The sequence below is a fragment of the Asterias amurensis genome, chromosome 9 (genome assembly GCF_032118995.1).
Source record: "Asterias amurensis chromosome 9, ASM3211899v1".
Classification (NCBI taxonomy): Eukaryota; Metazoa; Echinodermata; class Asteroidea; order Forcipulatida; family Asteriidae; genus Asterias; species Asterias amurensis.
This window is the reverse complement of record NC_092656.1, coordinates 11,818,199-11,890,287: the sequence shown is the minus strand read 5'-3', so window position 1 is coordinate 11,890,287 and position 72,089 is coordinate 11,818,199. Positions and strand designations below refer to the sequence as shown.

The 72,089-nt window shown below is 38.3% G+C and overlaps 3 protein-coding genes and 1 long non-coding RNA gene across 4 annotated transcripts; 2 read left to right on the top strand and 2 right to left on the bottom strand.

The window, feature by feature from the left end:
• Nucleotides 1-4,589: 4,589 nt before the first annotated feature.
• Nucleotides 4,590-5,621, bottom strand: LOC139941822 (galanin receptor type 2-like). Its single transcript, XM_071938443.1, has one exon. It carries the CDS (start codon nucleotides 5,619-5,621, stop codon nucleotides 4,590-4,592), a length of 1,032 nt encoding a protein of 343 aa, XP_071794544.1.
• Nucleotides 5,622-11,108: 5,487 nt separating this feature from the next.
• On the top strand, nucleotides 11,109-13,518 carry LOC139942148 (uncharacterized). The gene is made up of 3 exons (XR_011786646.1): nucleotides 11,109-11,307; nucleotides 11,983-12,111; nucleotides 12,715-13,518. It is a non-coding gene; the product is annotated as an uncharacterized lncRNA (long non-coding RNA).
• Nucleotides 13,519-28,647: 15,129 nt separating this feature from the next.
• On the top strand, nucleotides 28,648-51,526 carry LOC139941821 (putative ammonium transporter 2). Its single transcript, XM_071938442.1, has 10 exons — nucleotides 28,648-29,055; nucleotides 31,165-31,320; nucleotides 39,108-39,218; nucleotides 41,050-41,193; nucleotides 42,972-43,182; nucleotides 44,469-44,605; nucleotides 47,908-48,120; nucleotides 49,263-49,389; nucleotides 50,004-50,418; nucleotides 51,386-51,526. The coding sequence occupies exons 1-10, from the start codon at nucleotides 28,881-28,883 to the stop codon at nucleotides 51,524-51,526; spliced, it is 1,830 nt and encodes a 609-aa protein (XP_071794543.1). The 5' UTR covers nucleotides 28,648-28,880.
• Nucleotides 51,527-53,261: 1,735 nt separating this feature from the next.
• Nucleotides 53,262-59,609, bottom strand: LOC139941805 (N-methyl-L-tryptophan oxidase-like). The gene is made up of 5 exons (XM_071938426.1): nucleotides 59,433-59,609; nucleotides 58,424-58,562; nucleotides 57,219-57,779; nucleotides 56,457-56,600; nucleotides 53,262-53,759 (listed from the first exon to the last, which is right to left on the bottom strand). The coding sequence occupies exons 1-5, from the start codon at nucleotides 59,547-59,549 to the stop codon at nucleotides 53,512-53,514; spliced, it is 1,209 nt and encodes a 402-aa protein (XP_071794527.1). The 5' UTR covers nucleotides 59,550-59,609; the 3' UTR covers nucleotides 53,262-53,511.
• Between the last annotated feature and the right edge of the window lie 12,480 nt (nucleotides 59,610-72,089).

Genomic DNA, 72,089 nt, shown 5'->3' with positions numbered 1-72,089 from the left:
TCATTTGGTGTATCTCACCATATGCATAAAAATACCAACCTGTGAAAATTTGAGCTCGATTTGTCGTCGGAGTTGCGAGTTATTAATGAAAGAAAAAACACCATTGTCACACGAAGTTGTGTGCTTTCAGACGCTTGATTTCGAGGCCTCAAATTCTATAACTTGAGGTATCGAAATCAAATTCGGTGTCCATTACGTCACTTTAGAATGCTGTGATTGAATATACGTGGATACCAACGTACCGACCTTAAAGGCACTGGTCTCTACTGGTTATTGTCAAAGACTAGTCTCTCATTTGGTGTATCTCACCATATGCATAAAAATACCAACCTGTGAAAATTTGAGCTCGATTTGTCGTCGGAGTTGCGAGTTATTAATGAAAGAAAAAACACCATTGTCACACGAAGTTGTGTGCTTTCAGACGCTTGATTTCGAGGCCTCAAATTCTATAACTTGAGGTATCGAAATCAAATTCATGGAAAATTACCTCTTTCTCGAAAACTACGTCACTTCAGAGGGAGCCGTTTCTCACAATGTTTTTTACTGTCAACCTCTCCCCATTACTCGTCACCAAGTAAGGTTTTATGCTGATAATTATTTTGAGTAATTATCAATAGTGGCCACTGCCTTTAAAGATAGAAGGAACACTAAGTTTTTTTATTTTTTTAAATTTTTTAACCGCAACACATGGATTGAATGATCTTTATTCAAACTGATAACTAGTCACAGAGCTACAAAACAGTATGGAAAGGTTGCTCAAACACGAAATATGGAACTATTGTTCGAAAGCAAATTGCGAAACACAAACCTTGCCGTATCACAAACATAGAAGTCAAACTTATAGAAAGTCTATGCACACCAAGGTCAGTTTTGCACTAGTTTCTACAGTGTTATCAGCCCTGCCCCGGCCATACACTTTCGTATTAAACTACAGTTCTGGATACCATCGAGAGCACCGAGGACGTGAGTCCTTTTGGACTGTATAGTAACGGTGACCAATCAGTTTGAAATTACCTATAATGAGTTATATAGGAAAAATTATTTAGGAGGATACCAATATAGGCCTGCCTTTAAGGTATTTTAGATCAGTTGTAAAATTGAAGGATACAGCAAAAGGAATGATTTTCCGTCTCTTTTAATTGTAACTCAATGTAGGCCGCGTTTTTTTTTTTTTTTTTTTTTTGCCTTTGAATCAAATTTTGGAAGCGAGTATTGGAAGTGGCTGCCGACGGTCGTTTTGATTCCTTCTATTTCGGTTCCATAAGTGATGCCAAATTGGAAAAGGGCGGGAATGGTTATAAGCGAATTATTGAAGCGAGTTTGAGTAATTGCGTTTGAAGAAACGGCACGTGATTTCCTTTGAATTCTGGAAACAAGTTAATTTTGTGAGTTAAAGACAAGTATATTCTCACTTGGTGTATCCCATTATTATTTATAAAATAACAAACCTGTAAACAATTTGACTCTGTTGACCATCGAAGTTGCAAGAGAATATTGAATAAAAAAAAAACTATTTTACAACTATTATTTTTTTTCCTGGCTTTCAGATGCAAAGAAAAAAGAAAATTTTAGGCCTGAAGTATTTTAATCTGTGGTGAGAAATTACCTCTTTCTCACAAATTACTACTTATAGAAGTAGCCGTTTCTCATAATGTGTTGTACATATCAACAGCTCTCCCAAGTAAGTTTTCATGCAAACAGTGGTATATTGAGCAATTACCAATAGTGTCAATGTCTTTTCGATTTAAAGAGTCTGCGAGCAGCAATTTGATTCACGTTTCGGGGGTATAATGGAAGATGTCGCACAAGTTGTGTGCTTTCAGATGCCTTGAATTCGAGACCTCAGCTGAGGTCTCGAAATCAGTTCAGATAGTTTACTGAGTAATTACTTCTTTCTCAAAAGAAACTACGTTACTAACTTCAGAGGGAGCCGTGTCTCACTTGTATACTTCCAAACAGCTCCCCTTTGCTAATTACCAAGCCAGTTTTTATGCTTACATTTATTTTTGGGTAATTAACAATGGTGTCCAGTGCCTTTAAGAGCAATTATGTTATTTCCCTATTTCCTTACGATCTTCTATAACCGAAAGGTCTATTTCAAGAGTGACATTAAAGGAACACGTTGCCTTGGATCGGACGAGTTGATCTATAAAAAGCGTTTATAACCGTTTGTTAAGATGTTTTAAAAGTAGAATACAATTATGATCTTTAAAAAATTTGCCTCGAAATTGCGTGGTGTTCAATTTACTTTGCGAACTAACTAGACGGTCGGCCATTTTTTTTTATTGGAGTCAAAAATTTGACTCCCATAAATGGCCGACCGTGTTAGTCAACGATGTAAAAGGAAAACCGTGCAATTTCGAGGCGTTTTTGTGTGGATCATTGTTTTTTTACTTTTACAACATCTTTCCAACCATATGCATTATGACAAACGGTTACTAAAGACCAAGGCAACGTGTTCCTTTAACTGAGTTGAGAACCGGATCAGAAAATAACTGATTAAAAATCAGTGTCTCGTTTCCCATTGTCACATTAAATAATACATGTCTAACATAAATATTAATTGAAAATAATCACAGCAATTCCATTACATTTCATAGCACAGCTTTTCATCCGACAAATTGCCACACCGCTCCCACGGGATTGCCGTACGTTTTAATGAAATCAAACGAAGCCATAATAATGTAAACACACGACCCGCTTCTGTAGAAATTCGCACGGTCGAACAAATAATAATTAATTATTCTATTTTACAAAAATGAATGTCAACATTGATTATTTACGAGATTATTTACGAGATTATTTCTTGTTATAGGAATTCTACTCTTGTTCTTTGTTGAAGTCTGGAAAAGCACAAAACCTTCAACGGCCTATAGCTATATGGCGATAACATAACAGGGCAAAATTTAATGGCTCTGCTTACCGTAAGCACATAATTGGCGCTTACGGAAGTAGGGAATTCTGTGCATACGGCACTCGAATTTAACGATTAAGCAGCGAATTTATGCTCTGCGCGTGCGTACTCCACGTTACCAGGCATTCTACGCCAAGGCCAGCGCAGAAATTCGTCGCTTGCACGTTTAAGCGGGGAATCGAGATTTAAAGCGCAGAATTCAGCGGTAAGCAGAGCCATGAAATAGGGCCCTGGTAAGGTGCAGGCTATACAGAATGGTACGTCACAATAACAGTTCGAAATGTCTACCAATAAATTGTCCAGTGCCTTTAACATCATAAACCTTGCTATAAGTGGAAGTGTTAAAGGTAGGCTAAGATAGTTTTTAGAGCTAACAAAATAGTCTTAGATAGTGTTGATGTTTTGTGTTGTCAACCCGTATACATCCAATGAAAAACCTGTGAATATGTGGGCCTAATCCGTTGTAGGCATATTAGTTAGGAAAAATTGAAAAAAGCACGCCCACGAAGTGTGGACCCGCGATCAAAAGTAGTCCACACAATTGGGACATCAAACATTATGTGACACACATCCACACACCCTTCTCTTTGTGTATCCCTGGGGAGAAATCTTGTGTTCTTTCACTTGTCCATGTACGCTGAACGTACCTCGAATAGACGTTGTACACACAATTCCTTGATTTTTGGAGCAACCTATTGAGAAATCCCGCCCCCATGGATACCAATATTGTTTCCCTTTCCTGTTTTGTTCTCGATCTCCGTAAGTATGAACCCAGTTGTTCATACAGTGATGAATGAACGGATGCACTAAGTGTACGTGACAAAGCAACGCACACAAAGTGACTGCAAAACAGCTGTGTAAGTCCAGGTGTACAAAGTATGTCACGAAGCAGTTCTATTGGTTGAGCATGATATCCCGAATCCGTTACTTGTTTAAACACACTCTATTTTCGATGTTCCATAACTTCAGTCGGTTTACTTTGTCCAGCAATTATTTACAGTATTGAAAACGAGTCATGCCCCCGCTATATGGTGATCAACCTTTGACCTCTCAGTGATCCCTGATATCCCGATGTAGACTATACATGGCCCTTTTCGAATCCACGTCTTAGAGTGGACTTGTGGAAGTGTCGTGGCTGAGCGGTCAAGAGCACTGAACTCAAACGCTGGTGTTTCTGATCAGCAGAGTGTGGGTCTTCGAATCCCTCAGTCGTGACACTTGTTTTTTTAAGCAAGACACTTAACCATTGCTTCGTCCTTCGGATGGGACGTTAAACCGTTGGTCCCGTGGGTTGTGTAACGCTTGTAAGAGAGCCCAGTGCACTTATCGAAAATATATTTGACCCTTTCTATCCTTTGTTGAAATTTGCGTTATAAACACAGTTATTATTATTCTTATTATTCTTATTATTATTATCATTATTAATATTATTCCTTTTAATTCGACTTTGGATACGGCTTCAAGCCAACTCTCGTCTAAATCCCTAAGCCCGTACGCACAAAGCACGCGCACTAAATGTCAAACTACTGGTCTCCCAAACACGGATGTTTTGTCAAGATAACCGAGCTGGTAGATCACCGACTGGTCAACGCGGGCGTCTCCTCGATTGAAGTGAGCCAGCGATTGATAATTTCTGTAGTCGGACCCTCTTGTTTCAGTTTTAAGTAAAACATACTTATGATACATGTGTGTTATTGGTATACCCCTTACTGGTGTCGTATATCTCACCATTTACAGGATTCACTCGGTTCCAAGATGCAGGGCAAAGAATGGACTTGAAAGCTTTGCGGAACTGCTTGTACTTGATAGAATAAACGATGACGTTTAAGACTGAGTTGATGTAACCGACGGTTCGGAGGTCGCTGTAGAGCCGATTGAACCACAACTCACTTCCCAATGCAGGATAAACACTGAGCACTGAGCAGCAAGTCTGGATCGGTATCCAAGTGATGACGAAGATCACCGTTACCACCAAGAGCGTCTTGACGACCTTTTTAGAGGCGTCGAGAAGCTCATAAGCCGGGGACTGAGTGCCTTCTTTAATCAGATCTTGTGCCCTCATCCTCAAACAGCGGATGATTCGCCAATAGGAGAACACCATGCACGCAAGTGGTGCAATGAAGGTTATCACGGCTGTGTTGAGCGCTGTGACACCCTTGATAACCGGTTCAAGATGAACGTAGTAGCATGCCTTGTCGTCTAAACTGTACTTGGGCACAAACAGGTACGGGAGCTCGATCAAGAAGGCAATTACCCAGCAGATAATGGCGTAGCATGCTGTTTTTACCCCGGTGAAGAAGCGAGGGTAATGGAAAGGGTAGACTATGGCAATGTACCGCTCGAGTGTAACCAGAGTCAGAGCGAGAACGGCCGAGTAGGTGAAGAACCAAGTGGCGTTCTTGTCAGCACAGAGGATGCAGTAGATGCTTCCAGCAACCTGGCCCTGAGGAGAGAAGGCCAGAAAGACCTTCTCAGAGAACACGACCAGACACAGGCATACACAGATATCAGCCACTGCTAAGTTGAGAATCAGGTAGTTGGTTAGGTTGTGCATGGAGCGTGCTCTAATCACGGTCAGACAGACTAGGCCGTTGCCTACGATGCCGAAGATGCCAAGCATCAGCTCGATTGTGACGAGAGTTGGAGGTGGATGGTTGTGGATAAAGATTTCGGTATCATTTACTTCTTGTTGATGCGGTGCTGCCATGGCGGGTTCTTTAAGATGATCCACCGTCGAGCGGAATCCGAGCAGACACCAAAATTAAGTTGGTCCGATCCTGCGTACAAACAACAACATAAGAAAGAACATGAACCAATGCATTAAGCCGAACATAACATGATTTTAAATCGCCTTTAACGGCAGGCGAATATCAAAGATGCTGGCAAACAAGCATTGTTACGCAACCATGAGCACGTTTAAACAAATTAAATTTTCCTGGAATGGGTGGATCTAAGATAAAGTTTCTGGATTAAAATTGACCCGGAGAAATTTTCCCGCCGAAATTGGTATTATGACTCAGTTTGGACCACGGCCCTCTTTTTACAATCAGCGGAACCTAATTTGATATTCAACAGTTTTTTTTCAGATAAATTGAAGCGCTTGGTTTGAACCCCTTCAGGAAATTTGCCAACAGCCACCAAACAATTTTGTGTAGGGATCCTGGCCATCACCACACACAGGAGCTATTTACAGCTTCCACGCCTGTGTTTTATTATGCCCTTCATAAAAAAAATACAACTTGGATTCCCATGGGATTCCCATGTTTTTCATGGGTAACCATAATCTGCAAAAAAAAAAAAAAAAAAGAAATCTCAATGTAGGAGACAAAACGGCATACTTGGAAATCCTTGCTACGTCGCGTCACATTGCTAGGAATAACTTAAAGGCAGTGGACACTATTGGTAATTAGTCAACATAATTATCAGCATAACACCTTACTTTGTAACGAGAATGGGGAGAGGTTAGTGGTATAAAACATTGTGAGAAACAGCTTCCTATGAAGTGACCTAGTTTTGGAGAAAGGAGTAATTTTCCACGAATTTGATTTCGATACCCCAAGTTTAGAACTTGAGGTCTCGAAATCAACCATCTAAACGCACACAACTTCGTGTGACGTACAAGGGTGTTTTTTCTTTCATCTTGCAACTCCGACGACCGATCGAGCTCAAATTTTCACAGGTTTGTTATTTTATGCATTTGTTGAAATACACCAAGTGAGAAGACTGATCTTTGACAATTACCAATAGCGTACACTGTCTTAAGTCTACTTAGCCACTACTTTTCGGACGAAACGCTCAACGGAAAGACTCTTCAGGGACTTATATTCAATGGGCCATACTGATTCAAATGTATGCGTTACTTACGCTACGAGGGGTACCACTTAAAAACTATAGAACAAACGGAACCTTTCTGCCTGCGAGAGCCAGGGTGGAAATGTTTCTACAATCAATTTTGAACATTCAATCTATAGTCTGACGTTGATATGTTATATTATATGCCTACTTATTATTGGGTTTGTTTAAGAACACTCAAACCTCTCAGCCAAAGGCTGAATAATGTTAAAAGCCATTGGACACTTTTGGTAAAAAAAAAAATCGTGCCAATTGGTAGACTATACTATGCTTAGTGGGTTCTCAATTTGTAAAGTGATTTCACAGGCCACATTGCCTTTGCTTTTGTCATCAACCCCCCCCCCCCCCCCACCCGCTGCACTCTTCACCACACGCACCATTCACACGACTGACAAATCCGTACTATTTGGCACGATGTGTTCAGAATAACTACGTGAATAAATATTGAGTCATTGCATTAAAAAGGAATCGTGTACCTACAGTGAGAACCAAATTAATTTAGGCTCAGATATAGTCATTGGATTTCATAATAATAGAATGTAGTACATGCCACGCTATCTATCCGCCACGAAGGGGATTGTTTGGTAAACCCATCAGAAGCCTCACTACTCAACACTGGTTCACCAATACGGGTTATTAATAAACGTTTTAAATGTCGTGACATTTTGTATGATAAAGTTAACTTTTGCATAATATCGACCGAATTTGCCGAGTCCTTTTATCTGTCTCCCAAACGCATGCACATCGCTAAAAGCATTGAGTTTCTAACGGTCCAGTAAGCTTACAACGGCAATTCACGGACACACGCACACACTTCCATTATTAATTCATGGTTAACCATTTTTGGCTTTTACGCATGGCACTTAAGGCTAGTGAATCTTATATTGAGGTATATACCTCAGAGACACTATTCGAATACTGTTTTGATTACATTGACCGAGTATCTTTCAATCAACATCAACACCAACGACAAAAAATGACATCAAAACAAGTAGCAGTGTCCATTTAAACGAAGTTGACAACGATGCCCTTGTGAGAGACAGCAAAGGGGAAATTTCAAAAAAATAGGTATGGCTGGCGTGCAACAAAATGAATGATGTATGGAAATCATGCTTAAACAAAAAGATCAAACTAACCATCTTCAAATTAAATAAAATATAACTCCTGTGCCGAATGAGAGTCATTGTTGACAACTGCACAAGTTTTTTTATTCAATTTAGATCTTATAGACGATGTGACCTATGTTTACATTCAAACCGCCCTCTGTTGACAAAACACTCTATACGTCATGTTTCGCCGGGCACTGAGTTGCGCAGTCACAGTAAGATTGCGTACACTTTCTAACTGGTTGCCAAAACACAAAGGTTTTGCCCGGTGGTATACGCGCGAATCATGTTATGGTTTTCGTGTAACGTCAGAGGTCACATCGTCTATGTACATTATGTTCCCTTATCTTGCTGGAGATCTTCAACCATAACAGCATTATGTTGCGTTATGCGATGCTCTTAGTTAAATACCCCTGCAGTACGGATTCTGTTCAGGGCATTTAAAGCAGCTGTTGCCTTACCCTGGATGGTCCCTGCCATCAGAAAGTTAAGTCTGTAGAGTTGAATAAATTAAAACTCAAATAAAGTTAACGTTTCCAACAAGATCGTCTGCAATGTCTCCACAGCCAAGCCTCGTGGGTTTTATACATTACATCTCCCTTTGATTCAATTCCATCCGAATGGAGTAAACCCATACACATCGATTTACAACTTATTACATTTATAATTATTGTTAAAGCTAACTAAACATTACCGGTAGATCGTCTTCACGTAATTAAATCATCTCCGTATAATCCATACATGGCAACAATGAGGCACTCAGAGCAAACGAGCCGTCTCTTTCTTCTGTATTACCAAACGTATTCATCTCTTTTAAGGCTAACGTAAATATAAATTGTAAATTTGGTAAACCTTTAAAGGGTTAGGCATAATAGGTCGGTACAATCATAAAAAGGCATCGGACACTAGTAATTACTCAAAATAATTATTAGCATAAACCTTATTTGGTTAAGAGTAATGGGGAGCCGTTGATATGGTATAAAACACATCGATAAACGGCTCCCTCTGCTGAAGTAACGTAGTTTACGAGAAATAAATAATGTTGTCCACGACCTTGATTTCGAGAGTTCCGATTTAGAATTTGAGGTCTCGAAATCAAGCATCTGAGAGCACACAACGTCGTGTGACAATGGTGTTTTTTCTTTCATTAATATCTCGCAACTTCGACGACCAACTGAGCTAAAATGTTCACAGGTGTGTTACTTTATGCATATGTTGAGATACACCAAGTCAGAAGACTAGTCTTTGACAATTATTACCAATAGTGTGAAGTGTTTGTTCAAAAGCGGAAATAATCATTTTGGGTTACCCTATACACCGATGTGTATTAGCACTGTTATGTTAATTTGGGTACACCATTTGTTTTAATTTTTTTTTTATCCCCGATTAAAACTTAACATCTATTAAAGAGGTAAAGAGATATCTCCTTTGCAAAATGAGAGACAAAACTATAGAGGCATGAATCATATAGCAGACCGTGCATGGCTCGACCATGTGCATGACTGTATAGCGTTACAACAGACCATTGCCGTGGTGATTTGTACTTTGACACCACACTTTGCTTGGAAATTAAGATTGATTCGCAGTTTTAGTCTATTAAGCTCTTATGAAAACGGCTCCTGGTCATTAACGATTGCAAATAATATTAGAGTCTAGTTTGGTGTCTCAAGACATCAGTAGTTTACATTGGTGTGCGTGAACGTGTGCCATTACACACGCCAAGTTTTGGGGCACTTAGATCAATCATTGGAACAATGCTACCCCACAAGCTGTTTTTTGTTACAATGGTACCCCACAGAGAATCTCTTCAGAGGAGGGAGTAATAGAACAACAATGATATGACCCCACATACTGGTCCGCAATTTTGTTTTGTACATAAAAATTTTCACTGTGATTTTTAATCAGGATTGTTTTCTGCTAAAAGTATTGATTCAAAAGGGAAAGCTAAAAAAAAAAATAAAAAAAATTCACGAACATTTTCGAGGATGGTATACTACTTTTACTGTGCGCTTGTCGAAATGCAAGTATTTCTATACAATACACTTAGAATGAATTACGTTTTTACATGATCACCACAAACTGCGGACAGTCTTAGACATGCCTCAAGATCAAGGAAGAATTAGAGGGGACAGTTTGCTCTTTGACTTGATGCCCTTTTGCGGACTAAGACATGATTGGATGATGGAGCGCTAAAGGAGGATCATCTCTCGGAATAGATATATAATGCCCGGGTGGTGTTTCATAAAGAACATAATACAATTAATCTTAACTATCAATCTTAAGTCTGAATCAATCTTAGTCTACAATTAATTGTAAAAATCTGTTTCATAAAATCAATCTTAGCGTAAGATCAATCGAGCGTACGAAAAGATTGATATCAATTGTATCTTAAGACTTCAATTGTATTGACAGAGCCTAAAGCGCGACCTTTGACCCAAACACACTTTTGGGCTCTCAAAACTTTTTTGAAGTCGGCCATCTTGTTTTCACTGTGAGTGATGGAACCGTGGTAAGTAGAAAATAAATTCGATTCTTTTATGATTTGTTGTTGGATTAGAACGTTGATAGTTTGCTATTTTATAGTTTATGTTCACAGGGCTTACTAAGTGTTCTTGAATGAAAATAAACCAAGCACATGTGTGGTTTTTACCGACTTAAAAACTGCTGTTTTTCAGCGTGAATCGCCAGTGACGGCGTGGGGGCTAGCGGTGCATAGTGACCCATCAAAACACTGCTAATTACGGTGCACACAATGGAGGGGGATGTGGCTATAGTTTTATTAGCTATGAAGTTTGTTAAGTTGGTTTGACTTCATTATATTGATTTTCAGGCAGTAATAGAACATTAATGAGGTTGATTGTTGTTGTATGTATAGTTGTTAAAATGAATTGGTATATTTTATTCTATTTGTTTTGGAGAAAAAAATTATTATTTATTGTGGATGTCTGACAAACGATACTTTTGATAATGTTGGGATAATGATCAATTGATGTGTCTCCTTTTTGATTTTTTTTTTATAAAAGGTGTTATTTTGAGGACTTGTGACAAGTGGGTAAATTAATTAATATTTTTATATTGTTTGTTTATCTAGTAGTAGTACTCTAGCTAGGCCCTATATATAAAATAATGAAAGCCAGTCAACTCATAATTAATTTTAAAATGCCAATATATTGGAATTTTCAGTGATCAGAATTGTCTGTAGGTGTGAATTAATTATACAGGGATATTTCAAAGATACTTGCAAGTAATTACTATTTTTTTAAAGTACTAAAACTAAAGCCTTAAATAATAACAAATATTTTGTTTCATTCAGCAGGGAAAGATATGTGAAAACCAGGAAATAACAATTGTACAGCTGAAAAACGCGTTCTTGCTGGGTTTGTAATGGGAAATAACAAGATACTCTTTGAAAAGACAGCACACTGTTCACACAAGGTAAATTTGTTTTTAATTAATTTGTTAATTATATTTTGGTCGTAAGCAAGTAAGTCTGCCACTAATTCTGTTGTACACTGTAGGCTGGGCGACTAGTTAATTGTACTACTGTACTCGACAAGTCGCAAGTTGCGACTACGACACTAGTTGAGACTAATTTTTAATTCTCAAGATGTGTTGATTGTGGCAATGTTTGCCGCAGGCGTAATATAGTAAAGTTCAAGTTGAAAGGATTGAAGGATTGTGCCACTTATGTCTGATTGTATTTCGTAAGTAAATTATGTTGTCGTGAGTAGTCGTCAACGACACAATTGGTTCAGGTAGTCACAGACTGTAATTATTTGAAGTAGTCACGACTATGTTTGAAGTAGTCACGACTATGTTTTTAGTAGTCGTAGCGGCACGATTAACCTGGTAGTTGAAAAACAGTAGTCCCTACAAGTGCATTGCTTACAATTTTTTTGCCTTATACTCAAATGTTACAGCCATACTGGCAAGCAAAAGATGTACGTATGCCTACTATGTGAGGCATATTATGTGCACAGTTCAGTGTATGCCTGTTATTATAGTAGGCAAACCATAATACTATGTTGTTACTTCCAAATTTAAATTCCCTCCATAAGTTTGTTTTACTATTTGAATTTATACACATATGAACGTTCTTTATATTTTTAGAAGGAGGTTCAAGCCCTGTTGATGACACTCTTCTTGAACATTTCCTAGATGCCCTGTCTCCTCAAACCAAATTTGGAATCTATTGACATGAGTCAAACACAGACCCGTTGCCATCTGAAAGTGCAGCAGGTAAGACCCAGTTACTTCAAGTCAAGTTTACACTGGTGATATAAGGTGAAAATGTTAAGTGTCAGTTTCACTGTCCAACTAAATCCAACTTGTGTTTACTCTCACAAAGGAGGAAGCATTTTATTTTGTTAACTTTTTATTATAATAACAATAATAATAATAATAACAGGTATTTAGAGACGTTCCCCATAGAAAACTATATCACAGCGCTTACAAAAACTGAAATGCACAATAAACAACAAAATCTTATCGGAAAAGCTACGTATACACAATGTTTGAAAAGAATGAGAAGAAGAGAAAAGCTCAAATAGGGAAAAATGTGTTTTCAGAAGTTTTTTAAATGGGTCTGTGGATTTAGCGGCTTTAATGAAAGAAGGGATGTTGTTCCATGCTGTGGATGTATCAATTTTTAGCACATTTTGAGTGTAGATATCAAGAACCAATTACTAAAAGATGGAGGAGTTTAAAAAGGGTTCAACTTCAGTTGAAATTCTGGATTTAAAAATTATATACATGTGTATAATTATCAATCACCATTGTATCATTTTATAAAAAGTTTCAGAACCATTATGATTTGTATTTTTTTTTTTTTTTTTTTTTTAGGATTCGAAATTTTAAATTTCTCAAGAGTTGCAAGCCAAGTGAACAGTTGAATAGCAGCAGCAGCAACATCAACAAACAGAGGCAGCTTGAGCTTATGTAAGAGACTTTGGATGTCCAGAGAGGCATGATAGTATGTCTGTAACTCTTTGCATTAGTAAACTTGTATTCTGTTTGGTCTAGAAATTGTTGTTTGAAAATACTTTGACAATATCTTAAACAGTACATTCAATGTATTTATCTGAATTACTATTTATTAAGAGTGTCTTCATTTTAAGTATGGACAAATAAGTTTATCTATTTAAGCATACATTATGAACTTCACAATAATATGCCTTTTGTGAGCCTTTCCATGTGTTCACCTAACTCAAGTAAACGAGAATAAATTTATACAAATGTGAACTGATCATCTAAAAAAAATTACTCAAACTGCATCTGCAAATTTTCTTAAACTTAACCTAAAGCTTTTACAAAGTGGAGCAACAATATTGTTTGTTTTGCAATGGTTACATTTTATTTTATGCACACCATGCAATGCCTTAAATACTAATGTGTACAACATAAATTATCTCTTCAAAAAGCATTTGTAACATTAAATTCTTTTTTTAAATAAACATCTGAAAAAGAGTTGCTTCTTCAGAGAAAATAAATCGCTAATAAAATGGTTTGTTTTTGTATTTCTTACAGTGTTTACATGAATTCAAGAATTAAACAAAGAATATGCCAATAATCATTATTTGCTCTAACCAAATCCCCAGCAGCAGCTGCTACAATGTTCTCCTATGTAATGATTTTCTGTATCAACTAGTTGGGGGAGGGGGGAATCCTGCATTGATGAACAACCTCTCTGTGTATCGTGCTCTGCTGCAGGATTTGATGAAAATTATATTATTCATTTCTCAGATGATAAAGTTATCCTTAATATTACCCTGATGCAGTGTATTCGCAATGCTGCAGCCATAAATCCCACTTGCAAATCACTAACTTCATCTACTAGGGTTCTTCTCGTCTCCAAAATCCCTCTCCTTGCACAAAGCATTTATTTTCCATTCAAGAGGTTGAAACGCCATCATTTTGTTGAGATGACATGTTTACCCCACTAAAGTACTACACACAGTTCCCCCAAAAGTTTAATTTTAGTGTTAATGAATTTTTCACATGTCACTTAAGATTAATTGTCTTACTCCTACAATTGATCTAGGACCATGTGTGAGGCCAAGATTGATTCAGAGTGAAATTAAGTTTGATATTGATCTTAACTTTCTTTATAAAACGGAGATAAGATTAATTGTAAATTTGAGTAGTTTAAGATTAATTGTTGGGAGATAAGATTGATTATTGGAAGATAAGATTAATTGTAAAGCTTTATGAAACACCCCCCCGATATAGTTTCTGAATATTTCAAATTCACACTTCTAGGGGCGAAGATCAATTGGCCTCAATGTAAACCACTGGGAATGAGGTTTCACTGAACTCTATATTGACAATTACTTAAAATAATTGTTGACATAAAAACGTCAGCCTATACTTGTATAAACGATCCATGGAGAGCTGTTGATAGTTTACAACTTTTTAAAACGGCTCCCTCTGAAAAACGTAATTATTTTTAGAAAGAGGGACATTACTAAAAAAAAAAAGCCTGAAGCATTTTAATAGGCATCTGAAAGCGTACACATTTATGCAACAAGGGTGTTTATTTCTTTCACTATTCTCTTGCAACAACATTCACCAATTGATACCTAATTGTTGTATTCATGTTGGGATACACCAAGTGAGGATACTGGTCTTTGACAATAATACAAAAGTAAAGTGCCTTTAGCAACAATTAAACAACTTCATTAAAAAGTGCCTTTAAAAAACAAATGGTTAGGCACGTAAATAGCATATAGATGTCACGACAACGCCCAATTAATCTTTAGTGTTTGCTTCTGTCTAAAATACTGTTCTTTTGACAGAATCAGAAGTATAATGTGTAATAAATGTCAAGATATCTGCTTGTTTACACACTTGATAAAGTAATAAGCTTAATCACTAGACTGTATATTGATGCCCCTATAATGTAAAGGCAAATTGCATCATTAGCTTGGGTAAGAGTGCATTCATTCATTCATTTCTCAACATAGCCTGTGCATCATTTTTAATAACCAAAACAGATTGATGCTTCCTCGTAGGATTGTTTGGCGGTTCACGTATTTTTGCTAATCAAAGCTGATGATGTATAACCAAAAGTGACTGTGATTTTTGTTCACCTAACTCGGAAAAGTATCCCTACTGAGTATTGGTAAATATAGTGCTTAAAAACATCGGTGTAAGGGAAAAACACAACAATATTCTTAATCCCCGATACAAATAATTCTTTTTTTAAAATCGATTAGGTATTTGCGATTTGGGGCGCAAACGGAAATATTGACGTGACTTTTCATTGAGAATAGAGACAAAACTCGTCGTAATTATATATTATTTGATGTCCCTTCAGGGCCACCATACTAAGAAAATATAGTTGGTATGACATTGCTTCTAAAATGAAAAGTTCGTGGGTTCGAATCCTACCCGAGTAATATGCCTTTGATTTTTTTCCATAGAACTATACTGAGTACTGAGTATACAGTGCTAACACACATCGGTGTATTTTATGGGCAAAAACCAAAATGAATATTCTTTATCCCCGATGCAAACATCTATTAAAGAAGTATAAATAATTACGTCATCTTTTTTTTTGCATTGACGGTCTTGCGTATGCCAGAGATAGTATCGCGTGTGTACTGCATTTACTTGTTGTTTGATGTACAATATTATATCTTTCTCTTTTTCTTCAATTGCTTATCAATAGGAATCCGAAGCACTCGTTATCAACATAAAATGAAACAGAATTAGCTTCTCGAAATGAGCATTGTGTTCAATTAGAGCAAGGACCACTGTTCTGATTTTTTTATTATTATTATAGTGAAACCTTGTTCATGTATAAAGATAAATTTAGATCTTTTTTTTTTATTGAGTTGGGGCTTATGATCACAGTTCCGTCCTCAATATTGTATAATCGACTGAACCTTCGTTAAACCTCCATTGAGACCAAAGAAAGGCTAATGGAATTATTGTCATGTGTTTGTGTTTACTTCTGTTGTCATTAAATTTTCGATTTTAGTGGAAAAAAGAAGAAGACACGTCTGGGAGAATTCTTTTCTTCTGCATGGTGGGTTGAGTCCCTGAAGTATAGCTTTGTGTTTGTGTATACTTCTTATATCTGTAAGTTTGCGATTTTGGTAGAACACGTTGCTAAGACCGGGAGAGTTTTTTTCTTCTGCATTTTGTGCATTGGGTCCATTAAAAAGCTCAGTCCAGATTTTGGACCTTTAGTTAGTTTCTATAGGGAATTCGAATTTTAACAAGAATGCCAAGAACAAAACTGAAACCATAAGGTATGTCTAATTGTTTTTTTAAGCAATGAATGATTATTTTTTTTCATTTTTTATTTTTTTCATGTGATTTTCTAAGACACTATATTTGCAAAAAATTATTAACAAATAAAAGAAGCTTTCAAAAGTGAAAAAATCCTGTACTCAAATTCCCATTTAGTTATAGTATAAACTTAAGCACTTTCTGTTCTCCCATTTTCAGCATGCATAATGGTTCCCAAATTACAGCTTTAATTAATATTGCAAAGAAATTATGAATGCACTTGACACTATTGGTAACTACCCAAAATATGTGTTACTTAGTAACTAGCAAGTGAGAGCTGTTAATACAATGTGAGAAATGTCTTCCTCTTTAAGTCACGTAGTTTTTGAGAAAGAGGTAATTTCTCACTCTCAGGCCTAAAGCTTTTTATTATGAATTTGAAAGGGCACAAACTTATGCAATGATGGCGTTTTTCTGTCATTATTTTTTTCTTGCAACTTTGATGAACAATCGAGTCAAAATCTCCACAGATTTTATATTTTCTAACTTGTTGGGTTAAGCCAAGTGAAAAAACTGGTCTTTGACAACTACCAAACATGTTCAGTGCAACTACCAAACATGTTCAGTGTATATTAAACCGCTGAACTATTAAACTAATGGACTTAATTTAACAGATATATCCGTAGAGTTTTTATAAATTTGAATGTCTGTGTTAGGTTGCCGGTGAACTGTAGGGATAAAATCACAGGCCATGTATTTTGGTTTTAATTGATTGAATTTGGATGTAATCTCAAAGGTTAATCTTTGGCGAAAGTGGGCTGAAATCAGGTAAAGTTCTTTAAAAGGTAAGTCTTGCAATGAAAATTTGCTAAAATCTTTTAAAATCCCGAGCATTACATTTTAGGTGAACATTTGCTAAAATCGTCTAAGCTTGTTTTTGAGAGAATGGGCTATTGAATCTTTAATTTTGGCGAAAAAAGGATGAACTACCTAAACACTTTTGTAGAAAAGAAAATTCCGATATTTTGATGAAATCCCAAGTGGTAAGCTTTGCAATTTGACAAAAATGTGTCAAAATCTGCTAAAATCACAAGGGATAAATTTGAAATGTTTGCGAGATAAGCTGAAACTTGATAAAACCCCAAAGGATAATGCCTTGCAATTTGGCAAAAAAAAAAATCTGAAATTTGAAAACATCGCTTATAAGTTTTGTCAAAAGAAAGGGCTAAATTCGGATAAAATCACAAGGGGTTAGCCTTTCAAATTAAGCGGCAATGGGCTGAATTTTGGTATTATCATTAGGGCTAGAAATTAAGCTGCAATTAAAAAAAAATCCGAATGGGTATATAATATAGTTGATTTTGTTTCTTCAAAAAAATCATAAATCTGACGAAATCAATGCATATGTTTTAAAGTTGGGTTAAAATTTGATAAAATCCAATGGGTAAGCCCTGCATTTTTGTCAAATTTTCGCTGAATTTTGATGATAAAGTTACATTTTTTTTTTATTCTTGCCAAACAATATTAAATGACAGAAAGCCATTGGTATGTAGAAGACAGTCGCCGTGTTACAGAAGCTTAGAACACGAGGGATGGTTGAAATTTTCTATTTTATCTTAATTTAAGGACATCTTTATACAAAGGAATACTCAAAATTATCCTAACAAGTTGACAATGTATATTAAGTTATCTCAGAAGACGATCGCACGTGGTGCTACCGCAAACCCCATCAAAGTAGATTACTCAATAAAGAATCTCTCGCCGCACACAATTAGCTTTCTTTCAAACATCAGCCGATTTACAACAAACAAACAAACCCAAAAACATTTTCAGCTGAATTTGAAAAAACATAAAATAATGTTAGGGGTATTTTCAGCATCGATATTTTTTTGCCGATTGGCCTTAAAATTTATTTACATAAAGCGTTTATGACATGGGGGTTGGTTGAAAATAACTGTCCCCTTCATTTTAAACGCATACGGATAATAGCTTATTATCTTAAAAAGTTGACAAGGTAGATGACTTAGAGAGAGATTTGTATGCGCCTCGCACATCATTATTTTAAGCTTCCCCCACACTACTAGGTGAGTTGAAACATAAATTAAAACAAGTCGGCGACATTTTGAAAAAAATTCTGTCCACTTGTTTTAGCCCTAAAATTGTTATGTCAGCTTTGCCTCAAAATTAGCGGAAAGAATATATAAGCCCCCAAAACAGTCGAAATTTTGAAAAGTGATGTGTGAAAGTTAAAACAAATTTGTGCAGAAAGTTAGTTAGAGTGAAGACCAGGCATTCAGGGGACTCAAAGTCTGATCGAAACCAGCGTGGTGATCACCCATTAGAACCCTTAAGGGATGGCTAGTCCCGGCCCCTCCTTTACTTTCCGACCCGGGATAATCATCCTACCCTAATTTGGGGAGAGACATGACGGACCCCAATCACTTACTGGTGCTAGCAGTAAAAGTCATGTCCCTATGGTACGGGGCGGGATTCGAACCGGGTCTCCCAGCTCTGGAACGCACGCAAGCGAACGATCCAGTGCACCGTGTCGCCACAGTGCCCGTTGGTGCTCGGAGGTGATTTTAAACACTACTTAAATAATGCATTGCGTGATGAATTTGTAAAAGAAAAAACTTACTATTAGCAGTGAGAATTGAACCCGGGACAGTAGCATTGTAAGCCTAACTCTTACCGCATATGCTACGGTTCACTCCACATCACTGATAGATAATAACACAATTTTAACCGTTGGATCGGCCCCGAATCGAAAACTGCATGCTGTACTTCTAAGCAAGCACGCTTGTATTGTTATTATAATCTTAGACACGCCGTTACACCCGGAACACCCGGCTGAAGGAGTAAGACTCCCGGAGCGTGTTATGACAAGAAGAATTGGGTGATGTAAAACGAACTGATATTGTAGGAAGTGGGCGTTGGACGTCAAAAGCATTCATGGACACAGTAGTCGTCAAGACATTGAAAGAACATTTTTTGAACTGATTTGCGACATCTTAATTTACTAATTTATTCTTAATTTATTTACCTTTGTTAAATAATTGGTCTAAGTGTAAATAATATTGCATTTTTTTCTTTAACGTGAAACGCATTAATTCAAAAGCCAGCGTTAATTTGTAATTTTGTGGTGTGCTTGGAGGAACAGTTTTCTTAAGTTTTCATTTTGGTATTTGGGAGAAGTCGGCTTTGTGACAGAGTGGTACCCAGAACCAAAAAGATTAAACACTCGAGTGTATCATTCATCGTTAAAGTGTTGTGTTTATTTTCAGAGAGTTTCCTTTGAGCTCTACTGCGCTGCACTATCAACGTTTACATAAAGCTGTATTGCCACAATTCAAATAGGTAAGCATGTGTTCTATAGACAGAACAATCTAAAACCCTAACATTTGACAACTGGCTATGCTTGTCTCAATACACGATTTTGAGAAGTATATAAACCAATAGCAAACCCACGCTTACTATAACGTAGAGTGTAGGCCATTATGGTCTACACTCTACGTTATAGGCGGAAAAAAGTATTACTTGCACGAGGGGGTCAGGGCCCAACTCCATGGCTCTGCTTATGACTGTAAGCACAGAATTGGCGCTTATGGCGGGGAATTATATTTGCTTACGCGATGTTACTCCAAGCGCATTTCACGGGTTAGCGGGGAGTTTTGGCTATACCCGTGCGTAATCCACGTCACTATATGCCTCTCTTTATTTATGTATGAGTAAGTCACATTTATAATCCAAAACGAGGCTATAGTGGTGGTGGAGGTGCGCCTATGGCATCATTTGGATAAGAATTATGACGTCATGCATGAATCTGTTGACACATCTAGCGCAGAATGTCAGCGCTTGCAAAAGAGCGGAGAAATGTTGATCGTAAACGCAGAGTTCGGCGGTAAGCAGAGCCGTAAAATTGGGCCCAGTTGTCCTTCAATAGTTTTACTGTACACGACAGACGGATGTTCGTTTGTGTACGAGCCAATGGGGAGCTTCCTTGAGTAAGCAGACTAGCCATATACTGCCAAACAGCTAAGCTCAACGACACTGCCCTTGCCACTTTCCTCAAGCGCATTCTGTTAGAACTCAGGAAAAATGAGATTTAACTAAATAATTCATTCAAAGAGTAATTCAAAACAAAATAGCCAGTTGCTAACTACAACGTACTAAAAAAATTCATTCAAAGGGTAATTCAAAACAAAATAGCCAGTTGCTAACTACAACGTACGAAGGGTTTTAGCTCTGGTTCATTATTGTTTTAAGTTGGTGAGACTTATTTTGAAGTACGTTTGATTAAGATTAAATAATGTTGAATTTGGGTGAATACAATACACACACATTCCCCTTTGTTTTACTTCCCTGTGAAGACATCTTTTGTTCTTTCCGGTGTCCCTGTACTGTAGATGTTTTCATAGACTTTGTACACAGATTTCCTCGTGGAGTAACCAGGTCTTTAAAATGTCCCTATGTAGTGCTTTTATTTTCCTTTTTTTGTTTTGTCCTCGGTCTCCATAATATAAAGGTAGTGAAAACGAAAATACAACTTCAAACACGAGACCCTCTAGAACTAAGGAAACACCTTCGTAAAAAAAGAAACTGGTGAGGAAAAAAACAACAACATTTTGCCAATTATTCCCGTAGTGTCACAGGATCCCGTTTGTTCACCTTTGTCTTTAAAGAAAGGCCCACCATGTAATAATTCTTATGATTTTCATTGCACAACCATTCCCTCAATGTATAGCCCTTGTACATCCAGCGTTACGTTGTGGTGGTACTGCCTTTGTTGTTGAATAGTGTGCAATAACACATCGAAAGCCCTTGTAACAGTCTACAAATTAATATAGCACAGTAGTTCATATTTGTTTGGCCCAATTCACAGCAACAGCAGCTGGGATCCATGCAGCTGGTTTGACAGGATGATTGGTTGCCTCACAAATACAAGTACCTGTTCTAGGGCCAAAGTCAATCACATTATCAGACGGAATTTATGGATTTTGAAAACTAATGAACTAACACATTTTCAGCCAGGAATCTATAGATGCTCTTTGGCTATGTGTCATTATAGAACTTATGGATTTTAACAACATTAATAAATACATTGTTAAGCCTATACATAGCACTGTCCTGATGCGGAGCTTATGGATTTTGGAAAAACATTGAAGAGTCACACCATCAGCCGGAATTTATAACAATCCCATTTTGGCTACGACGTTTCAATACGGAAATTGAAGAAAAACATTATCAGCTGGAATCTGTAATAGTAGGCCATGTGGCCTTGTTTTCAAGACGGAATTTATATCAAATAGCGTCATTTAGCTATACGTGCTACAATACGGAACTTATGGGTTTGGACAAATATAAACAAAACACACATATTATTAACCAGAATCAATAAAAGTGTAATTTGCCTATTATTTCAAATGGAAGTTATGGATCTTGAGTTCGAAGAAACATATAAACAGCCGGAATCTATAATAATTTCATTTTTGGTAATGTTTCAATACGGAACTTATAGATTTTGACAGAACCTAAAGGACTGGACACCTTTAGTAATTGTCAAAGACCAGTCTTCTCCTTTGGTATAACTCATCATTATGCATACAATAACAAACTCAACCACTCGTCGAAGTTGCGAGAGAAAACAATTGAAGAAAAACACCCTTGTCGCACAAGTTGTGTGCTTTCGGATAACCGATTCTACACCTCAGCTGAGGTCTCGAAATCAATTCAAATAATTATCACAAACTACGTTACTTCAGAGGGAGCTGTTTCTCGCGGTGTTTTATACAGTCAACAGCTCTCCTTTTCTCGTTACCAAGTAAGTTTCTATGCTAGTTTTGAGTAATTGTTTTGAATAATAGTGTCCAGTGTTTTTTTAAGACAAACAACTTTTGTTTACAATTGACTTTTAAAAAGAGTACCATGCCCCATGCCAGTGACAGAATTGATGTGTTGATTTAAACCACCCCAGATGTTGCAGTGAATGTTGATCAAAAGACGACATCGTTTTGATCAAAGTTCGATGATTTTGTTCAATATTGTCTAAAAATATGAATCAACATTCAAGAGTCAACTAAAAAAGTAATTAATCTTTATTTATTTTTTGTAAACGTTTGTAAATTACGAAGCCACTTTGTGGACCACTAAAAGCGAAACATCACAACTCGGATGTAAAGCATCCAGTTTCAAACTTTACAAACCGGCTTACCAGTAATCTTATTTGGATTGCTTACTGTAGTAGAAGTACATACGTAAGCAAATAAAAAGTGTATCATAATAATCAAGGGAATTAAAGCCAAACAATATGCATAATTTTTTGTGGCACCTTTCGAGTGTTTCAATCCTTATATATTAATGTAGATGTATACCGCGTATAAGTAAACTAAAATGTGAAAATATCACTTCAAAAGGTGGTTGCGTTGTTTCAAAAAGTTGTTCGAGATTGGCATATCGCCGAAAAACCGGAACGAATACGTCTACGCAGGTAATTATTACACTGTTTTTTTTTTTATCATGATAAAGAAATTACTAAATGACCAAGCACAGTAAGTTCCTTGAAAAGAACAAATCATCCGACTGAACTGTCGTAGTTAAAATATGTTAATTAACGAAATGAGTTAATGTGAAAAAAAAAATAATAATGTGGTTGCGTTTTTTTTTTTTTTTTTACATATATATAGGCCTATCGCCAAAAAAGCAGAGCGAATATATTCAGGCAGGAATAATAATCACTGAAATACACAACATGAGGACAGTTACTGCATGCAGTGATGTACCAGCCATGTTACTGTGTAACAATAGAGAAAGGACCACTTGTTCTATGGTGTAACAATAACTTGGATGCCTTGAAAAGTTTCAGCGCAAGGCTCTTCGTATTATCTTGTCCTACGATTACTGTGAAACTAAGTCTTTTGCTGAAATTTATTCCCAGCTTGGCCTCCCTGTCATGGATGTTAGACTTGAGCAGCTCTTCGTTAATTTTGGTAAATCCCTCCTCACCTCTGACAGATATAAACAATGGCTTCCCCCGCCTAGAAACAACAACCTGAGAAATTCCAATAAACTGTGTACAATTAAATGTAGGACTAACCGTTTCAAAAACAGTTGCATCCCTTCCCTAGTTGAGCTGCTCAATCACCAATAATTGTTCTGGCCTTTAGATAACTTGTTTTCATTGTGTAAATATTTGTATTGTATATACTTCAGTTTTTAAATTTATATTCACATCTACTCTATTTTTGTAATCTCGTATTGTATATTTTGCTGTTTTTTTATGTTTGAATGTATTTTTATATTGTAAACCTAAACACAATTCAGCCTTTTGGCTGCTACTTTTGATTTTTAATAAACCAATAATAATAATAAAAAAAATAACTAAAGTAACTGTTACGTTTACTCACCTGCAGCAGTAGGGATAGCTGAAAGGACCCCAAAGCGATGCCTCCTTAAACCCAAAGCGATGCCTCCTTAAACCCAAAGCGATGTCTCCTTCCTTATACCTCAATGATCTGTGTCTGTGGCGACTATAAATTATGCTCAGCAACTTCCAGCCTGATATATAGGCTACAGTTCGACTAACGTCGCAGTATATAGTCAGATAACTACGAATCTCAAACGTCCATCTCACGTAATATAGGCCTGCTTCATTGGATGACTCTCATTGTCACGTGAGCCAATCAGCAAACACCCTTGAGGCATCTATAATTATGCAAGTTGAATTATTGTATTATTAAGTTGCAGATCTCTTTTCTGTATCATTTTACTTTCGTTAGCGTTTTTCTTAGAATGGGTGTGCAGAGAGGCTAGAGGGAATGGATGGGGGGGGGGGGGGTGGGGGGTGCCGGTGTGAGATGCAATTGTGTCCGCCATGCAATACTGTCCGCTCCGGACACTTTTGTATATGCCATCGTGTCCGGGGCTATGCAAAAACCGTCCGGTGGACATGTACATGACTGTCCGGTGGACATATCATGACTGTACACGTATTTGCGCGCGTAAGCGGGGGGGGGGGGGGGGGGGGGGGTGCATGCACTGAACTTACGTAAATGCAGTTAGATAATCACGTATTTTTATGATTGCAGCGAATACCCTACGGCCGAACATTTCCCATGTCATTCATGACAGGCACTTAGCTTTTAAAAAAATGGAGAACGTGTTCCGTCGACCATGCGTCGACCAAGGGCGTTTAGTTTACAGCAAGCACACACAACTGCATGAGCAAATGTGTCCAGGCGGACTTAATTGCATTATGCAGCAACGTCCGGGCGGACACGATTGCATATGCAAAACCGTCCACATTATTGCAATAATGTCCTCCGGATAGTATTGCATAGAGGACATAATTGCATGCGACTCCGGCACGTTAATCCAGCGGTCTTTGGTTCCAATCCCGCTGTAGTCAATTTGCCATCGATAAACCCAAAATCGGTTCAAATTTACCCAGTCAGGTGCTTCCCTTGAATTTATAATTCGAAAATCTCCATGTGCAAAGGAGTTGTAGGCTTCTGAAATCCGGCATAAATAAAGATGAAATGAAAGTCTTGCGTTTTAGTGAACCAAAGTTACATTCCAATTTGTTAAAGGCACTTAACACGTTTTGTAATTGTCAAAGACCAGTCTTTTCACTTGGTGTGTCCCAACATAAGCATACAAGAATCTGAGCTCAATTGGTCGTGGAAGTTGCGAGAAAATGATGAAAGAAAAAGCGACCTTGTTGGACGAGTTTGTGTGCTTTCAGATAGTTTGTGTGCTTTCATTCACGAGCCTCGAAGTGTGACGTAAGATGTTCAGGATATCACAAATGAGACCGAATAGTGATGTCTTTTTTTTCTCTTTTTTTTTAATACAAGACGTCAAAAAAAAGCTGTCAACTATCAACAAAAAGCTGTGCATTTTAGGTTAAACAAACAAAAATAAAGCGGACGTTCAAAGAGTTCAGGCCTAGAATTCAATATTTCATCCAATGAATATACGTTAATGTGTAAAGATGTGTTAATTTTACATGACTGCTCTATTGGAAAGTAAGAGTAACGAAAGAGGTTGATTATATAAACCATTGTGAGAAACAGCTCCCTCTGAAGTGACGTAGTTTTCGAGAAAGAAGTAATTTTGCACGAATTTGATTTCGAGACCTCAGACTTAGATTTTGAGGTACGGAAATCAAGCATCTGAAAGCACACCACTTCGTGTGAACATGGAGGGATGATTTACCTCCATGGTGTGACAAAGTTTTTGTCCCCTTCGACTCTATCTCGCAACTTCGACGACAAAAATTAATGAGTTCAGATTTTTCACAGGTTTGTTGGTTTGTGTATAAAATTATGTTGAGATACCCTTGGGCAAAATTTCATAGCGCTGCTTAGCGGCAAATTTTGTGCTTACTTTACAATTTCTATTTCATAGCGCTGCTAACCGTTAGCACACGAAAAGGCATGCTAACCTTCCGGTGCTTACCGCACGAACATAATTAACGCCACAATGCAAATCCGCGGTAAACATGCAATATGGCCGCCCAACTTTTCTGCTAACCTGTGAAATACGCTAAGGCTTAAGCATATTTTTCTGCTACAGTAAGCACGTAAATTTGCTTACCGTTAAGCAGCTCTATGAAATTGGGCCATGGTGAGTTGAACTTGCATATCCTATAACTTGGAACTCGTACAGACCATTGTGATGGCGAGGCGATAAGTCGAGTACCCAAATGGCAGCCTACCAAAAGTTAAGCCTTATTTTTGTTTGTTATTATTATTATATATATATTTTTTGATTTATTTTGTTGTGGAGTGGGGGGGGGGGTGGGGTTGAATAAAGACAAATTAATAAGGGTGGGATTTGAACCAGCGACCTCTAGCTTAACGTGCTGGTCCCTGTTTGGGATTGTGGTGTCCCTCATGGAAAATAACAAGGGATGGAATAGACTGGGCCCCTGTCTTTATCCGCAAGGATGACGAGCCTCGAAGAATGACGTCAGACGTTCAGGATATGTGCAAATGATTGATTCAATAGAGGGCGATATCAGAAGAAGTTTGTTCACATGTCGTCGTATATGGAGGGCGCTCTACCAACTGAGCTATCTAAACTTGGGTTTGATAAATGCCTACACTCTACAGAATTGGCTGCATGACTTCTTACTTGCACCAACGAAAAAGACACTATTGGTAACATCATTCACAGTATCTGGCTTTTAGCATTAGCCTGTTTTGTATAACGATGGTACAAAGGCAGTGGACACTATTGGTATTCAAAGTAATTATTAGCATAAAACCTTACTTGGTAACAAGTAATGGGGAGCTGTTGACAGTACAAAACATTGTGAGAAACGGCTCCCTCTGAAGTTACATAGTTTTCGAGAAAGAAGTAATTCTTCACGAATTTGATTTCGAGACCTCAAATTTAGAATTTGAGGTCCCGAAATCAAGCATCTGAAAGCACACAACTTCGTGTGACAAGGGTGTTTTGTCTTTCATAGTTATATCTCGCAACTTCGACGACCAAATTGAGCTCAAATTTCCAAAGGTTTGTTATTTTACGCACATATTGAGATACACCAAGTGAAGAGACTGGTCTTTGATAATTACCAATAGTGTCTAGTGTCTTTAAAGGAGACAGATTTATAAGGTTATAGTCGAAGAGCAATTACACACTCTAACACTGCATGAATCACACAAAACGCAGGTAGGTTTTAACGAGCACATGCCCATTAGGCGTTGTGACCATAGCCACTTCCGAAGTAATTCATCCGGAAACGACACTGCGCGTCTCTTAACAGGGATCGTTCATAAGAAACAAAAATTAATTTAATCCTAGATGCAATAATAATAATCATCACAATATTGCGCAAAGCGCTAATATTTCCGTAACCTTGAAACATGTCAGAGCTTTCGGCAAAGCTTTAAGATTTGAATTCGTTCCAATCAACTGCTTGACGTGTGTAATCCCCAGACACGGGCAATTAGGTATTCGCACATTTTAGAGCACAGTCGCGTGAGGGCCGGCCACCAGCTGACTTTTTATATTATGTTATTTTTTGTAAATTTTATTTACCACATCTTAACACACTAATGGTCAGCTCATAGGCCTATGGCTGGTCCATACCACACGTCCTAGAGGGGGGGGGGGGGGGGGGGGGGGGTGTCATTCAACAATGCTCATGTGAACACTGCTCAGTCGGTTGGATTAGGAGTGTGCCGGTATCAGATGCAATTGTGTCCGCCATTCAATACTGTCCGCTCCGGACACTTTTGCATATTCAATCGTGTCCGGGGCTATGCAAAAAACGTCCGGTGGACATGTACAAGACTGTTCATGCCATGTGCGCGCGTAAGCGAGCGTGCACGCACTGAACCTACGTATATGCAGCATGGATATTCGCGTATTTTTATGATTGTAGCAAAATACACAACGGCCGAACATTTCCCATGTCATTCATGACACGCACTTTATAGCTTGTAAGAGAAAGGCGAACGTGTTCCGTCGAACAAGGGCGTTTAATTTACTGCAAGAACGGTTTTGCATGAGGGCGCACACAACTGCATATGCACATGTGTCCGAGTGGAAACATTTTGCATTATCCAGCAGCGTCCGGGCGGGCACGATTGCATATGCAAATTCGTCCGGCGGACATTATTGCATATGGGTTGGACAGAATCTCCTGCAAGTCCTGACACACCGTCAATCATACCATTTAGGAAGACACTTACGTAACCAGTAAATGTGCGGGTACAACCATCTCTTTTGTGTGGGAGTGTTGGCTCCTTACAAGAGCCAGGTGTTGTCTGGACGTTTTGAACAGTATACTTTTGCTGTCTTCACAAATGGGTGTACCCGCAAGTTTTGTTTATGGTTTCTCCCCTTTATCCAAACCATGCAATCGTTAAATTGTATAACGGCTACATAAACACATTTAATTATCTATATTTGGCAACAACAAGCATACCACGAACAATCAGCTGGTTAAAAATGAAACAGATGGGTTGCTCACACTGTGACGCATCGGAACTTGTTTTGAAAGTTACAGTAAACATTATTCCAAGCACTTAATCTTGAGCAGTATTTTTTAGTTCCAGATGCAAATTAGTTCCAGATGCAAATTGTTTTGTTTTTAAATTCCTTCTCACTCATGACAACGCACTGTAATTGTGGGAAAGTATGACTGGATGAAGTTGATTCGAAAGAGGGCGATATAAGAAGAGGGTGTGTAGGTATTTTATGTCTTTGGTGTGTACACAGCTCGCTGTACGGAACAGAATCTCCTACCACTGCGGCACCGAATCTTGAGCCACAAAAGTCTCATTTGCGCTTCACAATGGTGACGTCATGCATCATCACCACGAGAGGCGTGTTTGTGGCGCATAACCCATTGCCTTTGAATAATGTATAAAATGTTATTGCCGAGGTGTAATACGCGGGTATGCTATAAGACCATTCTGATCATTTCTTAGGTATCAAACGGGTGTACCAGTGCCTTAAATACTCAAAGTTTAACTGTGTATTGACTATTGACGGGCAAGTGGTACCATTTGCTTTCAGGGTATCACACACAACTCAATCTTGCTCCTGTAGTCGCCGTCGTTTGTTGCTTACACCCTTCAAATCTAACAAACGAAATGTACGGTGTTGTGACTCGCACTGGATGTAGAACAACAGATATTATTAACCGTGTTTAGATGTGAACTGTCTCCTTCGTCGTTAAAAGCCTAAAGAGGTCTTCAGTGTACCTCCTTGACCAGGTCTACGAGATCTCCAGGTGTTTGTTAACTTCCTTGTCCAACATGGAAACAACCACGACATCGATCTGCATCAATGGGACTTCCTGGAACGACACCATGATGGTGTGCGGTATCAATGAGACATCGAGGAGGAACATGACCGGTGAAGAAGTCAATAGCTGGGATGATGCCACTTGGATCTTAACCAGTGCTTTCGTCATCTTCACTATGCAGTCCGGTGAGATTGTCTTGATAGATAATACAAATATCGACTCTTTCATAAGCTTTATGAAAACACACTTTATTTATAAATTTTGCCGAAGACCAGGAATAAAACAAATCTTGCTTTCCAAAGCAATATTAATGAGCTTGACATGGAATTTTGTGTTCTATATAAGCGACACTTTTCTTAAATAGCATCACCTTGTTTTTATGAACAGTTCTAGTTCCAGATAATACTAAATTAATTATAAATTTAAATTTGCGCACTGAAAATTTACTTATCAAATTATTTTTGTGTCGGTTAAGATATGTATATTTATATTTTATGTGGAAATCGTTCAATTCACAAATTATAATAAAGCTATTCTTGCGACAGAATTTCAAGCTCAAACGGCGGAGTACCACAATCAAAGCAAAAGCCTTTTTGTTCTTTCCAGTCATAACACATTTCAAAAAATTAAAATCAAATTTAGTTTTTAATATTTTTTAGAATGTTTAAAACTACAGTTTTCGCTCGAGACTTTTTGTAGGGCAAATTTATACTCTATTATTTACATGTGCACTCTGTAATACAGTATCGACCCATTTATTAAAAAGATCCCTTCAACAAGAAATCGTTGAACTAGATTGCATAGAAATTTGGCAATCGAATATTGTTGAATTTAACAAGTACTTTACGGGTTCAGAGTGTGTTATATGTTTTTATAACTTCATATTACAAATATTCTGCATTATTTTGGGTTAAGAGCGAGTCACATGATATGTCTTAGTTTTACTAGGCAGCGGCCATTCGATAGTGCATCGTTTGCCGTGTGATAGTCGTCTTATGCCGTGTAGTAGTCCGGAGACAATCACACGGCGTGCAGTACCCAGACGTCTTTATTCCCACCTCAACCCAATCAGTCGTGCATCTGTGTATCTGAAACGCGCGTACGAGCGTTACGTGTATACGTTATGTGTTGGGGTGTTATTAAACAAACTGTTTTAACTCGCGCTATGGTTAACACTACGTCTCCCTCGGTGATCCCCGGACCGGTTTATGACGCTCCGGTGATCACCTCGGGAGTCGTAGTTTTAACCATATCACTCGAAGCAGCCACAGTTTGTATCATAACATTTTATTAACTTTTACTGTGAAGCCAATAATTTACATAAGCGCCAACGTAGTAATAGCCAATAACCCTTTGGAAAGAAGACAAAGAAAGCTGTATCAGTTGTATACATTGGGGGAAAACCCAACAGAATTACTTAACGGAAACCCAACGACACAGGGCCCAATTTCAGAAGCTAAACACACAAACTTGCTTAACACAGAAAAGCCTTGCTTAGCGGAAAGAGATTATCAGCCATCAATCCATAAAGCATACATTATTGCGACCGGTGCTCCACTCTTATTTAAGCAAGAATATTTTTTAAGCAGTTTTTTTTTTTTGCTTAACAGCCTGATGAAACTGTTCAAGGGTAGGGGTTGAAACTACATGTAGTGTCGCTGGTTGGATTAGAACTGGGGTCCGGGTTGGAAGACAAGGAAAGAAAGTTTAATCGTAATTCAGCCGCCAAGGTATTATTCTGTTCCCCAAACAGTCTTTACACTGTAAGATAATTTCATGACACACTTTGTAACTACTTATACGCAATTGTTTATATGAGTAAAATTTTACGATTGATGGTTCAATAAAAGAGTCATAATCTTAGATAAGCCTTAAAGGGTCTATGTAACTTTTGTAGGACAAAAAACACAATGTCCACAGATTTACACTAAACTTACACAGTTTGAAGATAGTGATAGTAAAAGCTTCCCTGAAAATAATACGTGCTGAGGCGCTGTAGTTTTGGGGAATTGAGTAAAACAATGCCATGAAAATAATTTTCGTCTCATGAGACGAAAAATATTTTAATCATTTTAACAAACGTATTTTCATGACATTGTTTTACTAATTTATCAAAAACTACAGCATCTCAGTAAGTAAGATTTGAAGGGAAGATTTCCACTATCATTATCTTCAAACCCTGTAAGTTTAATGTAAATCTATGGACATTTTGAAAAAGTACCCAAATCCTTTAATATTGTGCAGTATATGAAATCATATTCAAAAAAATAAAATGAAATCTCAAACGATTGCAGGTTTTGGTCTTCTCGAATCCGGCATGGTATCCCGAAAGAATGAAGTCAACATCATGGTAAAGAATGCTGTAGATGTCATCTTCGGTGGTCTCACGTATTGGATGTTTGGTTATGGCTTCAGCTTTGGAACAGGGCCGGGTACCAACGCTTTCTGCGGTAAGTTTATTGATGGTATTTAATAACAATCAAAAATAACATAACATTTATGAGGCGCACAGTATTTTGAATCTCCAAAATAATTGTTGAGATCGTTTTCAAAATCCAAAAAAATAATGTAAAATTTTATATAGGATTTGAGGCATTGCATGGTGAGGTATCAATATATTATTTGGTCTGCGGGATGCCAGATAGAGTTTGTTTCTCGAGAACTGTCTTTCTTTCTTTATTTTACTACCGCGGAGTACATCAGATAAATCTACGCCGCGGTAGTAGAATAACGAAAGTGTTCCCTGAGAACCACTCTACCTGGCAAGTAGATACATACATGGTGTTACCGCAAACCAAACATAATGTACATGTTACTTCTTAAACAACGTTTGCATTAGCATTATTTTTGGCTTTGGAAAACGAACCGTTTCAGCCATCACAACGGACTTAACTTACATGCAGTGGACACTATTGGTAATAGCATAAAACGTTTTTTTGGTGAAGAGTAATGGGTAGAGGTTGATGGTATAAAACATTGTGAGAAACGGCTCCTTCTGAAGTGCCGTAGTTTTCGAGAAAGAAATAATTTTCCACGAATTTGATTTCGAGACCTCAGATTTAGAGCTTGAGGTCTCGAAATCAACCATCTAAATGCACACAACTTTGTGTGACAAGGGTGTTTTTGTCTTTCATAGTTATCTCGCAAGTTCGATGACCGATTGGGCTCAAATTTTCACAGGTTTGTTATTTTATGCATATGTTGAGATACACCAACTGTGAAGGCTAGTCTTTGACAATTACCAATAGTGTCCACTGGCTTTAACGATGTCCCGACGGATTCAGCACTCATTATCAATGTGTCGTTCCCCTACGTTGGGAGGACAGGGGGATGCAAGTGACATGACGTCACTATTAATTTAAATCTGGTGAAGGCGCTTCCCTTGGAAACATTTTTTGGCAACGGTAATGACCCGTACTAGCTCCTGGGTACGGACGAATTAGTTTTCCACCAAGTTTTCGCAAGAGTTTTTACTCTCATGCTGTAAATTAAATTAGCCTTTCAGTGTTGCGGTTTTTTTACGTCAGAAATTAGTCAGTCGAATTCAGTAAAGGGTATAATATACAGTATGTTATACAAGTAGCAATCACACTAATGCATCATTTGCTGAACTTGATAGCCTGTTGTCTGGCTGCTTATCACTCAGTTCTGATCATAACCGCTTCACGGTCAACAATGTGTACATGCCATTCTGTATAATATTTCATGCTTTTTTGTACTAACTCATATAAATTTAAGTGAGATAATCGATGAATTTACTTGCAACCTCGTACCCAGTCGAGGTAAGATCCCCCCTCGTCTCGTATGCTTTGCTAACGAGATATTTAGGCTGGTTGACTTTAACTTGCCCCGGACACGACTAACGGTAGGCATAGAGCGCAAAGAAAGACACGAACGTCCGAGCGGATGAGGGCCGACGTTTGCATTAGCATTATTTTTGGATTTGGAAAACGAACCGTTTCAGCAATCCTGACGAACTTAAAGGAACACATTGCCTTGGATCGGTCGAGTTGGTCTTTGAAAAGCGTTTGTAACCGTTTTTAATAAAATGCATATGGGTAGAAAGATGTTGTAAAAGTAGAATACAATGATCCACACAAACATGCCTCAAAATTGCGTGGTTTTCTTTTTACCTCGTCGACTAACACGTCGGCCATTTCTGGGGGTCAAAGTTTTGACTCCCATAAATGGCCGACCGTGTTAGTTCGCACAGTAGAAAGAAAACCACGCAATTTCGAGGCAAACTTGTGTGGATCATTGTATTCTACTTTTAAAAAATCTTTCCAACCGTTAGCAGTATATAAAAAACGGTTACAAACGCTTTTGTTTTGACCAACTCGTCCGATCCAAGGCAACGTGTTCCTTTAACTTAAAGGCAGTGGACACTATTGGTAATTACTCAAAATAATTACTAGCATAAAAAGTTTTATTTGGTGACGAGTAATGGGGAGAGGTTGATGGTATAAAACATTGTGAGAAACGGCTCCCTCTGAAGTGCCATAGTTTTCGAGAAAGAAGTAATTTTCCACGAATTTGATTTCGATACCTCAAGTTTAGAACTTGAGGTCTGGAAATCAACCATCTAAACGCACACAACTTCGTGTGATAAGGGTGTTTTTTCTTTCATTATTATCTCGCAAGTTCGATGACCGATTGAGCTCAAATTTTCACAGATTTTCAAATAGGCCTATCACTGGAACTGTTAATGAATACTACTAAAAAGGGACCTGTCTAATAAAGAAATGAAAAACCAATTCGCATAATGTATCCAGGATATTTTGATCAGCTACGCAATCAGCTGGGCCCATTGATGGAGAACGGAGCTCCGCCAAACCCCCAAAGTGTACCCTTTTGCGAATGCCCTTAAAACAATGTGACATCTACCTCTACTTGTGAATCTTTGGTTTGATAAGAGTTCGTCCTTCTTATTTCAATTTCTTAGTTCTGAAGGAAATTGGTCTGCTGTTTTAGAGTAGATTCGGGAATAAGGGGTTTTAACATTCGATAACTGGATCGGGGGCAGGTCTGTTTTAGCTCTACTCTGTCCCACATGAGGTCAACTAAAACACGCTCACTCAGTACCATGGTTTCATTCGCCTTTAAGTGTAATTGTTTGCTCTTGTACTTAGCGCAGCATTTCGCCCAAAGACGTTCGGGAAATTACTAGATATCCACGAAAAAAAAATCACAATACACAGGAGATAAAACGGCAAACTTGGAAATCCTTGATTTGAGGTCGCTTTCAACATTGCGCATAAAGTCTACTTAGTCGTTACTTTTCGGACGAAATGTAAATATAAAAAAAAAAATCTTTAGGGTTTATTTTCAATACTGCATAGTATTTACTATGACAAAGGGTTCTACTTCAAATCCACAGAAAACGTTACTACTTTTCTGCCTGCGAGACCAAGGGGAGTAATTCTACAATTTAATATTCATACTCTTCTTTTTTGTCTCAATAATTTTCTTGATTGGATGGAATGATTGTGACAACGACGTCTATAGCCAAGATTCAGAAATATATTGTCTCATATACAACACATGTTGCCTAGCTACGCCATAGGGGAGTCAACTATAACAATGCATCCTCAGTTAACAAATATGGTTTATGGCGCCATTGACGTCAGTATAGTGTAGTGAATAGTTTTTTGTTGGTCAGATACCAGCGCTTTATAAAATTTTATTATTATTATTGTTTATTATTATAAATGCCAAAGGTGCGCGCCATTCGTCGTGGGTACGAATACCCTTTTGGTGCGCACCTTTGGGCAAAATCTCCCCAGTATTTTGCACGAATGGCACGATGGTTACAACTATTCACCAATTGTGAAAACGGGTGAAACTGTCCTATTAAAGGGTATATTTTTTATGTAGTTTTTCTAACAAAAAACACAATGTCCACAGATTTACATTCAACTTACACAGTTTGAAGATTATGTTAGTAGAAAGCTTCCCTTGAAATTTTACTTACTGAGGCGCTGTAGTTTTTGAGAAATGAGTAAAAGCAATAATTTTTGTCTCAGTTTTAGCATGTAAAAACGTATTAACCAGTTATGCTATGGTTTTGGTATAATATCATAACTGGTTAAGGGGATTTTACATGCTAAAATCATTTCGGTCTCATGAGACCAACATTATTTTGTGAATTGTTTTACTCATTTCTCAAAAAACTACACAACCATAGTTAGTAATATTCGAAGGGAAGCTTTCCACTATCATTATCTTCAAACCCTGTAAGTTTAATGTAAATCTGTGGACATTTTGAAAAAGTACCCGATCCTTTAAAGGAATTAAGTAAAACATTCGACCATAAGGAACATTCCTTTCTCTATTTTAAAGGGTCTGCCTGCGTACGCTAACTTGGACATGTTAATCTAATGATAATCAAAACGTAGTTGGTTTAGATTAGAACCTCGCAAAAATGACAAAGGATGGTATTTTGGCGAAGGCACTTAACCACAAGAAAGGCAACGTCATCAAGTTAAAACTCAAACGATTTATTTATTATTATTTTTTCTTGGGGGGGGGGTATGCATTCACTCCTCACATCTATATTAAAGATATGGGCTCGAATTAAATTACCTTTTAACAACAAAAATGGTCAACACGAAAAAAAGAAGAGTTAATCACGGAGCAACAACACTTCCTAGCTTAGACTTATTCCGCTCACTCTAATCATGTGAAAACACTCTGTTTAACCGCCGCAATTGATCCTGTAATTAAAACGCTATGATGCAAACAAAATTACAATCGCTTTGTTTTGTCGCTGGCCATTTCTTAAAGAGCCTCGAAGACAAGGAACCCAATTAAGGCTGGATTATGTAACGAACAACAACAATTCCATTAGGCATGGTGGAGATCCAATTAAGGTTTGCAGTTACTGGTGGAGATCCAATTAAGGTTTGCAGTAAAAAAAACGAAAAACTAAAAAACAATTAAGGTTTGCAGTCACACCAAGGTGTATAGGCCCAAAGTACATGAACATGATTTGAAATGTTTTACGGTGGAGACAAGGTGGAGACAAGCTCTACTCTATGTTACACCATGTTAATTTTGAGTAGGATTTTCAAACTGTGCTTGGTTGAATTGCTATATGGTTAACAGAAATACAATCATGATTAGGATTTGCAAATTTTTTTTTTTTTTTTAATGCAAGTCGCCAGACACACAAGGCCTGAAGGCCACTTCTAGGTGTGGACTACAATTATTTTTTCGAGAAGTCATTGCTACTCCTAGGGCTGAAACAGGGTTACCCCTTTGCCAGTCCATACGAATGTAGGCCTGGGTATCATCGATTCGAAGCCTAGCCGGTAGAGCAGGAAGCAGTGTCTCGAATTCTTAATCTGAGGTCTCGAAATCAAATTCGTGGAAAATTAATTCTTTCTCGAAAAAAACGTCACTTCAGAGGGAGCTGTTTCTCACAACGTTTTATACTTATTAACCTCTCCCAATTACTCGTAATCAAGAAAGGTTTAATAGATATTTTTGTTGTTGTAATTATCAATAGTGTCTACTGCCTTTAAAACGATCCATGATTGAAAAACAATCTAAGTATCGTTTGTTGTAACGTCATCATGATATAGGATATCAATTGAGCAAGGTGTCGACTTAAGGTTTTCAGTAACATCATGCTCATGAGTATGTTTTCAAACTTTTCATGTGAAAATACAATCTAGAAGGTTTGCCAGTAACACTATGAACAAAAGTACGACATGAAACTTTGCATGCTTTGAATACAATAGAGTATTTTTTGCGGTAACCAAGGTACGGTTAGGTAATAATGTACAGAGTCTTCAGCGTTGTATGTGGTGGTTTCTATAGCCTTGCTCAAGGCAGTCGAATTATTCACTCCGAAAAAAGACCGCCGCTGTATAAAAACCCACCCGTATTCACTGTGCGTAAAACCATAGAGTAAGGACAGACCCACCCGTATTCACTGTGCGTAACATCGCACGACACGATGCCCCCGTACACTATCCGCATGCGGAGGCCGTCAGGCCGACAGCCTTGTAGGGTCTGTGTTGAAGCCACTGACCTCATTACTATAATAAGCGAAGAGTTCCCACGGTCAGCTCATTACCATAATGCCCGCGAAAGATGAGACATGTCTACATCATCACACACCACCACCACGGACGCTCAGCGAGCATGATAGGCGTGTGTGATTGGACGTCAAAATGAATAATTCATTTGCCTCACATCCTGTGTTGTCTGATAGGTCTGACGAACGATATACATATCCTAGAGCCCCCCCCCCCCCAAATTCGTCCACTATTGGAATTTTTTCAATACAACACATTAAAACGGGAAGATACAGACCCGACAAGGCTGCCGGCCTTACGGCCTCCGCATGCGGTTAGTGGTGTACGAGTGCGATGACTTGTGTGAACAGTATTCGTGCGATGTGACAGTGTGTATACGGGTGGGTCATTCGGTTTGATCGCACACACCATGCACAGGGTATACGGCGGGTGGGTTTACAGCTGCGTCTTTTCGGAGCGAATAATGCGACTGCCTTGAGCAAGGCTATGGTTTCTAAGACAACGCAAATTATGTTCCGACCTATGTTTCGGACACGGTCTTAAAGTCATGACCAGATTCTGTATAGCGACTCATAATAATAATGGTGTCGACATTAAAATAATATAGGTTTTCTCGGTCAAATTCGGCAAAAGAGCAGTCAATTTCATTTTCATGCGTTCGAAGTGTTTTGCCTCTCCAGTTGTTAATGCGTTTCAAATTCAGAATTCGGCCGTTCAATTATGGTTTGAGTCGAGTCAAATTCCCTTAGCACTCTGTTCAATTTAGCGTATCGTCATTCTTTTTCGTGACACACAGGCCTCAAGAAGCGTCTGTGAATTTGAATGCTGTTTTGATGAATTGTTAAATTGAATGATTATTTTGTTAAATCGAATAACGTAATATACATTAATTTTGACTAGTCTTAAAACGAAATAGAATGACCCTTTTCAGATAGCATTCAATTTTGTGCCAAATAGATTAAGCTGGTGGTTAAACTGGCTGCTCATTTTCCGAAATTGACCGAGAAAACCTATAACAACATCAGTTGACACCACGTATACTAACTACAGCAATGACGTTCTTCTGTGGTTCACTCTAAGAGTTCTCCGGTCAGATTACCGAATTCCGGATCTTGGGGGTTCTGACCATATTTTTGTGCCAGGTTCATTACGAAGAGTGGTAAAAAGAATGGACTTTATGCAAAGACTCCGTGACAGTTTGATCTATTTCTGTGTCATATAGAAATATATTTCGGGTCAACCCGACCCAGATAATAATGGGTTGAGTCGCACTGAAACATATAATACGAGTCAGTTCTGACCCGGAGTGTTTATTGTTGAACAAAACGAGTAAACATTTTGTATTTCAGCGTTGTCACTGATGTTGTGTAATGATAAAATAAGTGGGTCGCAGTACGTGGCGAATGCTTAGGTTAGTAAATGAAGTACTGGTGTGAAAGGCCTCGACTCAAAATAGTTCTTCAATTGAGTTGCTGTCCTCTGGAACGAACGTAATTTTTTAGGCGCGAAATGGAAGACGATGTCGTCAATTCCAAATTGTGTTCACTTGCCGCTTGGTTGCAAAAATCACGACTTGGTCGTTTAATGACTGGCGACTCAAATTAAAACAGGCCAGGTCTCTTTAATTGATGACATGATTGGAGCCAGCAACCTCGTGTTGATTACTGCCATGGATTAGGCGAAGGGAATTTAAAAACAACTCAAAATGTTTGGTCAAAACAACATTCAACCCCTAAAAAATACTAAACCTAGCGTAAAATGGGAAGAACACGTTACTTTGAATCGAAAAAGACTGATTTGCTATTTTCTTTCTGTTTTTGTTTTGTTTTGTTATGTTGTTAAAACTTATTTATCTAATTGTTTTCAAATTGTTATTTGTTATATAATTCCTTTTCATTTTAACATGTTGAGTTTTCTACAGTAAGTTCACGTTGTATGTTTTTTAAATGCACTTTTTAAATATAAAAATAATGCAGTTTACGGTATTTACTTTTAATTTAAATCATTTGTTTAATACCCTATATTTTTGTTTACCCTTAATTGCCTGTAAGTGCAATCGTGGTTTAATACGCTTAAAAAAAAGAAGAGTTATTTAGTTAATTCAGTTAGTGCCATGCTGCTTGTTTTGTATTAATCTTCGATTTTGAGTACAAAATAACAAATAGTAAGAATAAACACACTGTTTTCTTCCTCAGGTGTTGGTCATTTCTTCACCGACTCAACGGATCCAGAAGAGATGGGCTGGGTATTTGCCAAGTTTGTTTTCCAAGCTTCATTCGCTACGACAGCTACAACCATCGTCTCTGGTAATAAAAAAAACTTTAAAAACCCTTAAAGGCAGTGGACATTATTGGTGTTAAATTACTCAAAAAATGTATCAGCATAAAACCTTACTTGGTATAACGAGTAATGGGGAGAGGTTGAAAGTATAAAACATTGTAAGAAACGGCTCCCTCTAAAGTGACGTAGTTTTCGAGGGAGAAGTCATTTTCCACGAATTTGATTTCGAGACCTCAAGTTTAGAATTTGAGGTCTTGAAATCAAGCATCTCGAAGCACACAACTTTTTTTTTTTTTTCTGTCATAGTTAGTTTGCAACTCCGACGACCAATCGAGCTCAATTTTTTACAGGTTGGTTATGTTATGCCTATGTTGAGATACACCAAGTGAGATTACTGGTCTTACCAACAGTGTCCAGTGTCTTTAAGTTTGCGGTCTTGTGAATATCTCTTTTTGAGTAGTTTGGGTTCTGTTGGTTGTGTTTAGGTATGTTCTTACGCCTTGGTTAAACACAGCTTGCCCTCTGAGCCCATGCCTCTTGTCGTATAATTTGCTAACTATATTACGTTGTTCTCTTATGGCTCCTGCTCAATGATCAACCAGCCCTGTCTGGGGCCCATACTTAAAAAGCTATGCTTCTCATTTTCAACGGGCAGTATCTTTTCAAAGTAAGCTTGAATATCTTCTTTCTATGTGTAGATTGTAGTAATTATTTGCTAAAGTATGCATGTATAAACATCGTAGACTGATCTTGATGTTGTGGACAAAATAAAATAAAATTAAAACTTTAAAATTGAACCGTTGGGCCAAAACCAGAATCGTTAACCACCTTTTCTTTTCGTAACCAACACCATTCAAAAGAGATATTCACAAGATGTTGCCGCATACCTCTCTTGGATCTACTTCAATCATGCAAAGATTCAAATCCTACTAAAAACAACATTTCCCTTTGTTTACAACATCACCAACATCTTGCTACACAGCAATAAAAGAAACACAAAGTTACAGAATATACTGTAACGGGATATAATTTGTTCGTTTCGTGGTATACGTCAAGGGTATTATATTATTCAAGACCACAATCACACGCATGAAAAGCTCTTCAAAATTTCCCGCGTATCGGACAAAGCGCGGGAAATCGCTTTCACTCTGCGCTGATAAACAGAAATAGCTTAGTTTTTCCAATACCTGAGAACCCGAGTGAGAGAATATCTGAATATGATGCATTCGCAGAACCTTGACCGCTATCCAATGGAATACATCAGCTAATTGTATTATTTAATTGTGGTGGTTCGTATCTAAAGTGAGAAACTAGTGTCAAATTATTTGAGTGGACATTCGAGATAATTGACATGGGCGGTTAGAAATGCTTGGTTTGCTCTATGGTTTGAAGTTGTATATCACCATAAGATAAATTAAAGAAGGATGTAGGAACCTACTTCTATGGGTTTGATACTAGAGGAGGAGTTAGAGGCACCGGACACATTTGGTAATTGTCAATAGCCAGTACTCTTGTGTATCCAAACATATGCATGAAATAACAAAATCTGCCCAAGGCAGAAAAGAACACCATTGTCGCACAAATAATGTGTGCTTTGAGATGCCTAAAAGAAAATGCCATTGTGACTAGTAAAAATACACATAAACGCAAACGTTGGTGCTTATGTTTTCACACTTATTTTCCCTTTTCATACTTATTTCACTTCTTAGGCTATTTATTTATTTCTCATTGCTTTTTAATGTTAATTTTTGATTGCTTGTTATTGTTGTTGTAAAGCGTTGTGATACCTTTTTATGTAAAAATGTTTAGATTATTATTATTATTATTATGTTGTATGTTTGTGATTTGTATATCCAGGTGCGATGGCAGAAAGAACTAAGCTAGAAGCATACTGCGTCTTCTCGCTCGTCAATACTTTAGTGTATTGTTTCCCAGCTCACTGGATATGGTCAGAAACAGGCATCTTTGCTAGAATGGGCTGCATTGACATTGCTGGGGCAAGTAGGTAACCCATTGATATTGTATGGGGAAAGTAGGCAACCCATTGATATTGCAGGGGCAAGTAGGCAACCCATTGATATTGCAGGGGCAAGGAGGTAACCCATTGATATTGCAGGGGCAAGTAGGTAACCCATTGATATTACAGGGGCAAGTAGGTAACCCATTGATTGCATGGTGGCAAGTTGGCAACCCATTGATATTGTAGGGGCAAGTAGGCAACCCATTGATATTGTAGGGGCAAGTAGGCAACCCATTGATATCGCAGGGGCAAGTAGGTAACCCATTGATATTGCAGGGGCAATTGTAGGTAACCCATTTACATGGTATGGGGAAAGTAGGCAACCCATTGATATTGCAGGGGCAAGGAGGTAACCCATCAATATTGCAGGGGCAATTGTAGGTAACCCATTGACGCTGCAGGGGCAAGTAGGTAACCCATTGATATTGCAGGGGCAAGGAGGTAACCCATTAATATTGCAGGGGCAAGTAAGTAACCCATTGATATTGCAGGGGCAAGTAGGTAGCCCATTGATATTGCAGTGACAAGTGGGTATTAACCAAAGTATTGCAGGGGCAGGCATTGGCTAGATTATCGTACTACGTTTGCCATAGACCTACGCCAATAGGAGCCCACAAGAGTCTCAACCATTCAAGTCAAATAACACAAAACACAAGTCTCAACCATTCAAGTCAAATAACACAAAACACAATTGTATTAGTTTCCAAAAAGTGCGTTGTCACATTGACCTTAACATTAAGAAGGATTGATTCGAGTCTTTCCCATTTCCTCCGACCTTCGCCGTTAAGAATGCGGTAAACCTTCCTTGGTAACTTGAGTTAATGGACGGTCGTTACGCGGTAATTGTACGGCTGCATATAGCCAAGAGTGAAGCAATTATCGATGTTAATTCAAATCATTGGGAATCTCAGGTGTAATGCTATTGATCTCGGTTGGCTGAGCGATTACTTTGGTTCCAGAGTGAGGTCAAAGGTTATTTCGCATAAAAAGGGATATTCTTCTTTTTCTTCGTAAGTAATATATTAAACGCAATGTGAAGTTAACGCACCACAATAATAGATTTGAGTTTTCGACCGAAATCAAACCATATTAATAGAGCTTTAGATCCAAAGAGAGTCAAAGAGTTTATTGTTATTCTTTACAGAAGGGACTAAATTCGTGGTGGACTTGAATTATTTGAAATCACTGTTTGTTGATAAAAATCAAACCATAAAAAGAGGTTTAAATCTAAAGATAGGCAATGGGTTTATTGTTATTTTACATACGGGAACGTCTAATGATAGACATGAGTAAAGTCTCTAATGTATAGTGGTTTGTCCCGACTGGAATAAACCCCAAAGAATAAGGTTCAGAATGCTTTCTAGTTTACTGACAAATCCAAGCCTCCTAGTGGCTGACCTGATGTTTGCCGTATTTAAACTTTTGTGAGAAAAACTATTTGTTAAAGAAAATAAAATAATAACAAAACTTAATTTCTTGATGAAAGAAGATTTAGTTCTACAGCACAGAGCTCTGAATATCAATTTATCGCTCTTTATAAAACACAGTTCATTGTAATCGGAAAAAAACCCGGATGCGACCCAACAACAATTTCAGTAAACACAATCTATTCGGGTAAGATGAAAACAAAAGCACTTCTCAAAAAGACAATAGTTTTCAAATAAAACATTTTCCTTCAGTCGAAAAAGCAAGCTGATGGGGCCCCGAAGCGGGTAGAGGAACCCACGCTCTAATAATGCATGTCACAACTTACTTAAAGGTGCCGTTCATCTTGTGGGAGGCACCACCGGTCTAGTTGCTACCCTGATGCTGAAGCCCCGTAGAGGGCGCTTTGAAGGTAAAGGCGAGCCTGAGATGAGTAACCCGACCAACGCCCTCTTGGGGATGTTTATGCTTTGGTGGGGTTGGCTCGGCTTCAACTGCGGCAGTACGTTTGGTATCTCTGGTGGAAAATGGAAACTTGCTACTCGGTGAGTCAAAGATAATGTTAACATTCACCATGGTGCAACAAATGTACTTCCCTCATTTCGTTCTGTTTTTTTTTTTAAGAGCAAGGGGAATGTCAAATTCAATTTTGTGATGTGTCGAATCAATTTCCAATTCATAATATAGTCCCTCACCTTACACAAACCCTAATCCTGACCCTAATCCTAACCTTAAACCTATCCTTAACATTAACCCCAACCCTGACCCTGACCCTGTTAATTTTTGGAGCCGTTTGATTGTTGTATTCCCTACGAAATCTAGATAAATACAAAATTAACAAGAAAACACTATAAAATCTAAAAACATGTCAGCGTTTTTTAGATATTGATGAAAGTCTGGGAGGTTTCTTCATATGCACAAAAATATGTGGTTGGAACATGACAAATTTGTCATGCAGAAACTTGATCAGATTTTCAAGACGTCACAAGTAGAGGGTCTTTACATTCCATTGAAGAATTTCTTTCTCAGTCAAAAGGTGACATTCAAGGCCGTTTTGAATGAACAAAATTTGAAACTTAAGAATGAACCAAAACATCTTCGTGCAGACCTGTACAGACCCATCTTTCTCAGAATTATGTCTTCGGGTGTTTCGAATGTTGACAAGGTATCCTCTGCCTTCAAACAAGAAAGTTGTCACCAACACCCCCATATACTCTCTTTTATGCCAACGCTGATTTCTGATAATCTTTATGATTCTTCTAGAATCTGAATGTGTTGTAATTTTGTATGCTTTGGTTCACACGCATTTCTTTGTCATGACTCATTTTAATGTGTAAGTTTCCCCAATAACGAACCCCTTTTTATTAGCAACTTAAAACTGTCTGACTACTTTTCCAGAGCTGCTGTTAACACACTGTTATCTTCATCCGGAGGAGGGTTGATGGGTCTAGGGATCAGCTGGATCTTTCGCCCATCCGGACGCAAATTTGACATTGGCTTTTTAAATAATGGGGTCCTAGGGGGCCTTGTTGGAGTAACAGGTGATTTTTCTTTAGGTTTAATACTAAGGGAAACTTCAAAAGGCACAAGAAGTTTCTGCTATTTTGTTGCGAGTACTCAGCTTTGATCTTGCCAAATAAAAGGTGGAAAAATGCCCGAGTGATAATTTTTCGTTGCAAAATTACCGGCCTCAAAGGAAAAAGGAGATCGGGTTTGTTTGCGCACAGCTGCAGGTCACAAAACAACAGAACTTGTGTACATCTCTGAAGTCCCCCTTGGCACTTTCTGATTTGTTTTGCCGCTTTTGATTTCATGTCCATCTCCGTTGTAGGTCGGCCATGACGACAATGACGTCATCGATAGGAGGGGGCATAGTCGGACTAACATTCAGCTGGATGACCCTCGATCGAAAATTTAACATTTCCTATTTAATCAACGGTGTATTGGGAGCTCTCGTGGGCAGTACAGGTGATTCCAAAAATCAAATTTCTTAACGCGGCAAATTATGTCGAAGATTTTATGATTTATGCTGTATTTAAAACAGCCTTTTTTGCCTGTGCAATGAGCATTTTAATAGCTACAGATATGACACAACGAAACAGTTTTCTTTTTATGTTCAATTTTCGAGTCTTCTTGCTCTGATTACAACATGCACCATGTTTTTATCCGTCCAAAGTTCTGTTTACCCTTTTTTCCTCCTCTTCAGCTCATAATCATGCGATGGGATTTTTTTTTTTTTAACTCGAAAGTGCTTTTTATGTTTGTTTTTTAAAGTTTTCTCATGAGTTGCAATTGTGTATTGATCTCAATGTGTTCTTATTTATCAGTACAATGCCCTTGGAGACACAAAGTCATTATTATCATAGACTGGACTGTGTCACCGGCAGGGTAGGGGGAATTTGATTTTTTTTTTTGAGGGGATGAACAATATTTCACTCAATACTTCGTACATAAAATTGATGAGGCATACAAACCATGCCCAGATATGGTAAAGTGTAATTAGATGCGGATTTTCGAACCACAGTCTAACTTCGCTCTGGTATTAGAAAACATACTTAATAGTCAAACATTCATTTTATTACATCCCTTTCCAGAGTTTGTGTGTTTATTTTTTATTTTTTATTTTTTAATAAACTATTCTTTGTCCAAATTCCTTCTCTTCGACAAGTCATCTTTTATACACGTTTTACAATCACCGGCATCTTGCGTGTTTTAAGATTGCGTGTTTTAAGTGCGCCAGTCTTCACTCCTTACATTATTTTTCATTTCTTATCTACCGCATGCAGTTATTCAACTTTTGTGGTTAAATAGCATGGCTTGCCAATTTGCATGATGAGTTGCAATGCTTATTAAATTTAAGAAGTCCCCACCGTTTTGCCTAAAAGCTCGTTTTTCCTTCATGTCTGTCTGTGTTTCGGTTAGTCCTGTGTTGTCTTATTGTGTTGGTTTGATTTCATTGCGTTTCTTAATTTGATTACATCTTGATGTTACAAAGTCGCGAGAAGCCGGAAGTTGTGCCTTTCATAATTTTCAAATGTATTCATAATTTTTAAAGAGGCTAAACAAGAGGGGCATTAGCTGCGTGGAGCCAAACAGTTCCTCCCAATACACATGATTGAACAGGAAATGTTGAGAGTTTGACTTGCTGTAACTATTAAGTAGCTATAGTGCACTTAATTAGTTAGTTTTAGCTGCACACTGTCTGCTACTTAGTGTTCCTTCTATCTTTAAAGGCAGTGGACACTATTGGTAATTACTCAAACTATTTATCATCATAAAACCTTTCTTGATTACAAGTAATGGGGAGAGATGGATGGTATAAAACATTGTGAGAAACGGCTCCCTCTGAAGTGACGTAGTTTTCGAGAAAGAGGTAATTTTCCACGGATTTGATTTCGAGACCTCAAGTTTAGAATTTGAGGTCTCGAAATCAAGCATCAGAAAGCACACAAATTCGTGTGACAAATTTTTGTTTTTTTCTTTCATTATTATCTCGCAAATTCGACCACCGATTGAGCTCAAATTTTCACAGGTTTGTTATTTTGTGCATATGTTGAGATACACCAACTGTGAAAACTAGTCTATGACAATTACCAATAGTGTCCACTGCTTCTAACGAAAAGTGACAAAAGGGAAAACCACTTTTGAAGTACACAGCGGTTACAGTTTGACAATTAATACATCATTGAAGAATGACAATATTTAGATGTTAAATTTGCATCGGGGATAAATAATTATTATCTGTGTTCTACTCACATGCACCTTTCCTACAATCAGCTGCCAACAGAGGGCGCCCGAACCAAACTACTTTGTAAAAACGTGCGATTGAGAGTTTGCAATCGATAATGTATGCAATCCCTCATTGACTGTTTCGCCATTTTTAGTTTGCGTCCAAATATAAACAGGAATTCGTTTTATTGAACATTAGTTTTGTTAAAATGTAGCTACTTTGTTTAGGAGTAATGAATTTTGTCAAAAAACAAAACCAATTCTGTATTATTTTCTAGTTAAGTTGATAATTAAGAATGCCACCGTACACAGTCTAACCTTAGTATAAAAGATGTACATGTACAATGACAGCATTTATAGCGTACAAGCATGCGAGTAATATTTGGCATTTTTAATTGGGAAATACGCACTTTTGCAACTGAGCATTTTGGCACCTATCAAACTCTTAAAGGCAGTGGACACTATTGGTAATTTTTTTATTGTCAAGGACTAGCCTTCACAGTTGGTGTATCTCAACATATGCATAAAAATAACAAACCTGTGAAAATTTGAGCTCAATATCGGTCATCGAACTTGCGAGATAATAATGAATGAAAAAACACCCTTGTCACACGAAGTTGTGTGCATTTAATAGATGGTTGATTTCGAGACCTCAAGTTCTAAATCTGAGGTCTCGAAATCAAATTCATGGAAAATTACTTCTTTCTCGAAAACTATGGCACTTCATAGGGAGCCGTTTCTCACAATGTTTTATACCATCAACCTCTCCCCATTGCTCGTCACCAAGAAAGGTTTTATGCTAATAATTATTTTGAGTAATTACCAATAGTGTCTACTGCTTTTAAAATGGTTATACTGAAAGAACATCCATTATGAATGTGCATGCGAATGAACAAGGTGAACAAACAACTCAACGAACTATGTATCCTGTACAATAAAAAAAAAGATAGGGCCTAAAAGACAAATGGTCTCATAAAACCATCATTCGCTGGGCCAAAACCCGGGCAAATTGAGCTTTCCTCTTTTAATTTCTGCGTGAAATGATTGGATCCCGTTCTTTTCTAAAGGTGATGGTCAGTCACATACAAATAATTGTACGTAAAAAGAATATCACGTTCCATGAGTTAAAGACAGTGTACACATTGGTAATTGTCAAAGACTAGCCTTCACAGTTGGTGTATCTCAACATTAGCATAAAATAACAAACCTGTGAACATTTGAGGTCAATCGGTCATCGAACTTGCGAGAGGAAAGAAAAAACACCCTTGTCACACGAAGTTCTGTGCGTTTATAGATGGCTGATTTCGTGACCTCAAGTTCTGAACTTGAGGTCTCGAAATCATAATCGTGGAAAAATACTTCTTTCTCGAAAACTATGGCACTTCAGAGGGAGCCGTTTCTCACAATGTTTTATACCATCAACCTCTCCCCATTACTCGTCACCAAGAAAGGTTTTATGCCAGTAATTATTTTGAGTAATTACCAATAGTGTCCACTGCCTTTAAAATGACGTCTTATTGTAGCCACTTCTTTTTCCGCAGCAATATGCGCCTTGTCCAGGCCCTGGGAAGGTTTTGTGATTGGTGCCGTTGGGGGCTGTATAGCTGTATCCACTCCTCGTCTGTTGGAGAAACTCAAGATTGATGACCCAGTTGGGATTGTTGGAGTCCATCTTTTGGCGGCATTTTGGAGTCTCGCTGCAGTTGGACTCTTCGCGAGACCGGACGAAATTGAAAATCTCACACAAGAAACTGGTAATTTGGTTAGGTTGGTCGGTCAGGTTTGTGTAGTGGTATCTACCATCACCTTCCACCTCTTGGACCCCGGCTCGAATCCCACCGGAGGCACTTTGTGAATTGGGTTTCCAGTCCCTACTTGACTCTGTGGGTTTTCCTCCCACATCTAAAATTGAAATTTCTTCAACATCTGCTTTTCTCGTTTGGTCTAATTAGAGCGTTAAGAATATTTTAACAGATCAAAATGTTCACCGAACAGCCGTATCACCACTTCCTGCCTTGAGGGAACAGTAATGTGGGACTTTTTTTTTTTGACGTTAGGTGGCAGCAGGCTTACCTAGTAAATCTATTGTTGTCGGTAAAGTCACATGCGGGCAAGCTCGGAACGCAAACAACGGAAATTTACCTAGTAAGTCTGCTGCCACCTAGCGTTCCAAAGTCTTCCCATTCATACAAGTCTCTCTCAATATCTAAATGTCCGTAGATACGTAGACTGGTCCCCTGTCCTCATCCACTAAGGATTAAGACAGGTATTGATTTACCAGAACCACGTATTTATTGTATACTATGGGTGCGTTCGTTTAGCTTCCCTGAGTCTACCCCGCGGTGCTCACTCGGGTGAGCCCCTGACAAGAGCTAATCGAACGATCACACTCGCCCTTTCGTGGTGACGGCATGCACCTGAGTCAGGTCACCCCAAGTGACCCTCCACAAGAAGGGCACTGGGGCCCCACCCGGGTGAGCCCCGTCAAAGCTATTCGAACGTACCGGGGCAGGCAGACCGGGTCGACCCAGGGAAGCTAAACGAACGCACCCAATGATTTCAATGGATAAACGTGCAATGACTTATGCTTTCCGTACCAGTGTGTTGATTGGTCCGAGGTGATAATTTGGCAGCTGCACTTTCAGTCGTCTGGGCTAGCAGCGTACATTTGTTGCTATGAATTGATTCATTCTCCATGAACAAAAATGTTGGTGAAAGGTGATTATGGATGGGGATGGACGATGGCAGATATCTGGCGTAATTCACGGGGCTCGAAGTGTGACTTCAGATCTTCAGGCTATAGCAGATCCCCTTGCACCAACGTCAGATGCAATCTTAAAAACAAATTAATAATAATATAAAATAAATTCCTTTTTTGTTCAATATTGTGGCGTAGGTCTGTTTTATGGTGGTGGTTTTAGACTGCTTGGAGTACAGTGCTTGATGGCAGTCACTATGTTTTCGTGGACCCTGGTGACTGCCGCTTTTTTACTCGTCATCATCAGCAAAACGGTGGGACTAAGGTGAGTCACAATTAATCATTTAGCTCGGTTGAAAGCCAGTGGACACTATTGGTAATTGTCAAAGACCAGTCTCCTCACTTGCTGTATCTCAAGATATGCATAAAATAACAAACCTGTGAAAATTTTAGCTCGATTGGTAGTTGGAGTTGCGAGATAAGAAAGAAAAAACACCCTTGTCACATGAAGTTGTGTGCTTTCAGATGTTTGATTTCGAGACCTCAAATTCTAAACTTGAGGTCTCGAAATCAAATTCGTGGAAAATTACTTCTTTCTCAAAAACTACTCCACTTCAGAGGGAGCCGTTTCTCACAATGTTTTATACTACCAATCTCTCCCCATTACTCGCTAGCAAGTAAGGTTTCATGCTAATAATTATTTTGAGTAATCACCAATAGTGTCCACTGCCTTTAACAGCCACTGTCTTTAATTGCATTTACACAAAACACTGTACGTTCCACCCGAAGGATGACGCAATAATGGTAAGGTGTCAATATTAAGTCAGAGTTTAGCATCAGCAGGAGGTGAGAACTTCCGGCTTCAATACAGAGATTAAGGGTGATTTTTAAGACAAAGACTTGTTCATATTATGAGTTTGCTCCTTTTGCTTTAATCAGATGCTCCCTGAAATGTGAAATTCTGGGTGCCGACATATCCGAGCATGGGATCAACCAATTGAGCAAGGAGGAGCAAATTGAAATCACCAAAGAGCTACACAGCCTCGGGCTGGACTCGCCCTTCGACCATCCGTCATCAGAAGTCCGGCTGAGGAGCGCCTCCAGTCGCCGGCGATCTTACAACCGAAAACCAAGCGTTGCCACCGTGACTGGCGTTGCTAAATCCGTCGAGAGGGGTACACGAGGAGAGACGAACGGAACAAACCACTCGTACCTCTCACCACAGACCGGTGGAGACCAGACAGAACTGGAACTGGCCGGTAGTATCTGGTATAATCAGCAGGAAAGTGACAAGTCAAGAAACAGCGATCCGCTTCATGACGACTTGACGTTGTCTATTAACGATTCACCAAAGGTAACCAAATAGCTCTATGGTATTATTATTATTTGTTTAATTATTAAAATATGTATTCAAACAAACAATAACAAATCCAACACAACACAACAACAACAACCACATCAACAACAACAACAACAAACATCAAACAACAATTACAGCAGCAACAATAACAACAACAATATTAACAACATCAACAAAAACCGCTGCAACATCAGCAACAACATCTCCAACAACAACAACATCAGCAACAACATCTCCAACAACAACAACAGCAACGCCAATACTTATCATAACTTCTACGCTGATTGATTTGAAACAAAATGTTGCGTTACTGCTTTTTTTAATGCGACACAAGTTTTTAGGGTCAAAGAGAATTTTTTTTTTTTTTTTTTTAGAGTTGCGAATGTTTGGTGACTTGGCCGATCGAGGGGTCTTGGGTGATAGACTCTATAATACAGAATTCGAGTTCGAATTCGTGTCTTCAGTCGTGACACTTGTGTCTATCAGCAAGGCACGTTATGCTTTATGCTTCTCTCCACCAAGGAGTATAAATGGACACCGGCAACAGCCGAGTAGCAAGCCTAGAATGATCTGCCATATTTTAAGAGAAATATCAATTAATACCTTCAGCTCCTGAGTTTCTGCACTTATATGTTTCTTCTTTCTTGTAGCAATTTACCTAGAGTGGCTTTAAGCCTTGTTTTGGGCGAACTTGTGAAAAAAAAAAAAAAAAAAAAAAAAAAAAAGGTTTCCTGAGTCCAGTGGGAATAGAAACATTCTCAGTCGTTTAAGAGACCGAATTTAAGCATAACCGTGGCTACGAACATACTTTACCCCTTTGTCCTTATACTGTTTCATTACGACTGAAGTTTCTGTCTAACTTCCAAACATAAAACTTGTTGTTAAAAAGGGGAGCTTTTACTGTATGCTGCTTATGCTTAACACTTATTTTTAAGATCGGTTGATTTATTTATCTTCACAGAACCAAAAGAAAATTGAGGACAGACAGCTTGGAAATGATAACACTGCCTTTGAAGAACTCACATCAGAGAGTCGCAATGCAAGTCCTTCCACTGTTATTAAAGCTGCTGCACCAAACGACAGTACATCTGTCGTGGTATAGCAATTAAACAAATAGAACATTGATTTGTTAAAACTTGACCCGAGTGTATACAATCACAGTTGTGGATGTTTTGATTGAAATCTCGTTGCTTGAAGCTGCAAAACTGAATGTACTTTTGAAAATTACGTTTCCGAATGGATTAGACGCATTCGGTCTGGGAATTCTATACCCCTAATCTCACTTTTGTATAAAGTGGGTTCAAGTGGGTCTAAGAGAGAACAAGTATTGTTAATTGATTACAAATTTAATTTTTTTTATCACCTTGCAAGTTAACTTACTGATGGTGTACCACAGGGCACGATGTTAGGACCAACATTGTACACCTTTGGGTTTTGGAACAGTTCGATGTAGTTTTTATACAATATAACTACCCTAGGAAGTTTCATTGGAAAAGGTGGTACAGTTTGAAATATTGTCAACAATCTGGAGCGGTCAAGTCCAAGTAGAATTTTTTTTCCGTAATTGGAATACAAAATCTTCTCAAGTTCAAAGTGAAATGATTCTCAAAAAGCGTTACAACCAATTCAAGGTGAGCAAGTAACTTTTTATTGCTAGCAATTTTAGGAGTGATTACTAAACGTATACCTTCCCTAAATTAACTGATAGAGTACCACAAGGCACTATGTTATGACCTACCAGATTTATTTGTATAAATTAATATGAAAACGTGTTTGATTTTTTTCCCCGACGAGATGAGATTGTTGTCAAATACATTATATGCAATTGCAGGAAGTAAGAGAGTGAACTACCGTTTGTAGACTTTACCAAATCGTGACAATTTTCGATTATTTAAAATAATGTTGGTTGTGTCAAATCAGCAATGTAGATTTATTTTTGGTAGTGTGCTCACACAAAAGTTAACAGTAGTATTTTATCTGGTAGGTCTGCTGCCACCCACCTTTAGTGTTCCAAAGTCTCCCAGTATTCTCTTACTACGAGTGTGTTAGTGCAAAGGTAAACACGGATACAAAGTAAATTACTGTTTGTATCTTTATAAATCTGTTTGAAAGTTTGTTTTATTCAAACGCAATACTTTTCATTTCATTGTTATATTACTGAAAAAAGCTGGAGTAGATTGAAACAATCAACTTTTGAAGAAAAGAATGGATTTGTCAACATTTGAAGAAAAGAATGGATTTGCAGAGATCAACATGTGTAAAAGCCATTGATATACACAAAAATACTTTATGTAACATAATATAATAAATATTTACGTCACTGATCGCGAACGCGCTTTTTTAACTGAGATTTCAGTAAGTGAGAAAAGTACACAACTTGGAGGTTGAGACTGGTTACCTGTAAATTGCCCAGTGTGACATGACACATTAAAGTACTGTCTCATATCAAAAGCACGTCTGGAGGCGAAACTACCAATTTCTCAGATTAATTTGTTTGATGGTGTTAATAATTGTTTAAAGGGTCTGTGACTTTTTTGGGGACAAAATACAAAATGTCCACATATTTACGTTAAACTTACACAGTTTGAAGATAGTGATAGTAGAAAGCTTCCCTGAAAATACAACTTGCTGAGGTGCTGTAGTTTTTGAGAAATGAGTAAAAAATTTCGTCTCACTGATCATGAGATGAAAATTATTTTAGCATGTAAAAACGGATTTCCATGACATTGTTTTACTCATTTCTCAAAAACTACAGCACCTCTGCATGTAATATTTCCAGGGAAGCTTTCTATTATCATTATCTTCAAACGGTGTAAGTTTAATGTAAATCTGTGGACATTGTGTTTTCTGTTACAAAAAGTAACCAAATCCTTTAATGTTCTTAAATAAAATTTATTTTAACTAATATCATTGTAAGAACTAACAAAAACTGGGTTTTTAACCTATGACTGCAAACACAAACAGTATTTTTTATTAACATGACTAAATAGTAATTGTGCAAAAATATTTAACATCAAGTGTGTTTGTACATAAAAGTGAATAATTATCAAAAGGAAAAATAAGGCGTGGTCCATTTCCAAGACATTCTTACAACTTTGCAGGCTGCGTGACGTAGCGAGCTTTCAATTTTTCCATTGGTATATCCATATTCCAATTCTCGTCCCCTCCGATCATTTTAGCTGCCATCCTCCCTATCTCATCGGACATCATCGCTCCAAACCCGTATCCACCAACCGCAAGGCCCAATCTGGGCGATACCATATGGCAATAGGGGAGAGATGTGGATGTTCGGGAACATGCGCACGTTTCAGACTGCACCGAGAGTGGGGTGATTCCTATAGCACATACACACAAAAAAAATAATCAGATTTTCTATCAGCCATTACTATTTAGGCTGAAGTGGAAATAAGTTGTAAATTACCACTTGTTCCTAGTTTGTGTAAAAACCAATGCACAGTTTGCGCACAGACTAAAGTTGGCCTCAGGTCGACCTTGCGTTTTTAGGATCACACTGCGCATGAGCTAAGACCATCGGGAACTTTCAGTCGGCAATTATTTACGACCTGAGCGTAACTGCGATGATTTTAAGACAATCTGAAACAGTCGCCGCTCAAAAAAAAAAAATGCAAAGTCGCAAGAGTAGAACAATTTCAACTTGTACGACGTGACCCGACGGTCGAGAACCAATCGCAGGCGCACGATTTCTCAGTTGTTGTGACCTGACCATAATTTTTTTGTCTGCGCGTTGCCGACGGTATGTTGCGGGCGCAAGGAAATCTTGTTCGACCTGAGGCCGGCTTTAAGTTGAACATTGTTTGATTAAACTATGCCTGACCTCTGTCTCGTAGGCTAGACTACTATTAGGGACCAACCTACGGGCAAAGTTGCATCGCTGCAGAGCTGTTTAAACCTTTAGCTAGTTCCACAGCACAGTGCAGAGTGGACCAGTTATAACAAAATGATAGCGTGCGTTAAAATGCCGGTGTCAGATGCTACTGTGTCCGCCATGCAACACTGTCCGCTCCGGACGTTTTTGCATACGCAATCGTGTCCGGGGCTATGCAAAAACCGTCCGGCGGCCATGTACATGACTGTAAATGTATGTGCGCGCGTAAGTGAGCGAGCATGCACTGAACCTACGTATTATACGCAGCATGAATATTCACGTATTTTATGAAATTGCAGCGAATACCCAACGACCGAACATTTCCCATAGACCTTATCGCAAATACCAATGCGCAAGCGCAGACTGTTGAATGAGGTGCATTGTGGGATATATATGAATCAAATTTGTAATCAGCTAGACCACAATGCACCTAATTTCAAGCTTTACGCGCGCGCCCCAGTATTTGCGAAAAGGTCTATGTCATTCATGACATGCACAAGCTTGTAAAAACAGGCGAACGTGTTGCGTCGACCAATGGCGTTTAATTTACTGCAAGGACGGTTTTGCACGAGGGCGGACACAACTGCATATGCAAATTTGTCCGGGCGGACACAATTGCTATATGCAGCAGCGTCCGGGCGGACACGATTGTATATGCAAAACCGTCCAGCAGACATTAGTGCATATGCAATAATGCCATCCGGACAGTATTGCATAGAGGACATAATTGCATGCGACACCGGTCGCCCTGAGTACACATGAGAAGAGTCAATTGCACTTCAACTTCTTGGCGCATGCCCTTATTATAGGTAGCTCACTGAACAACCACTCGTTAACGGCACTGGTAACATAAGTAGGCTAATTACTCAAAATAATTTTTAGCATAACAATTTACTTGGTAACGTGTAACGGAAAGCAACGGAAAGCTGACGATAGTATAAAACATTGTGAGGAACGGTTCAAGTAATTTCTCACTAAAATATTTGAATTGAAAAGAAAACCTCAGCCGAGGGCTCAAATTCAAGGCATCCATGCACGCACAAAACTTGTATGACAAGAGTGTTTGTTCTTCTCTCTCAACTTCGACGACCATTTGAGTCAAAATTTGCACAGGCTTTAATATGCATATGTTGAGAAACACCAAGTGAGAATGCTGGTCTTTGACAGTTACGAAATTTGTCCATGCATAACCACTGATCCTTGAGCGAACTTATGACCCAAGCCGTACAAAAAAAAAAAACTGTTGCGTAAACACCGGTCAGCCAACTCGCCGTATTATCCTAAGCTGGACATTGCCACACGTCCCAAAGGGATTGTCAATCAAAATGGTAAAATGATTTGATTAGAAGGAAGTAGCATAAAGCCCTGCCGGGATTATTCTTTGTTTAAAAAACAAATTGCCAATGGTATAGCTGACGCAAACTAAAGACCTAACTAAATAGTCGGGGCACAATAAGCTTATTGACCAATCCAGGCAATGCCTGGACATGATAAAAACAACAAACTTGGATAAACAACTCGTTGGCAAAATACGAAACAAACCCTCATAACCTATGGGGAAATTTTGGTTGGTCAGTATTGATGCATTACATCACATTTTTGCAATAAAACAGGTCCCTCGCTGCAGGATATAGCATAAGTTAATATTGGTACCTCAATCCAGTTTTGGAAAAAATGCAATTAGTTATTTCACAACTGTTATTGAATAAAGGAATATTACAGAATTGGTTTTGCTAAACAAAACAGCTGATGGCAGTGTAAGCAATTGATTTATTCCACCATACACATGAACTGTCAAACCCGACGAAGTTTGAGATCGATCAGTCATCTGGGTCACGAAAAACAACCGATTTCACATTTTTGCATGACATCGATTTAAACAAAATGAATAAAAACGCTCACTGAGCGATAAACTTCAAACGGGAAACATGTTTTATTGATTTGTCATCAAATATGACATTTTGTACAGAAATATCTAAAGGGGTGTTTTATACCATCATCATAATTAGACCCTGTATAATTTGATGCATATTATTATGTGATCTTGCACTTTTATTTCCCCGGTAATCTTCCTTTAAGTTTCTTTACTTATCAGGATATTACTATATGACGTTACTAGATTGTATCGGTTCTCAACTTAACTTACCTTTTACAATACTTAAAACGATGTCCTTGAGTTTGTCCACGTAGTCCTGGTTAGTCGCCGATAGATACCATCGTTTCACATCCTCGAGAGTCGTGAGTCTAGTTTGGTAAAAGTAACCTGGTCCTATCTTCATGTAGGTCTTCCCTGATGAAAACAAAAATGTAAGTTTTTGTTTTAAGACATTGGACAATTTTGGTAATTGCCAAAGACCAATCTTCTCACTTGGTGTATCTCAACATGTATGCATGAAATAACAAACCTTTAAAAATTTGAGCTCAATATTGGTCGTTGAAGTTGCGAGATAATAATGAAAGAACAAAACACCCTTGCACACGAAGTTGTGTGCTTTCCGATGCTCGATTTAGAGAGGTCTCGAAATCAAATTCGTGGAAAATTACTTCTTCCTCGAAAACTACGTTACTTCAAAATAACTGACAAAATAGGGAGACCGTGGACATGCGAGCCAATAAGCTCACTTGACTGAGCACATAACGTTAAGCTGAATGGTCGCAAATCTCCCTCTATTGAGTTAATATTTAAATAAATTTACTTTTAATAGTACTTTGAGAAAACGTTTGAAATAAAGGGTATTTTGTTTCTTACAAATGTGTTTTAATCATCGTTCATTAAACCAAACCACTAAGGCAACATTTTGTTCACATTAGTGTTAACTGTGAACTTCATAGTGATTTTCTCGCGAATTTTCACGGACACAGACCTTTCTCTCGTGTGACCCCGAGTTTTTTTCATGGAAGATCTTACCATCTGGATATTTAATTGGAGGCAGAAAGTAACAATTTAATTCTGGATCAGTGATCGATGTTCCGGTAGGCATCGTGCTCAACCTCGCTACATCTTCCTCTCCCAATTCAAGTTTCACAACAAATGTCCCGTCTACTTTAAGATCCAGCTCTAAATCACGTGGCAGGAGATCTTTCAGTTGCGTAAACACACCGCAACATAACAGCACCTTTTTCGACCAAAAAATGTTCCCTGACTTCGTGATGATCTTCATCACTGCCTCCTTGTCAGTCTGGTAGCTCTCCTCTTCAACTGACTCTACTACGTCATCGATGATATCGCAACCTTGTTCTTTTGCAACTTTCTGTTGGGCAGCCACAACAAGGCGGGGGTTGACGAAACCGGCGTCTTGTGGGAACAAGAAAGCTTGGTCGCCATATTTGCTTGTGTCTAGAAATGGATATAGGTCTTGCACTTCAGATGCAGAGAGGAAACGCCCTCCTTCCTTGGCAATTGCTGTCAGTTGGCCATCGATGTCTTTGCCGTAAAACAAATGACCAACGTCACTGAAAAGTTTTATCCCTGAAAATACAAACGCGGTATAATAAGAGCAACGTCTTCACCCATAACTGGGTTCATTGTTAAAGGTTATGGACAATAATTATTGTTAGAATTGTTAATAATAGTTCCGGGTGTCCATGTTTTTGCGGTCAACGATGAATTAGCAAACCTATGAACAATCGGGCTTAATCCATTTTGTGAGTCAATGGTTAAAATACTGAAATAAATATGCACGTTATTTTTTTAAGCATGTAAACGTTTATGTCCTTAATTTTGGTTGCGACATTCGACATCCTGTTGCGTTTTATTTAGGATTTCAGAAGGACATGTTTCATCGAAAAATGGTTTTAGTATAAATCATAAAATCAGAAAGCTTTCAGACTAAGTAACTACAATGTATCCTTACCACTCATATAAACCTTATTGAAAATATATTTTCAAGAAATCCGCAAAGGGCCCCAAAACACAATCTCATATAAAACTAACGGTCATACAACCACATTATGTGATGCACTGGCTAATCATAATTTGACACAAGGGTCAATACAAAGGTCAAAATACAACAGAAGCATGAGTTGACATGAGTATTTCGCTAATGCCGATAATCCTCCAAGCATACAGAATCTAAAGGTGGTCCAAAGTTAACATATATATTATTTACTTACCTGTGATCTGTTCAAGGTTCTTGAGGCTTTCAAGAGTACGCATTGTTAATAGAGAGCGAATGTGATCGGTGCCTTGGTATTTGCGTACGTTGCGTCCGGCGTCATAGTGAGAACTGAAAATATCACGAGATGGACGCTCCTAAAAGGAAACAAAAAAGATAACAGAGTCTGAATGGAACTAATGTTTAAGGTCACACAACACCACACTCTACAAACTCTGGGGTCAGAGCTATCCTTGGATTTCGGGTCCCAGGAGGATTCTGGGTAAATTTGATAAATTAATACTCGTGGTTTAGTGACCCATCATACGTCGGCCTGGTTCCAGTTGAGTTGTTGGATTGTGTTGTAGTAACAAACTGAAGGACTTTCCAAGTCATCGAAAAATGGCTGACATTATTTTCACCGCTGGTGTTTAATTACGAGCCAAAATTACAAACTAAAATGTCTTGAAAAGTTCCCACCTTTACCGTTGACAAAAATGGGAAAAACAATTCCTTCTTAACTATAAAAAAAAGCAAAAAAAAAAAAAAAAAAATTATTCAAAAATTGTGGACTCCCGCCGATTCATTAAAATGGGTTGTACAAGTGTGTGCCAATTATTGTGGGGCTTAGTAACTATTCTACTGTAGAATGAAGTAAAAGATTCGTTTTTACAAATCCAAACTATGTATAATGATGTTACTTACATGTAATTTTATACTAGTGTTTACGTTTTACTTCTAAGCTAGGGGGCTTTGTCAGCCGGGTGACCATGTCCAATAACGAACTGCCTTTTTATACCCTCTCTTGGTTGAAATAGAAGACGTTGTAGGCGTGGTTTGGACTAATTGGTCGGAAATGTTCTGGAGCTTGTTTGCCCCGCCGTCATCTTTGTAAAACAAATTTGTTATGTCATGATCTTCAACTCTATCCATATGAACTTATTTAACAATCTTCTACTGCAGGTTTATTTATGTGGCCTATTACTTTGCGATTACTACTTGATCTCTATTTACTACTTGATCTCTACCTTTTCTGTTGGTTCCCTTGGTCCAATGAGACAAACTTTACGGCCAGATTTGGTGGCATGTCGAGCTGCTGCCGAGCCCCACAGCCCAGTCCCAACTATACATACATCGTACACCATCGCATAACACTGCAGGCTACCACTCTACTACAGTACCCGTACTAACATGTTAGTTTTCATTTCTGGTGATCCTTGATCTGTATGACCAGTTCTATGATCTGCCTAATATTGATAAACATGGTTGTATGCAATCTATCATGTGTTAATTTTTAATATCCGCTAATTCCATCAACCAACGAACATGATACGCAGGCCTCATGCCACTGCATACAATCCTTGACAGGAACGTGTTATGTGAGCACACACACAACAATTTGAGATCGACGCCCTCTGACTCAACAATTTGCAGATTGACAGTAGGGTACAACACACAGCAAAGTTCACGAGGAAAAAACTGCACGAACTCCACGAACCTTTTATAAGTTTAGTTAAATACTTCAACATGTACATTGCTGTAACAACAAAGAATAGAACAATAGTTTGTTGTTTTGTTTATTTCATGCTCGGTACCGGTGTGGCAGGAGACTACGTCCTCCCCAGATATTCCGTGCCCCCGCCCACCCCACTTACGGCAAATGTTGTACATATTTATACTGATAGCGCCCTCTACCTCCTCCAGCTCATGTTAGGGAAGCCGTCTTTAACTAACCCCCATTTGCCGCCGTAAACCCCCTGATCCCGGCCGTTTTTCTTTCACCACTTTAATGAGCTTATTGTCTACAGGTCATCTCACAAAGCTAAACTACGTCACACGAATATGCATGAGGTCTACTCAAACAGGCTGGGGCAGTGGACACTATTACTCAAAATAATTATTAGAATGGCGGTCGTAACCAATAACTGTTTCGGTCACCACTGGCCAGTGGTTAACCGATAGCAAGTTCAATTAAAACAGTTGTTGGTTACGACCGCCAAACGCACCCCAGCACTTGGTATTTGAAACGGTCTTTAAGTGCAGCTATACTTGACATAAAAAGTAGCTGAATGGATAAATTCAGATCAGTTCAGTACAATTTTTTTATACCCAATTCCTCAATTAATATAAATACAATTTTAGCAAAGTAATACACACAATTTCAGGAAATTGGGGGCACAGCTAAGCACTGCTTGTGGGAGTGCCCATACAAAGAAAAACAAAAGATTAAGTGGGCATGTAGGTTTGCACAGTGAATGTCAACATTGCACTCACGTGATGCAGGAATAGTTTTAACGTGTAACGTTAGGCGCCCATGCATACTACATTGTGTAACACTTTGCTCAGATAGGCAAGGAGTCGCGCCGAACTATATTGAATTATAAGTACATGAATAGGGCGGGGCGCTGGGGGCGCTGTCAGTCGAATGATCAACTGTTGCAGTCGTTTGGAATGACACTGGGGCTGTCGCATGCGTTGACCTTGTCATGAGCTGAACCTAATGTAAGTGGTTATTAGACGAAAGTCACTGGACACCTTTGGTAATTGTCAAACACCAGTATTCTCACTTGGTGTGTCCCAACAGATGCATACATTAACAAATCTGTGAACATTTTGACTCAACTTGTCATCAAAGGTGAAGGAACACCCTTGTAGCACAGTTTAATTAGTAAGTGTGCCTTCAGAAGCCTACTATTAAAGAGCTTACGCCTGAACTCTTTTTACCCTTTTCTCAAAAACTACAAGTTACTTCAGGGAGCAGTTTAAAAATGTGTTGCCATCAACAGCTTCCCGTTGCTTGTTTCATTGTTAACGTTTATGCTTACAATTATTTTGAGTGATATAATTATGGTGTCAAGTGCCTATTAAGAGAAACAAGTAAATGGGAAAATGGAATCGATTGATTCACATCAGCTCAATAACGGCTCCCAATAGGGAGCATTTACAAATTAATTATTTTACAATGCAAGAAATAACTTACATAAGAAACGATTCCGCTAGAATGCTTCCTTATATGAGGATACGGCAACGCCCGGATTTACGTTTTAGCCAACTTCGACAACCAGTATTGAGTTCCAACGTTCACAGGTATGTTATTTTATGCTATGGGAGAATACTAGCCTTTGACATTACAAAATGTGTCCACCCCCTTTATTAAATGAAGTTCATCCTAGCTTGATGTACGAGGAGTCCAGACTGGCTTATCACGAAGGGCATCATTATTGATGTGCTCCTTTCATCTTAAGCAAATGATTGACGGGTCTCGCTGCTTAGTCGTTGAAGATGACACAAACCTAAAACGCACAAATATGCGATGTCCATGTAATAATCCAGCGATAGGGCGTTCTTGACACGTGTTTAACCCTCCTAAGCAGCTAAGGGGTGTTGGTGGCTGACCAGCTTCATTTTTGTTCAACAACAAAATCGTAAATCAATTTCGCTAATTTGTGTTTTGAACTACCCTTAAGTATCACTCTACTGTTATACTGTTAAGTAGTGTTTGGGGATGGGTAAACTATAAAGAGGTTGACAAACAGTGTTGGATGGCAGATTAGTCTATAAGGGACCCATTATAGTGTACACAACAAGACCTTATTTTGGGCACACAAACTTTAAGTTAAATCCTTTTAGTTATGATCCATGAACCAATTTTAATAATTCATCAATCTCAGTTTCATATCCGCACATCTATTATTCTGTTCAAACCACTAGAGCAAGAATCCCCCCGCCCGCCCCACCCCCCCCCCCAAAAAAAAAGAGAGGTTGGTAGCATAAAACATTGTGAGAAACAGTGACGTTGTTATCAAGAAAGAAGTAATTTTCCACGAATTTGATTTCAAGACCTCAGATTTTGAACTTGAGGTCTCGAAATCAACCATCTAAACGCACACAAATTCGTGCGACAAGGTTGTTTTCTTCTTGCATTATTATCTCACAACTTTGATGACCGATTGAGCTCAAATAGTTATTTTATGCATATGTTGAGATACACCAACTGTGAAGGCTAGTCTTTGACAATTGCCAATAGTGTCCACTGCATTTAAAACAATATTAATTTTATAAAACAAACATTTGTTGTAACCTTCAATACAACTACAACCTGCCTTACGATCGCTTAAAGTTGGTCCATTTTGTCAATATTTCCCGGGCTGCTCGGAAGTGTTTAATGCCACCTTCATTGTCCAATACGATGCAGTTAACAGGTACTCAAGTTATTAACTACAAAGCAATCGATCATTTATTATCCGTGAGGTAAGATTGTTTTTCATAATAGAAAACTATCGATTGGAAATCTCTACGATCAAAAATATTATATAGTTAAAAATCAGCGTTGTATTTCATCCTCTGTAAAGGAACACGTTGCCTAGGATTGGACGAGTTGGTCTATTAAAAGCGTGTGAAACTGTTTGTTATGAAATGCATATAATGGTTAGAAAGATGTTTTAAAAGCAGAATACAATGATCCACACAAGCATCACTCGAAACTGCACGGTTTTCCGTTTACGTCGCGAACTATCACGGTCGGCCATTTGTGTTAGTCGACAGGGTAAAAAGAAAACCACGCAATTTCGAGGCATATTTGTGTAGATCATTTAATTCTACTTTTACAATATCTTTCTAACCATATAAATTTAACAAAAAACGGTTACAGAACGATTACCACAGATCAACTCGACCGATCCAAGGCAACGTCATCCTTTTTCATCGAAATCTCACAACTATAATAGCAAGCTCATTTTGGATTAGCTATCCGAGGCGATTATTTCAACCAATGAATAAAATCAGCTATTCTTTAACGTTAGTATTGTACACGATCGTTAGTATCTAGTGTGAACATGATCATTTGGCTTTTGAGGCATTGCATGGTTGGGTATCAAACCATTTGTTTGGCAATTTTCGTTCTTTAAAGCAATTGGACATTTTCGGTTAACAGTTTTGTCCAAGTCCCCTTCGTGTATTTTGTGTATCACAACTTGTATATAAACTAACATATCTGTGAAAATTTAGGCTCAATCGGTCATCGGAGCCGGGAGAAAATAACGGGAAAATCCACCCTTGGTTTCCGCACGTTTCGCCGAACATGACATGTGTTTAAAATAAATGATATTGTTATTATGTTTTTCTCAAACTGTAAAGCATTTCATGGAATAATATTTCAAGAGATGTCTTTCACCAATACCTTCTGTAAACCCTGTAAATTATTTGTAAATTTGTGAACTTTTTTTTTCTGTACCGAAAGTGTCCAATGGCTTTAAAGGCACTGTGCACTATTGGTAATTTCTCCAAATAATTGTAAGCATAAGACCTTACGAGCAATGGATAACTGTTTTGAGAAAGGTGTATGTTCTCACTATTGTTATCACAATTAATGCTGAAAGACTTCAACTGAAGCGTTTTATTATAAATCTGAAACATGCAACAAGGAACCTTTTCTCCGTTCATTATTCCCATGCAATTTTTTTTAAATTTTTTTAATGCACTTTTATGTTTGGCCAAGCGTGTCCAGTGCCTTTGGGAAATTGTCTTTGTTAATTCCATTCCGCAAAGTTCATTCCACTTTAGTTCTGCTGTGGAGGCAAAATGGACATCGCGGCCGGAACTACCTATTTCGCTTTAGTGGACCGAGGGGACATCTCTTTATTAACTTCACTGACGCAGAGTAAAGTAATGATCTACACATCAAACAAGTGTAGTTACTGTGGGATTGTTAAACTACGAGTGAACCACAAGCCAGTGTCATCAAATTATGTAAGTTTGTATCAAGGTTGTCAGCCGAGTTTACGATGGTATAGGCACGGTTGTAGGATAAACTTGATCAATAGTTGGGCTTGGTTACGTCGCACTTGCACACTCCGGAACTTGTCTAGTGACAGTAATTTTCACGCACGACTTCATTTTGAATATCAGCCCAATTGGCGGCTCTGGCTTGAGGGTAATGGTGTTAATAAGCGTGTAAAGCCATGGTAACCTATACGTCATGGATGCATAATACAATAGTACCAGTTCATTTGCAGTTGAATTACACTCCAGTTCAATTATTTAGAGCAGTTATGGCGACTTCGTGAACGAATAGAGACAGCGATGACAAAACAAGGCAGACTACTACATTAGGCTATGCACAGTTCGCAGGACCCGCATGCGCATCCAGGCATGTCCTGCGCACATTGAGGTGGATATGTCTACCTGCGCAATACGCCTCTCTTAATATTTATGCATGACGTCATAATTCTTACCGAAAATGAGGCTATGGGCGCTATTCCCCCATCACTTGCAGTGGCTGCGCCCATCGCCTTGTTTTGGGTTAGCATTGTGACGTACCTCATGCATAAATATTAAGAGAGGCGTATCTCCTTGCTACTACGGTGTCCTTGCTGTCTTTGCACGGAAGCTATACGCACTGATATAGAGGCTGTAATTATTGTCAAGCTTCAGTTTGTGTGAACTACAGGTGCAATAGTGTGTATAGCTCAACATCAACCATGGCAAACACTGGAGTCGTCTCGGCTACGCAGTGGATAACAGGTAAGAGTAAACTTTCACGTCTCCCTTTTTGGTTATCATTGGTGTACGTTCAGTCAACTTTAAGTTGTTTAGTTACTTTAAATGGTTCGTTCTAAGTTTGCGTTTCTCAATCTGAAGGTAGTCATGCGGCTCGATATCAACGTGCTTTTAGAAAAATTGTTTACAAATTGAATTGGTTATCATCAAAAAGGAAACATTTAATTGCAATGACATTTTATTGCCGAAATATATTTTGTTTAGCTTGCGACTGAATGTCAAAGACCTGTATTTTTCACTTGGTGTATCACAACATATGCATAAAATAAAATAAAAATATCTGCAAAAATGTGGGCTCAATTGGTAGTCGAATTTGCAAAAGAATAATACACGACAAAACACCCTTGGTGCATAACTTTGTGTGGGTTCAGATACATAACAAAGGCTTAGGCTTTTAATTAGTCTTTTATATATATTATTTAAGTGAGAAATTACCTCTTTCTCAAAACTACACCACTTCAAAGTGACTCGTTTTCACAATGCGTTATACTATCAAGAGCTCTCCATTGCTCGAAGTTTTTGTGCTAACAGTTATTTTGAGTAAATTACCAAGTGTCCATTTTCTTTTTAACACAAAAGTTAAATTAAAATTTAACTATTTTAAAACATAAATAAAATTATTAGAAGATGCTGCGATGATAACATTGCGATGTAATGTAATTGTATGTTGAAACCAAAATTCAGTGATATTTGAACTCGGAGGTTATCTCGTCGCCGTTAAAAGTCTTGCCCATGACTGTTAATAACCCAACCCCGTGCCTAGAGCCCTATTTCAAGACGCGCGGCACCCCGTATGCTCGCGTCTTGAAATACATTACACTCGAAAAAAACTCGAGTGTAACAATGTGCAAGTTTTCGAATGACGTTAAACAACATTGGCGATTTCGGGTAAAATTTTGCACAAAGATCATTCGTTAATGTCATATTAGTTTGTCAATGGATTGGTTTGTATTTCGAATGACGTTACACAACAATGGCAGTTTCGAGTAAAATTTTGCACAAAGATCATTAGTTAATGTAATATTAGTTTGTCAATGGATTGGTTTGTATTTCGAATGACGTTAAACTATATTGGCAATTTCGGGTAAAATTTTGCACAGAGTTAATTAGTTAATGTAATATTAGTTTGTCAATGGATTGGTTTGTCCATTAGCGCGTGCATTGTGACGAAAAAGGATACGACGATCTGACACATTACCCTGCATTAATTATCTTAGTTTAAATTGCAGAACGATCTTAAACGCATTCACGCACAATTCACCACATTTGACTCAAAAATGTTGGTCTTTATCTTAAAAAAGAAAAATTGCATAGTAAAAAAGAAAATCTAATCTTCCGCAGTTTTCAAAAACAATGTTTATTCAGCCATTTGGCAGATAAAACACAGCATTTTTAAGTGCCGCACACAAACTAACAAATTTGAGTGTTATTCCATGTTTCCCTCTTCATTACCATTCTCTTGTGGGGTCCAGGCTGAACGCTGAACCCCCTTGTGGGGTCCATTTTGGAACGTGCAAAAGCTCCACATGGGCACTCCCGCAGAGCGCTCACCGACTCAAGGCATGCGCGGTGGTATACTGTTCTAGCCGTATACCCATTCTAGTTGTATTAGTGTAAACGGTGTTTGAAACGATGAGTTAACTATAATAAATATGAGGCAAAGTTTTAAATACAATGGACACTTATGCTAATTGTCTAAGACTCGTCTTCTCACTTGGAGTATCTCAACTTTATGCACAAAATACAAACCTGTGAACATTTGACCTCAACCGGTCGTCGAAGTTGCGAGATCAAAATGAAAGAAAAAGAACCCTTGTCAAACGATGTTGTGTGCTTTCCTATACTTGATTTCGAGATCTCAAATTCCAAATCTTAGGTCTTGAAATCAAATTCTTTGAAAATTAATTCTCTCTTGAAAACTACGTGTCTTCAGAGGGAGCCGTTTCTTACAATGTTTTATAACATCAACAGCTCCCCATTACTTGCTAATTAAGGTTTTATACTAATAATTACTGTGAGTAATTACCAATAGTGTCCACTGCATTTAATACGTCTAGGTGTATCGTTATGCCATTTCCAGCACTTATCAGGTGAACGTGTAAGTGTTATATGCATCAACCACTGGTTTTGCTCCAGATCATCGCCAATTAGGTCCGTGGTACAGCAGCAACAATACCGTCCTCCGCATTGGTTGGAGGGTGCCACTTAAGCTCAATCATTGAGAAAATTATAAGATAGAAATAACCCCTCCTCGCATGTAAGACCATACCCCTAAGGTACACTTGCTGCGAAAAACGTCTACGTGAACCCGATCAGGCGGTTTCAAGTAGGGCTTTGGCATGGTGAAGAAGACGAAGTGTTTCCCCTTTGGGAATGTTCTTATTTTCGGAACTGCCGTATATGAGGTAGCATGTTCCTTTCACAAAGACGCCACATGAAAACGAAAAGAAAACAAAACAGGAAAATTACATATTTTCTGTATCTGTAAAACGGTCGGTCTATCGGGTATTGCTACAAACCCATATTTTGGTGTGTTTGGTGGTTTCTTTCTCTGTGGACCCCGGTCCGAATCCAACCTCAGACCGGATCCTTGCAAGTGGATACGGTTTTCGTAATAATTTTAAAAAAAGGAGATAGAACCCAAACGCTAATAAAATCACTCAACAATTCCAGACTAATTAAAAGACAAGTTTCCAAATGATTCCCAAAACCCCAAAAGAATGGACTTAAAATCATCCCAAAACCCCAAAAGAATGGACTTAAAATCATCTAAAGCCAACAAAGTTGGTACCAAAGAACATTATTTAAAACGATGAAGCAGTAGTTAAACAAAATAATAAATCAATTAAACGTTCAACTAAAACCAAACCGCACTATTATACTAACAAGTAATCCACCAGCTTTAGTTAGGAATGATCATGGCCGTTTTTATTTCTTCATCAGACCAAGGACCATTCATAGTAAAAGTCAAAGCATGTCAAAAATTGGCGGTTGGTGGGAAAAATCGGAAATTATTTTAAAGTTAAAATTACAAACTAACGACTTTTTTATCAGTAAATCACAAAGGGGCCCCTTCAAAAATGGCCGTCATGATTGCAACAACATACATACATTACATGCATTGTTTCGCTTTTTAAACCATATCTGTGAATTATTCGTGTCTAGACCATAATATGTTGAACCGTTCAAACAAACAGCTGGTTGGATTGATTTATATTGTCATTTTATTAGCAATCAAATCAGGTTAGCATAATTTGGGACATCACGAACTTCGTTAGCTCACAATATTAAATTGTTTATTAGTTTTTTTTGTATAATTAAAATAGCAATTCGACGAGCGTTGTCATCTCCTGGGCAATCTGGGCAATGAACAATTCTCCCCCCCCCCCTCTCTAGTCGACAAAGGTCAGAATCATGTTGGTGCTCGCCCATCCCTGTTTAGATCTCATTAGGTTAGGATAAGCTAGGAGCACCCCGATGTCCCTAGCATTTACATCCATATAGCTGAGCTTATGTTTCCCCCTAATTCTCCTTTCCTGTTTTGGTGACCAGGTGATTAGCTGAGAGACAAGTTCATTGGTGTCTCTGTATGAGTCCCTTGCGAGTCTCAGTATTCTCACTTGGTGTGTCCTAACATAGAGTAAGGACACGAATGCATAACAATCTTAAAAGTACGAATTAATAATAATTGCGTACCAGTATTATAATATAATAATAATATCGAAGTCTTATATAGCGCACGTATCTACAAAACAACGTACTCAAGGCGCTGAGTATATACAAACTTTCAGAAATATATGTTATTGCAGTGATGAATTCTTAGACCCAATTATTTGGCACCTTTTAAGGGTTGACAAGATGCTACGGCGCATACAGCAGCCACAGCCAGGAACACCGGGGCGAACCCCTTCTCTTTTCGAAAAGTGCACTGGGTTCTTTGACATGCGTTTTACAACGTATAGTGACAAGCAACGGGGAGCTGTTGGTAGTAACACAATGTGAGAAACGGCTTCATCTGAAGTAAGGTATTTTTTGAGAAAGGGGTAATTAATTTCTCAATCAAATTAACTTAATCTTATTCAAGACTTCGGGCCTGAACTTTTCCTAGGCGTCTGAAAGCACACAAAATTATAATATTGTGCAACAAGGGTGTTTTTCCTTGTATTATTCGCTTGCAACTTCGATGACCAATTAAAGGAACACGTTGCCTTGGATCGGTTGAGTTGGTCTTTGAAAAGCGTTCTGTAACCGTTTGTTGTAAAATGTATATGGTTAGAAAGATATTGTAAAAGTAGAATACAATGATCTACACAAATATGCCTCGAAATTGCGTGGTTTTCTTTTTACCCTGTCGACTAACACGGTCGGCCATTTATGGGAGTCAACATTTTGACTCCCATAAATGACCGACCGTGATAGTTAGCGACGTAAAAGGAAAACCGTGCAATTTCGAGTGATACTTGTGTAGATCATTATATTCTACTTTTAAAACATCTTTCTAACCATATGCATTTCATAAAAAAAGGTTTCAAACGCTTTTAATAGACCAACTCGTCCGATCCAAGGCAACGTGTTCCTTTAAGTCCAGGTTTTCACAGATTTATTATGCATCCGTTGGGACACACAAAGTGAGAATACAGCCGTTGATTTCACGAAACGCTACGATTAACCTTATCGCGAGTAAGGACGAGTAACACGTCTTAACTTAGGATTAATCTGAAGGTCTGCATGCTACATTGCAGGGTTGGGACTCGTCCCAAGTCCTAAGATTAATCTGAAGTTGTGAAATCGACGGCTGGTCTTTGACAGTTACCAAGGGTGTTTATTACCTTTATAGGACGATCCAACAGGTAAAACCAATCAGCAAGCCAATTTACAACGGATTTTGGACTTGGAGGTTTTCAGTTCTTTGTGAATAGCCTATAGGCAAGACAATTCCGCACTGAGCTCAGCTTGGTTTTAAGTGCATCGATCTGTAGGCATACCTCAAGCATTGTACATTTGGATGTATTACTTCAAGCATTCAACCCTATTTACACGCATACGACAAGTGCAGCTCATGCACGATTAAAGACACAACATATCCTGTTAACATTTTTGCTCAAATTGTTCAGCGAAGTTGCAAGAGAATAATGGCAGAAAAACAACCTGTTTGCACAAATTTGTTTTTCTTGATAGATGCCTTAGAAATATTTAAAGGTTTCAGGCTTAAAGGTTGGGTGGGGGGGGGGGGGGAGTAGGGGTGGGGGTGTGTGTGTGGAGGGGGGGGGGGTCTTTGAAAAAAAAAATGTTACTTAAACTCACTGGGACTATGGAGGTAGACCAACCGTATACAACATGACCAAGCAGGATACCAATCAGTCAGAGATTGTACATGACGACATGCTATTTTGGCTGTGAACCATACTGCTTGTAAGGATAAACAAATTCTGCTTAGCTACTTTTTGACCATTATCAGTTCTATAAAATTGGGCCCAGAACTGTTACTAGTCCTTCCTCTAAGGGGGCTCCTGTGAAATCACCAGCATCCTGTCTTCAGGGTGTCTTTCAAAAGTCCTGTACATTAGTAGGCTACACGCAGCACTAGCAAACGCCGTTAAAAGTACTTTCCCATGACCGAAAGCTTTCCCGCTCACATATGCTATTATGTATTGCAACCACGCACACGCCCAATCTTATTACTACATTATGTTTCCCTCCATTGACCAATGTTGACAACCCTTCGAATCGTCCACTGCCTGAATACACAGAGATTTACTCATCGGCCACTGCTCGCACTTTAACCAAACCGTAACGTGAAAAAAACATCGATACAACCATTGATTCGTATAACCCAAATCACGTAACCCTTATTATTTGTCGTAAGTGTCCACTGCAAATGCAGGTTATCTTGCAAAGTATGTTCCTTGTTTAAAAAGACACTATACAATATTGGTTATGACTCAAATTAATGTTAGCATAATATAGGCCTACACTTACTTGGTGCGAGCAATGGAGAACTGTTGAAAAACATTGAGAGAAACAGCTCCCTCTGAAGTAAACAAGTGTTGAGAAAGAGGCAAGTTCTCACCCGAATTATTAACACTTTTATGGCAAAGAGGCATTACACAAAAATGGGTGCAACAACGGTGTTTTTTTTATTTTTTATTATTTGTTTTCCTCTTGCAACTTCGATGTCCAATTGAGTCAAAGTTTACAGATTTGTTAATTTGAGCATAATGTCGTAACATAACAAAGTAAGAAAGCTGGTCTTTCACAATGACCAAATGTGTCAAGTGCCTTTAAGCCTATCCATCATGATTGACAGACCGACATGATCTATTCATGTATAATCTTCATTATGGCAAAAAACTGTGTCTCTCGTGAAAACATTACCCGTGGGCAGACATTTCCAAATACACCCGTCTAGAGTCCATGCATGTTTCCACTTTCCCCATTCTGTTCCAAGATGAAGTACGCAACATCTAGAACGTATTTAGTAGATGTTTTCGACAAAATGCGTTGTCCACATGAGCGTCTTTTTCAAAGTACGTATTAAGGCGATTAGGAAGATTCGGTGGTTTATGCTGCCAAAATTTGATTTTTGTTTTCTCTTCAAAATTTAGTGTTATTTTAGCCACGGTACAAAGTTTGATTTGTTGCTGTCTGTGTCAACACCCATTGTGTCAATTTCAACACACTTTGTTGTTTCCAGTCTGGTGGGTGCGATAATCTTGATAACTGAGTCCCAAGGGGAAACACACGGATATAATATATTGACCCATGGCATGTCTGAAATGCAAACAAACAACTCAAATAATACAGGAACCAATTCGAGAATAATAATATGCATGCGTCTCTTTTGTGTTAAATCAAATTTGCCGCGTTACTAGTCCAAATTTTTGTTTCGAGAGATCGCCTCCATCAAATACCCACGGACAGCCAATACATTGTAAGGGCTACAAATTGACTGATTTGGGCCATCGACCCTATCACCAGGGGCATGTTGCAAAGTACTCACGCGGGTGTGCCGCACATGCGGGTGAAACAGGTTTACCCTTTTACAGTCCGTATTACAAGAGCCTAGCAGATGAAACAGCTTCTCAATTTGTTAAGGAGCAATTGTGGTTAAATGCCTTCCTCAAGGG

Excerpts from the sequence above, each read along its gene's own strand:
- LOC139941822 (XM_071938443.1), bottom strand. The coding sequence starts at position 5,621 with ATGGCAGCACCGCATCAACAAGAAGTAAATGATACCGAAATCTTTATC.
- LOC139941805 (XM_071938426.1), bottom strand. The coding sequence starts at position 59,549 with ATGGTGTACGATGTATGTATAGTTGGGACTGGGCTGTGGGGCTCGGCA. Across the intron at positions 57,780-58,423 it reads GAACCTTGAACAGATCACAG|GGATAAAACTTTTCAGTGAC; the intron begins GTAAGTAAATAA and ends TTGTATTTTCAG. Across the intron at positions 53,760-56,456 it reads CGTTTTAAGTATTGTAAAAG|GAATCACCCCACTCTCGGTG; the intron begins GTAAGTTAAGTT and ends TATGTGCTATAG.
- LOC139941821 (XM_071938442.1), top strand. The coding sequence starts at position 28,881 with ATGGAAACAACCACGACATCGATCTGCATCAATGGGACTTCCTGGAAC. Across the intron at positions 39,219-41,049 it reads AGCTACAACCATCGTCTCTG|GTGCGATGGCAGAAAGAACT; the intron begins GTAATAAAAAAA and ends TTGTATATCCAG. Across the intron at positions 49,390-50,003 it reads AGCAAAACGGTGGGACTAAG|ATGCTCCCTGAAATGTGAAA; the intron begins GTGAGTCACAAT and ends TGCTTTAATCAG.